Here is a 70700-nt window from a genome sequence, read left to right as displayed (position 1 = left end):
TTTGGTACACGTATTCCAAGATTCATGGGAAAGAAGGCTGGCCTCCAAATTTTCCACATCCTTGACCTTGTGGTAAGTTTACACTTTTTTACACTCTTTTTAACCTGATTTTGAGACTTTTTTCAACATATGAATAGTTTCTAACATCCATAAAAAACCAAAAAACTTAGAATTGCATCATTTAGGTGAGTTTTAAAACAGTTAAAAGGGTTTGAAGTTAGTCATAAAGGAATCGACCGGTAAACTAAAAATGTGGAAAGATTAACCTCTGGAGATTTATCTGATTAGATTTTGAACACTTTATGTGAGATTACAGTTGTGTGAAATTGTGTTAAAAATTTTTCTAGGTAGAATCATTACATTTAGTGCACTAATAAGAAAAGATATTTGAGTTTTCATCAGTCGAGATTAAACATGAATCAAGATTTTCATCCAAACAAAAACGTGGGGGAGAAGAGGACTTGAGTGGGAACAATCACAAACAAGGAAGTATTACTGGAGGGAAGTCATAGTTGCCTTATGAATAATTAGCTCTGAATTAGTAAATTTCTGATAGAAAAGTAGTCTTGTTGAAATACATAAAATTGTTCCTTGTCTTGAATACTATTTTAGTAGTTGTCATATTAAGTGGTTTTGAGGAGAAGACATTGCTTAGGAATATATTATTGTTGCTATATCTTTCTGATCCGTCACGTTAAGGCTTTGGGCAGCATAAGAAGAAGGGTTTGGGGGTCAAGTTGAAGTAGATCATGAAATGTCATTCAGTGGAAGCCTTTTTCTTGATTGAGGACAACAAACCTTCATAGACTTTTTCTTTTTCTCAGTATCTTTGTTCAGCCTTATATCTAAGTGATTTGCTTGAGGAAAAATTTGTGTCTCCCATTTCCTATACCTCATTTCTCAGGGAGAAAAAATTCCCAAGCTAAATAAAAATAAAAACATAATATAGATAGAGAACCTAATTCACCCTTCCTTCTTAGGATATTGTTTGGCCACCTAAACAAACAACTTTCCTTAGCTGATGATGTCCTATGTGACCAAGCTGCCTATGACATAGGTTGACTAGGCTCTCATTGATACTTGCCATAAGGCATATGCTGTCTCTACTAATTGCATATATATCTGTCACATGGATGTTATGTAATCACGTTCAACTGAACAATAGTTCTCCAAAAGTGTAATTAAGGACATTGCATGTGTTTGTTGTGAATTCAACTCAATGGTTGTTATCACACATCCGGCTAATGACGATTAAATTATAATGAAGCCCTTCCACAAATAGGACATTAGATAAAAAACTCAAGATTCAAACTCACAATTCCCATACCTAGGGTTCGTTCCACATTTTTTTGTCCCCAAAACTGACTTGCCATGATGAGTCACCAGTCATGTGTCTTGAGCATCCACTAAGTACCATCTAACCATTGACTTTGACTGACCTGAAATAGCTTTAAGTCACTTTACTAACCCATGCCATACCAGCTAGTGGGCAAGGTGTAGTGGTATAGGCATGGTGAAAATCTAAATCCATGGCATTATTCCAAGATATGGTGATTCAGGATGATAAGGACTGACGCGGGTAGGATAAGCTAATTCAACTAGGGATAGATAAAACGGACCACAAATTAACACGATTGATTTCGAACAGTTAAATTTGGTGAAAATGTTGTTGGTGCAGCCCCTTTCCTCAGTCCAGGGCCGGAGGACTGTCTTACAATCACGAGGTGAAAACAAAGCTCCAAATCTAATATCTTGAATGGTCGATCACGAGAAGATTCAAAGCTATTCAACTAAGTCCGGCGGCGGTGGAAAACAGAAAAAGAAACACTGGACCAGAAACACCGACACAAAAGAGGGAGGAATGGACCTTTGGTACAAGAGTAGTGTGAACAGGTGATGCAGAAAATTCTCGAAGCGTTATTGGCGGGGTGAGTGACATACACTTCAACAGGGTGTCGTAGATCCAATTATAGCGGCTGCGCGTAGGGAAGCATGCGAATGGTAGTTGCACTTGGCGATAGAACGAGCAGGAGGCTACCACGCGGCAGTTGTGTGTGCGGGCAGGCGTGGGCAGCTGTATGTGCAGTGGACGCGGGCGGCCGTGCGCATGGCAGGCGGGGCAGCCATGTGCGCGGTGGGCACGGGCGGCCGTGCACACGACAGGCGGGGCAGCCACGCGGTGGGTGCGGGCAGCCGTGTGTGTGATGGGCGTAGGCGATGCTGTGCGTGGTTGAAGGTGACGACATGTGGGCGACAAAACAGGTAGGGAGGCCTCCTCTCAATGGCAGCAGCGGTAGCGGCTGTCGAAGGCTAGGGCTAACTTCTCTTAGAAGAAGAAAATTTCAATTCCAAAAAAAATCACCAAGTAGTCCATTACAGCATTAGCCTATGTATAGGCCTTGGAAGAAAGAGAAAACATAAAATAACAGTAAAATTCAAATCTAATTTTAATGATGCTCGGATCCCGATTCTGAAGTTGACGTTGGCGACGTGTCATGACACGGGACGTCTTGTGCGGTAGTGGTGTCACGTTCGGTGATAGTGCGTGGTCGTGTGCGCCATCATATGGTATCTCTAGGAGCAAGCTTATATGTGTAAATAGATTCACAAAGATGATGATATCTACAAGAATGGTCATGTGTATAGTGTTGTCTCGGCATATGACCAAATTCGTATCCATATGGCCTCACATTCCTATGAACATGTGTAAGCCAATAGGTATGCATGGGCTCACATGGATAAGAATCATACCAATCCATTTTGTTCTCTGTCAATTCTGTTTGATGAATGGGATATGACCTCCTAGGTCTTCTCTCTTGAGCAAGGGTTTTTTTGAGGATAGGGTTCATCTTCTTGACTTTTTTCCATGTCTTATTCTTATTTTCATTCAGTGATGTTGGTGATGATTTGATTTCCTAGTTTTAATAGGGGTTACTGCTATTTCTTATTCTTCAAGGACTAGCCTTTCCTTGATAATGGTTTTTGAGTTCCCAACATCATTTCAAGGATCTTTGAGCTATCTGCATATTTTTCTAATTTCTAACCTACTTTATGTCTGCCAGTTATGTCCGATCTATGAGAAATGAAAGTTCTTCTAGTTCTTCACTCCTCTTAGTGACTTCTTCATTGAGAGAATTTTTTTCCTAACCTACTATTCTTTCTTAATAGTCTATTGTTATCCAACTCTATTTCATTAATTTTACTATCAAATTTACTATCAACCATTTTAGGGGCTAGACAAGTATCAAGTTCTGTTAATCTATCATTTTATTTTTCTAAGCTAGCTAATTCATTTCTAAACAATTCCATAAATTTTAATTTTCTTGTTTCATTTATTTTTTTCTCAGCATCCACACATTTCTTTAAAACATAATCTATATATGTCTTCAGCTCTTCCACATCTATCAAATCAACTTTAGATGATGATTCATGATTAAAGTCATATGAGTTTGATTTTACCATTTGGTAGTCATCAATGTATTCAGTCTCATATCTTGAGTGTTTCCCACTTTATGCATGATCTTCATCTTATTTACTCCATATTGTTCGAAAGGCTCGCTTCTTCTTATCTTTAACTCTTCTACAATGGTCGCCTAAATCCTACGTTTGGCCTTTTCTTTTTTCTTTCTTATCCACTTAAGAGCATTCAGATATGAAGTACCCCTTTTCTTGTAATTTTAAAAAGGTTTTTCTTAAGTTTTGAAAGGATAACTTCTTACCTCTCTTCTTGAGGAGACATCCTAGCTTGTGAGAGAGCATGGCTATCCGCTCTTCTTCATCAGTAGAGTGCCCCTTGCTCTTCAGACCTATGTAGCTTGTTTTCTTCTCCTTCAAAGCTATGTCAGTTGTCCTGCTTGGACTACCTTGGTAATGTGACTTTAATTTCTTATTTATCTTTTGGTTTGTCTAACGGGTAATGATTAAATTAACTAGCTCGACAATCCCATTTCATCAAAGTCCTTTGATTCTTCAATTGTAGTCACCTTCGTGCTCCATTCATCTGAAAGATAACTCAAGAATTTTCTATTATTATCAAAATCTATAAATTTTTTACACAATGACATCATAGAGTTTAGGAGCTTGTCTAGGCGCCCCAGTATCTCCTTCATCTTCTTCCCTTCATTCATCCTCAAAAGATCAAACTTTGATTAGTATAGAAAAACTAGTTTGTTTTATCCTTGATGTACCTTCATCGATGGTACATAATTTTTCCAATTATACTAAGAGATGAGATCTTCTCATGTTCAAATGCTAATGCACCATAAGATAATGCTAATGGCTCTATGGTTAATTGATAACTCATTTTCAACGACCTTATCAAGATATGCTCCTAATCCATCACACACTATTATCCAAAATGTCACAGTAATCCTCATAAGAAACATTATCATGTATGGAATGATTATTTCTGCCTCGGTATCAGTTTTGGCAAATACCTATACGTAGAGCTTAGCTTTAATACGGTTTCAGTTCGGCCAAAGATCAGATTTGGTTTCATAAACCCCACAAGTTTAGTCACATGCCTCTGAATAACCACATTCAAGGTTTAAAATAAAAGTCAAATTTTAGATAAAATATAGATTAAAGAGTTAAATGAAAAACTTTATTAGGTAGACACTCCATTTTTTCATAAAACTTGTAACAGAATCAAAGACAAAACAGTATTTCTGCATGCTTTTACATATTTAAATATTTAAATTTCTGTATATTTACCAATGTACATTTACATGTTTAGAGATTTACATATTTAAATATGCATGTATTTACTCAAATTCATATTTAGATATTTACATTTATGTGTACTTATGTATTGGCATATTTCATTATTGTGTAATTTATATATTAATGTATTTTCTGTTATTTGGATATTTAAGTATTTTATGTTATTTGGACATTTATGTTATCTGTGTATTTCTGTTATTTGGATATTTAAGTATTTTATGTTATTTGGACATTTATGTTATCTGTGTATTTCTGTTATTTGGATATTTAAGTATTTTATGTTATTTGGACATTTATCTTATCTGTGTATTTCTGTTATTTGTATATTTATATTATTTTATATTTATGTATTTTTTTTATTAACATTTACGTATTTATGTTGTTTTCGTATTTATTTTATGTATTTATTATTTCTGTATTTATGTTGTTTTCATAAGTATGTTTTTTATATTTTATTTGCATATTTATCTTGTTTTTATATGTGTTATTTATGTATATATGTATTTTCAATGCAAGATACTTTGTTTAATTTTCTCAAAAGATAAATTTGTAATGTGCTTGGCCAAAGGTACTTGAATGAAGTGATGATGGCTTAGGTTAAAATCGCTTGATCAACCTCTTACTTTTGAATTTTTTCCCCCTCAGTTTCGATCAAATTTTTAATTCAACTTTCTTGGCATATCAAACACAATATTTAACTTTCAGTAAACCCATGATTCCCACACCAACATTATGAGCCCTATTTCCATCCTATTTTTCCAATATGAGAAGTTTTTTCCATCAAAGGGGGTCGGAAGTCATTATCACTAGCAATAGGATCTACTCATAGATACCAGTTACAATTCAAATCGCTTGATCAACCTATTACTTTTGAATATTTTTCCCCCCTCGGTTTCGATCCAATTTTTGATTCAGTTTTCTTGGCATATCAAACACGATATTTAACTTTCAGTGATCCCATGATTCCCAAACCAACATTATGAGCCCTATTCCCATCCTATTCTTCCAATATGAGAAGTTTTTTCCATCAAAGGAGGTTTGAAGTCATTATCCCTACCACTAGGATCTAGTCATAGATACCAGTTACAATTCAAACTCAAGGTAAGCTTTGGTATGATGTGTTCGACTTAGCGGCTAAGGAATAACCTATATGGGGGATGAATTAGGTTCTATAGCTATATCATATTTTTCTTTGTTAAATAACATAGTATTTTTCTAATTAGGAAATGAGGTAGAGGAAATGTTAGGCGCAATCATTATTTTAGACAATTTAGGCTAATCCGTCATCCTATTTAGGGGTACCATCCCAAGGTTATTATTTGCCTTCATTCTGAACTGTGTTTGTGTGAATGCCCCCCAAGAAAGTCACTTTTCAATAAGGCTAAACAAGGATACTAGAAAAGGGACAAATTCGACAAAGCTCTGTCGCCCTCGACTCTTCTAGTCTTCCGTAGAGCAATGGCGCTTGACCTACTTAAACTTTGACCTACTTAAACTTCAGCCTCAAAATCCTTCTACTTATGCCAAAAAAGCCTTAACCTGAATGAACACACAGACCTGAGAAGAACAATATATTTCTGAATAGTATGTATTTGTTCTCAGCAACACTAAGTGCATAATAACTAACCTTAAATAGTATTCAAGACACTATGTTATTTCAACTGTTTCCACATGAATATTAAGATCAGAAATTTTTTGCCTCAAAGATGAAAATTTTTTAAATATAATTATAAATTTCATATTGTGATCCGCTCCATGTAAGTCTTTGGATGAAATTATTTGATTTGTGTTTGAAGTTTTGTGGTTAAAAATAAAATGTATTTTTCCTTCAATACTAAATGGAATGATTCCAACTTGTATGTATTTGTAACAAGATTACCAATATGTTTTATCTGAGACAAAATATTAAAAATCAAGTTGAATCAATCACTACAAGTCGATCTTTCCATGTTCTTAGTCAACCGGCCAATTCGTCCCATCCAAGTTAAGACCCATGTAATTCTTTCAAAATTCCAATAAAAAATGTGATTCAATCTTATATGGTTTTGATGAATCTTAAAAATTAGCTATAAGTTGAAACAATCATGCAAAAACATATACTAAAGATTTCATACATCTCACAATGGTCGGGGTGCGTGAGATTCAATTGCCAGCTTTCTTTCCTTGGAATCTTGAATCATCCTACACCAAAAAGGAAAATCCAAAGCCTTTGGATATGGATTCATGATAGGAAAAAATATCCACTGAAAAAAGTCTTAAAAAAACTTGAAAAATTCTTGGGGGAGTGAAAGATCTCTGTAGATTTAGGGCTGCAATTTCAAAGGGCAATGAGGAGGGGGAAATTGAAATTAGGGCTCAAAACGGTATATGAAAACTCCAATATTCATATATATTGATCATGAATAGATAATATGAAAGAGTAATCATCTAAATTTTATTTTTATATAAATATTATGCAGCAATAATTTCAAAATACTTCTCAATAGTTGAAGCTAAAAGCTAGTTGTTATGACCAAAACCTCAACGTTAAATTTTTTTTTAAGTTTAAGTTGTGTTTCATATATCATTTTACTTGAGACATCACAACTGGCTACTAATATCTTCTTGCATCTAATATCCAGTAAATCATCAATAAAGTTATCCTTAAATACAAAAATATTTTAATTGGGAATTTGATTAAGTCAATAAAAAATGAGGTCAAATGGAAACAAATATTTGAATAGTACTAGAAAATAATGTTATCATCATGTCATAGAAAATTCGGTCCTGGATCCTTGATTTCACTTGTTCACCATATGGTAAAACTTAGCAGCCTTTTTATCTAACTAAACACCCTATTTGGTCTTCACTTACAACCAGTCAACTAGTTGACTAAGGACCTATTGTGTTCGGCACAACCGTATTAAGGTGTGCATTACTTTGAACATTCATTAAAACAGATATTAAAGCATTTTGATAAAATGCCCTCATAGCTTAATCTTCAAATATAAATTAATCCTTAATCTGTCAAGATTCTTATCTTGTGTCACTTTTTGTAAAATCTGTTACTTTTTAATTCATCAAAACTAGGTTTTTAATAATTTTGTTATCTATTTTCATACTCAGTTCAATATAGGTAAAAGCATGTACTAGTTTTCAAAATCATAACTTATTGCATTTTTGTTTTGATTTTTTATTTAACATTGAATGCTTTAATGAATATATGGCTTCTTTAGTGAATCTACAATAAGGTCAATTTTTCACATGCCCGTTATTTTATTTATATATTCATGAAGTATTATAGCTCAAGGTTTCATATAACTTTGTTTGATTATCATTTTTATCTTTCATAAACTCAGAATTTTAAATTTCTAAATACTTAAATTAAATATTAATTCAAATACTAAGTGAGTCTTTTACTTTGTGAAAGAATAATAGATTTATTATCTCCAATTTATGTATTATCTCTTAACTAAATAAATTTATTTTCAATGCTTGTTTATCAAAGTCATAATTTTGGAGCTTTTCCATTTGTGGTGGCTTCAGAAACGTAGGGATGTCCAAAAACATGTAAGGCACCTACTAAGTGTGTATAGTACTTAACAATTTGAATTATTCTTCTGCTGAAAAAGGTGGTATAAGCCATTATTAATTCCTTGATTAAAAATTTTATAGTGTTTTAATTTTTTTTAATATAGGCTTGAATAAGGGTCAAGCCACATAGATCAAGAATTCCTTAAGAGAAAATTTTAAATAATTTATACGTATGTTTGGAGTTTTCAAAATCTATTAGCATCTTAATCAAAAACAAATTCCAAGAGAAAATAGTTCTTTAACCAATTAGAGGGAAGGATGTTAAAAAAAAATTTCAGAATTTTTGGAATACGCTCATGTGAATGTTTCGCACAAATTTAACTAAAAGTGCCTATGGCAGTTCTTGGCAAAGGGGACCAGGCTTTGCATGCATGAGCACTATGGACTTGGCGTGGAGGAGCCAAAATATGTGTGGCTTTACAGTTTTGAGTTTCAGTAAAAAAATGGATAACTTGAGATATGTAATGAACTAATGATCATCAATTTTTCCATTGGAAAGCCCAAGTTCTTAGAATTAGAACCCATAATAGGGAAGCCAAAAAAATAACGTATGGAACATGGGAGCCTCAAAGAATACTTGAATCTCTGGTGTCACTCCCCTTGGGGCCAAGGATAATATCTTATTCAGTTTTCCCCTCATCTAATAATATGGTTCCATGACACTCAACCAGAGTAGATCCTAAAAAACTAATGCACTCTAGGCTGCCAAAGTATAGTTTCGGACAGAAGTTCAGCAATGGCTCAATAAGGAAGAAAAGGGGTAAACATAGAAATATCATACTCTCATTATGACAAACCTAGAATGTGGGGCCAGGATTTGGAAATATGCCTAGTAAAATTTTTCCCTTTTTTAAAGAAAGAAACATACGACCCACCTAAATTTATCCTTGAAAATATCTCCCTCCCTTGATTGGGATCAATCTCCTTTTGGGATTCCCATTGGTCCTGCTCCATAGTACACTAAATTTTTTTGTGTCCCTCTCCCCTCCATAAGTTCTTTAATTTAATGAAACTCCAAGAAAATAGTGAGAATAAATAACTTCATTCAAGAGAAGCAAGTGGGGTTAATTCATAAATCCTTAATTGGACAGATAAAAAAATGAATTTTCATTTGATTTTAAACAAAAACAAGTGTGAATTTATTTGCATATTTGAAATATAAATATTAAAATAAAACATAAAATTAAATTTTTGTCACTACATATTCTAAGTCATCAATTACCTATATATCGTAAGGATACTTTTATTCAACACAGTAGAGACCATGCTTATTTCTAATTTGAGGGGTGAAAATCATATAACATTTTCTAAAAAACCTCTTTTATATTCATGCATCATTCTTAGTTGGGGGATGAAATTCATGTAATATTTTTTAAAAAACTTATTTTACATTCATGCATCATTGTTAGTTGGGAGGAATTTATATTTGTGAAAAAAGATATATTTTAAGAACCCCATCTTGAGAAATTCATTCCATCCTGATCCAAAAAAGTGAGTTGAGAAGTTAAACTCCTTGAGTGCATCATGAGCTTTTCACAAGGATACCAACCTTGATCTAACACAGCATGTATGATACTTCCCAAATAGTAAGGATAGCTAGTGGACTGAGTTGGGGGTTGAAAAATCCAAGGGCAGAAATTCTATGGGTATGTGTGATGAGAGTGAGTGAAAGTACTATACAAATATGTTCACCTCATGGGAGGGCTAGCCAAACCCAATTTCAGATTCTAGTTCCTTCATGAAATGGAATCTTGAGTAGGGAAGGGGTTGGTACTTCATCAAGTCTCCAGCATAAAATCTATGTTTCCTAATCCACCAAAATCTAACTTTGAAAACTTTACATATATATATATATATCCTCTCAACCCTTTTCATATCCTACCTAAAACCATCTTCCAAATGATTACATATAGGAACACATAGCTATACCTTCCCACTATTACTGATAATATGCTTTCTACGAAGTCCATCTATCTTCCCCTTTGAGATATCATTGTGATATTTCTTATTATCCCACTTGCTAATTTTATTTTTCATCTTATCAATCTCATTCTTCTCTCTAATTTTTCTTCTTGGTCAATATATTCTCACTAGGAATTTAAGTTTGATGGCCATGCATAGATTACATGGATTTACTTAGAAAATTTTGCATTTATTGAGCAGTTATTTTTTGGTGCACCCCTTTGAAAAAATAAAATAAAATGAAAAAAATCATCAAAAAAGGAAAAAATATAAAAAAAGGGAAAAAAAGAAAATAAAATAGGAAAAAATAATATCACTGGGGTTTTTATACTGAAACTTTATTCACTCTAGATGAACTCTCCATCAAATTCTTGTGAGAAGTATTTTGATCATTTTCCTCAAAATTTTTTTCTACCTTCCCCCTTATATCTAAAATCTTGCGAGTAAAGCTATCTGAGTAATCTTTCCCTCTACCCATGATATCTTTCAGCTTACCTTTCCCCTTTCTTTTGATCCATTTATCCTTCTCTTTTCTCTTTACCTAGAGCTGCCACATGTAACCATATCCTCACCACCTCACTTTATTGGCACCTCACAATTTGTGCTCACTAAGAGGAGCAGAGTGACTTATCCCCGACTACTTCAAATAAATATATGAGAGAGTATGTCCATAGCCTTGAGGGATGGGAGGGCCACCTATTGTTGAGAATTTAAAGATCACTCGTATTTATAGCATCATATCTCAATAAAATTAGAATCCCTTTCTTATCTTCATTAGTTCTTTCCAAGCTATAAGGCAGTTGACTTGCATGTCCTTTACTGGTTTAGGTCTCAATGGTCAATGAAGGTATCATGTGTTCATAAGTGACTGATATTTATAACACTTCACTCTCTCTCTCTCTGTGTTTTCAAGGGTGAGTGAATAACTCAAGAAAAACCTAATGGGCATAATTGAGGGACTAACAATGATTTAGTTGGGGGGGTATTTGATAACATCAAATTAGATCACTAAAATTATGCGTTTCTATTTCAATTTTACTCTATATTTTTATATTTGCATAAGCATTATTCACCATTAAAGGATAAAATCATAAATTTATTATTTATTTTCCTAAGCTCTATTTTTTTATTTTTTTATTGATTTTTGAGAGTAACTCCTAAAGTTCAAGTGGATTTCTCACATCTTCTTGGAGTTTTATTTGCAAAACAGGACTTAGGTAAATATAATGGTGAATTTGAGATACAAATTGGCGGAAAGTAAAAACCTTAGCCTTCTAATAGATAGTAATAGGACCCCAATACACAACAAGCACATTCTAGAAGCCATTCAAACCTCCTTAAAGACTGTGCCAATTAAACGCTAGAATTGTGCAACTAACCCACAATTTGAATTTGAAAGGTCAATTTTCATATCAAATAAGGAGGTCATGTGGGTCCCGGCTGGATATCAAGAAATCCTACCCCTCCAAGTGATGGAGCGCGCCCAAGCGTCATCAGCGACACATCATCGGAGCTGTCATTGTCAACATCAGCATCACCGTCGGTCCGTGTCCACCCCGACTGGCATGCCAAAGCATCTGTGAAGACGCCCGAGTTTAAATACCCCAGGTAGAGCATGCGCATTTCCGTACCTTCGCATTTTCCGTTATCTTTCGTTGGTTTAATTTCTGTTCCGTGTTCATCACAGCGAGTGCCCTACTCGTCGTGACACATCCTTATCATTTTAATTTTGTATCATTTTCTTTCTTAGTTTTCTTAGTTATGTTATAAAATGGGGTCTTTATTGGGCCCCTTGTCGGATTCTTTTTAAGGGGCCCATCGTGGCCCTATATAAGGCCATGATGAGCCCCATGTTCTATCTAGATCTGGGATTTCAAGTTTGCAGTTACGACAGTGTTCCAAGTCTCACCCCTCGTTCTGAGAGAAAAAGAAGAAAGAAGAAGAAGGAGAGAAGAGAGATTGAGAAGAGAAAGGGCAAGGAAACACCAGAGAGGATCCACCTGCCCTGTCTCACCCCGTCAGGTTGGTTCTCGGAGGCCTCGTTGACGCATCAGAACCCAACAAGGACTCTCAGGCTCACGCGGACTCCATCGCCAGTTCGGGTTCTACCGCTAACTCGGGTGCAACTTCCTAGGTGATGCCTCGCAGACCCCGATCAGTTCACGCACCACTGATTCACGATTGATAAAGACGTGAAAGGACAGCACTCCGGACGTCGGCCTGTCTTTCTCCGCAACTCGCGTCGCGACCGAAAGGTGCAGATACAGATCACTATCTGATGGTCATCCTTTGCCGCACGCGATCTGCGTCGCGACCAATAACGCATACGCGCGGGTGCCTCTCGGTAGTTTGATGAAAGTTCATTGCCCTGGTGACCCTTTTCTACCCACGTCTATACAAATTCTGCTGAATTCTGTCTACAGCGCCGTCCCAACACCCTGCTGGTCTATCTGCTGAGTGTGCTACCATGAAGCCCTATGCCACGGATCCTCACGCTGTCCGCATAATTTCAGTCGACGCCGCTCATCCTCACGGGTTTATCAATTTCCCGTGCATCAACACAGGTGGGCGTTGAACTCTCGATTGCACATCTACCTGAAGACGTCTCGCCACTGCTAGGGACTGACCGACGGTCGTTACGGTGTTACCGTCTCTGTCGAACAGCTACACTTGCACTTGCACACCCTTTCATTGTGTAACCTCGTTCGACGCCAAGGACGTGCATCTGCGGTTTGTTGTGCACAGCTGTCGGTACTCCGTTGAGCCACATCGCCGCCCAACTCCCTTCGGTACGTATCGTTGATTGAGGAGTGTGTGCTCATTCTTCCCAAGTCGCCTCTTACTCTTGAGGTCCTTTGCGCTCGTCCCCGACAAGCTACTGAGGCACCGTCTTATGTGTGTGCCAACCTGGCACCGTGAAGAAATTGATCCAAAACCTTCAGACGCCGACCTCGCTTCGGGACTTCTCGCCCCCAACCTCCAACCTGTACCGCACGCTGCCGCCATACGAGCCACGTTGTGCCTCGCCACTGCCCGCCTCCACCAACCTGCCAGCATCGTCCCGTGCGCCGGCCAAGACACTGACGACGAACGACATCACCGACGAGGTACTTTATTCCCCTCGCTCACTCGTTATATTATCTCGTTCAGTATATTTTTCGGCTGCACTCCAACGCACTAGGGTAAGAATAGGTGAAAGATATTTATCGAGAAAACTACGTGTTGAGTGTCTTCATAGGTACGGGTCGAGCTCGTCTGTTACGTGCGAGCCCCTACGGAATTCTTTCGTTTGGCGCCATAGTCGCTGTCCTCGCTCCGACGAGGGTCAGAAGGTCACCGTCATTGTCATCAGTAGCCCGCTCCGGAGCTTCGAACTCGGCAGATTCCTCCACTCGTCGGCCCTACAAGTACACTTTACCTAGGATACTCATATCACGTAGTTATATTCACTTAGCGATTTAACCGTCGGACGACGTCGTCGACGACGTCCAACATCACCAAGCCCTTGTAATTAAATCCAACGGTTGGGATAGTTAGGGCACTTATATTATTCTCTTTTTTCCTCTCTTTGTATCTCATTTTAGATTTGTGCTCCCAACTTGTTGCCATAGGCCTATTGCATCAGATTTATTTGATCCATAATTTTGCTACAAGTGTTTCGGATAGAGAGTCCAAGGGTAATCAAGATTCCTGGTGAAAGAGCATCACTTGGCCCTTGGGGGAAGGGATAACAATGTTCGTGTGATCTCTAGAAATTTTGATTTAAAATTTCTCATCATTTTGTTTAGGTCTAAGGATATTCTAGATTCAAGCTGTCCGATGCATAAAAAAAATTGAAAAATTCCTCCTGTAGCAAACGTTATAGCATTTTCAGTCTACTACCTTCCCGCGAGAGCGTCCCCGACACACATTACAGCCAAAGGTTTTTATGAATGTTAAATTTTATTTCTTGCCCTTAAAATTCACCAAAACTTTATTTTTAAAACCACATTTACTATAAGTTATCCAAAAATATATATATTTCATTCACTTAAATAGTTTTGACTAGTTTTCATTAATTTTTTTGATTTTCCTATTTAGAAAATAATAAAAAATCCAAATGATATAAATCATCTTAAATAATTATTTTAAAATATATATTTGGAATGCAATTTACTCTCTCATTACCTGCTCCTTGTGGATTTGATCTTTATTTACCTTAGTCTAAGGAAGGAAAATTTTATTTACCCAAGTCAAAACCTTAAAATGACTTATTTAAACCATATTCTCATTTATCAACTCATTTCAAATATGTTTTGCACGCTTCATAATATATTTATTTGGAACTAATAAAATAAATTGATCTAATTTTACTTTATATTTTTTTAACTCATTTAAAATATATTTTGCATGCTCCATAATTTATCTACTTAGTGTTTCCTTATAGATCATTCTTAGAATACAAAAGTATGAAAAATAGATTACCATGACGTTAAACCCAATTTTGTGGAATCTTCGAATACATTCATCAACCCTCGTATCAAGTTTTTTAGAAGTGCAATTTGGAAACTGAAGGTTCACTGGATTTCCAATGGGGTCACTTTGAAACCCTTAGAGACTGTATGAATTCGTATTAGGCACTGCCAACAGGTATTTCTTCCACTCTGTCAACTTATCCCATGTGTCTCTCTCGACCAGTACTATAGCCTACTTGACACAGGGCTTCAAATATATGCCTCCATATAAAAAAACAAAATTAAAACTCTATCGATCATTTTCACATTAGATAATTTTATAATGAAATCAACCATAAATTAATTTTAAGTATTTATTATTTACTGTGTCTAAAAAGCTGAAGGTTTTATAAAAATTTTACACATAATTTTAAAATTTTAGGAAAAAAGATGACTTTGGAAAGATATTTTTATCAAAGTGAGATCAACTTCAATTTTGATTAATATTAAAATACAACAGTTTATTTGTTCTGATTTGCTAATCATGGTTCATGGATTAAAACAAAATCGTATGAGATTAACAAATTGGAATCACTTGCTAAAACACTAGCCTTATGTCCCCAACAAGTTAAGTTTAAAAGTTTTATGGGCATAAATGGATTCAATCCAAAATAACTAATGCTAAATGACATGTTATGGATTCAAAAGGTCTCAAACCTTGTGGTAACGAGATATTGAGGTAGATATTTGGGACCAAATAATTACAAATAGATGGAAGAAACTAAATAAAATAAATGAAATACAGATGAGAAAATGGGGCATATAAATTGGTATAATGCTAGACAGATCAACATTTGAGTTGAGTTACACGTGTGTTATACAACCAAATTTTTGTGTCCCCAAGCATACACTTGCTAAAAGGGAATACACATGTTACGTATTCATTATGTTTTGGTGTTGCGATAATTCAATCGGCAAACATAAATTATTAAGTTCTTCATTCCTTAAAACACAAGCACTTTTCGTTTATAAAGCCCATTTGCCTCAACAATCCTACTTACCATGTAACTTTAAAAGAAAATTGTAAAATCTTTTTACAGTTATCTTAAATAATGTGGAAATTATTACATGATAGAAAATTTCAAATTTCTTAAATATATGTATCTAAACGTCCAACTAAATTGAGTTATCATTTTTTAGTAGTTTTCATTGATTCAGTTTAGAGAGCATGACTTGGAGAAAGGGTAAAATCATTTTACACGGTTTCTCGGAAAAAATCAAGAATATGTTCTTCTGTTCACTAACGCTACAGAAAATAAAATCAAGAGATAAATTAAAAGGTACTCTTAAAAGCCAAGACATACTAGAACTCCCAAAACAGTAGAAATCAATGCTTCAGTCTTCCAGGAAACATTCTTCTCATCACTTCCGTTGCTTTCTGAACCGGGTGCAAGATTTTATGAAAATCAAAAAATAAAAAGCATAAATCACAAAAATATAATTATAACAATAAATATTTTCTACCACAGATTTTCCTTATTTCTTTATAAAAGATATTCATTCACTAAATTCGTTTGGACTTTCTCAGAAACAAAATAACAATAAAGTCGTTTAGCAACTAAAAATATAACATTTGTTTGGTAAAATAAATTATATATTTAACGGAACTTGTGGTTATTACTATGAGTCCGGTCTATGAAAAAAATTAGATGAATATATGTGCACTTAAAAGTCTGGAAGTAAATACAACCAGATGCAGTTGTGTGAAGATATTCAAATTAAGTGTGGGACTCCAGGAATGATGACTGTTTTTCATAAGAAATTATTTTTCTTACGCTATATCAGGATGGATAGCATACTTCACAACCTTTAAGCTCAATTAAGGTCATGCAGAAGCATTAAATACGACAAGATCAGCTTTTCTCTTTTTTAAGATGGTAATCTGTTATGTACCCTCTAAGTAATCATGGGTGGTTGCAGACTTATCTTCAACTATGTTACATAATATGTTTATAAAAGACTCAGTCCAATGACATTTTCATTGGAACAACATATTTTAACTCCCTCAAAAAGAAAGTTTCCCTCAACAAAACATCATTAAAAGTCAGTTTCTTTTTAGATATTGTAGAAGGAAAGAATAAACTAACCTTGTTTTGCGGCAGTACCGCCCAAACTTCCGGAACCCAGACTTGATGTTCCTACACAAAGAAACCACGCAAAAGGGTAACAGGGTAGAGACAATGGGATGGGTTGGACAAAGAACAAAGGGCAGTGGGGGCGATAATGAGTGAGAGAAGGCTGCAGAGAGGGAGAGATAAAGATGGGGGAGAGATAAAGAAATGGAGAAAGAGAGAAAGATGATGAATAAGAGAGACAGAGACAGAGGGGGAGAAAGAGAAAATTAAAGAGGGGAGAGAGCGGAAGAAAGAGAGAGAAGTACACAGAGAGGAAGAGAAGGGAAGAAAGAGAATAAGAGATATAGAGAGAGTGAAAATGAACAATAGAGAGATAGAGAGAACGAATAAGAGAGACAGAAAAAGAAAGAATAAATGAATAACAAACAGAGAGAGATACTGAATAATAGAGAGATAGAGATGGAATGAATATGAAACACAGAGAGAGAGAGAGAGAACGAATAAGGAAGAGAGATAGACAGACATTGAAAGATGGAATGAATAACAAACAGAGAGAGATACACACAGAGAGAGAACGAATAATGAAGAGAGATAGAGAAAGAAAGATGGAATGAATGAATATGAACGAGAGAGACTGAACAATAGAGAGAGATAGAGAGATAGAAACGCACGGAGAGAGACAAATAAGGAAGAGAGATAGAGAAAGAAATATGGAATGAATGAATACAAACGAGAGAGACTGAATAATAGAGAGGGAAAGAGACGGAATGAATATGAAACACAGAGAGAGAACGAATAAGAAAGAGAGAGAGAAAGAAAGATGAAATGAATAAATATGAAGGAGAGAGAGACTGAACGATGATTCCGATTGAATATAAAGAGACAGAGACAGAACGAATAAAAAAGAGAGAGAGAAAGAAAGATGAAATGAATGAATATGAACGGGAGAGAGACTGAATAATAGAGGGATTGAGAGGGAATGAATATGAAACTCTTAGAGAGAGAACGATTAAGAACGAGAGAGAGAAAGAAAGATGAAATGAATGAATATGAACGAGAGCGAGACTGAATGATGATTCCGAATGAATATAAGAGAGACAGAGAGAGAGAGAGCAAATAAGAAAGAGAGAGAGAGAGAGAGAGAAAGATGAAATGAAAGAATATGAACGACAGAGATACTGAATGATGATTCCGAATGAATACAAGAGAGAGAGAGAGAGCGAATAAGAAAGAGAGATAGAAAGAACGAATAAATGAAAAAGAAAGAGAGAGACCGAATAAAAAATAGAGAGAAATAGAGGAGGAGAGAGAGAGAGAGAGATTGAGAGAGAAAGATGAATACCATTCATGGCGGACATGCAAAGGGTGATATCGGCGTTTACACCGCAGGTACTGGCGAGTTTGAGGGCATCGACCTTTGAAATATTGAAGGATTTCATCAGTTGGTCGTCGAAAAAGAAGCCACAAAGGCACCCCGTCTCCTCATTCCGGATCTTCATCAGAGGCAAGCAACACATTGGGCTTGGCGTAGCGGTCGAACCGATAAATGGCTGGCACGGAAGAAGCTTCCTCATACACTCCAAGGAAACACCGCTACCGCCCTGCCCAGACACCATCCAAGCCCATCCTAGCGCTAGAACTACCGTAAGGAGATGACTCCTCCTCATGGCTCAGCCCTTTAGAGAGAGAGAAGAAGAGGAAGATGGAGAGGAAGGGAACGACGAGAATTTTTTGGGGGGTTGGGGAGTTGAAGGCTTCTGAGTTCTTCTTCCGGTATTTATGGGAGTTACTTTAATGGAGTTTGTTGTGATTTTCCGGGTTTTACTCTATGCGGTTACCGTTGAAAGTACACGATTGAATGTATCAAGGGGAGTTTTCCGTGTTCGTAGCAAAAAACTAGCAAAACAGCTGTAATTAAAGAGAGTGAGTGGAGAAAAGAATGGTTGCAGAGAGAGAAAAAGATAAGGGTAAAGTAAAAAAGATAATGCACAGTGGATAGGAAGAAAAAGAGATATAAATTTAAAATATCTCAGTTGTAAATAATGTATAATTTATTAGATTAAATACCAAATTCAATAATAAACTATTGTGATTTGCCCTTTCAGTCTCATTGTCTTGCTGAATTGAGTATATGTGTCATTGACATTTAGGTTCAGCCCTTTAGAGAGGGAGAGAAGGAGAGGAAGGGAATGATGAGAATTTTTTGGGAGTTGAAGGTTTCTGGTTTCTTGAATGAAGTTTGCCGTGATTTTCCGGGTTTTACTCTATGCGGTTACCGTTTGAAAGTACACGATTGAATGTATCAAGGGGAGTTTTCCGTGTTCGTAGCAAAAAACTAGCAAAACAGCTGTAATTAAAGAGAGTGAGTGGAGAAAAGAATGGTTGCAGAGAGAGAAAAAGATAAGGGTAAAGTAAAAAAGATAATGCACAGTGGATAGGAAGAAAAAGAGATATAAATTTAAAATATCTCAGTTGTAAATAATGTATAATTTATTAGATTAAATACCAAATTCAATAATAAACTATTGTGATTTGCCCTTTCAGTCTCATTGTCTTGCTGAATTGAGTATATGTGTCATTGACATTTAGGTTCAGCCCTTTAGAGAGGGAGAGAAGGAGAGGAAGGGAATGATGAGAATTTTTTGGGGGAGTTGAAGGTTTCTGGTTTCTTGAATGAAGTTTGCCGTGATTTTCCGGGTTTTACTCTATGCGGTTACCGTTTGAAAGTACACGATTGAATGTATCAAGGGGAGTTTTCCGTGTTCGTAGCAAAAAACTAGCAAAACAGCTGTAATTAAAGAGTGAGTGGAGAAAAGAATGGTTGCAGAGAGAGAAAGATAAGGGTAAAGTAAAAAAGATAATGCACAGTGGATAGGAAGAAAAAGAGATATAAATTTAAAATATCTCAGTTGTAAATAATGTATAATTTATTAGATTAAATACCAAATTCAATAATAAACTATTGTGATTTGCCCTTTCAGTCTCATTGTCTTGCTGAATTGAGTATATGTGTCATTGACATTTAGGTTCAGCCCTTTAGAGAGGGAGAGAAGGAGAGGAAGGGAATGATGAGAATTTTTTGGGGGAGTTGAAGGTTTCTGGTTTCTTGAATGAAGTTTGCCGTGATTTTCCGGGTTTTACTCTATGCGGTTACCGTTTGAAAGTACACGATTGAATGTATCAAGGGGAGTTTTCCGTGTTCGTAGCAAAAAACTAGCAAAACAGCTGTAATTAAAGAGAGTGAGTGGAGAAAAGAATGGTTGCAGAGAGAGAAAAAGATAAGGGTAAAGTAAAAAAGATAATGCACAGTGGATAGGAAGAAAAAGAGATATAAATTTAAAATATCTCAGTTGTAAATAATGTATAATTTATTAGATTAAATACCAAATTCAATAATAAACTATTGTGATTTGCCCTTTCAGTCTCATTGTCTTGCTGAATTGAGTATATGTGTCATTGACATTTAGGTTCAGCCCTTTAGAGAGGAGAGAAGGAGAGGAAGGGAATGATGAGAATTTTTGGGGAGTTGAAGGTTTCTGGTTTCTTGAATGAAGTTTGCCGTGATTTTCCGGGTTTTTACTCTATGCGGTTACCGTTTGAAAGTACACGATTGAATGTATCAAGGAGTTTTCCGTGTTCAGAGCAAAAACTAGCAAAACAGCTGTAATTAAAGAGAGTGAGTGGAGAAAAGAATGGTTGCAGAGAGAGAAAAAGATAAGGGTAAAGTAAAAAAGATAATGCACAGTGGATAGGAAGAAAAAGAGATATAAATTTAAAATATCTCAGTTGTAAATAATGTATAATTTATTAGATTAAATACCAAATTCAATAATAAACTATTGTGATTTGCCCTTTCAGTCTCATTGTCTTGCTGAATTGAGTATATGTGTCATTGACATTTAGGTTCAGCCCTTTAGAGAGGGAGAGAAGGAGAGGAAGGGAATGATGAGAATTTTTTGGGGGAGTTGAAGGTTTCTGGTTTCTTGAATGAAGTTTGCCGTGATTTTCCGGGTTTTACTCTATGCGGTTACCGTTTGAAAGTACACGATTGAATGTATCAAGGGGAGTTTTCCGTGTTCGTAGCAAAAAACGAGCGAATCAGCTGTAATTGAAGAGAGTGAGTCGGAGAAAGAAGGGGTGCAGAGAGAGAAAAAGATAAGGGTAAAGTAAAAAAGATAATGCACAGTGGATAGGAAGAAAAAGAGATATAAATTTAAAATATCTCAGTTGTAAATAATGTATAATTTATTAGATTAAATACCAAATTCAATAATAAACTATTGTGATTTGCCCTTTCAGTCTCATTGTCTTGCTGAATTGAGTATATGTGTCATTGACATTTAGGTTCAGCCCTTTAGAGAGGGAGAGAAGGAGAGGAAGGGAATGATGAGAATTTTTTGGGGGAGTTGAAGGTTTCTGGTTTCTTGAATGAAGTTTGCCGTGATTTTCCGGGTTTTACTCTATGCGGTTACCGTTTGAAAGTACACGCTTGAATGTATCAAGGGGAGTTTTCCGTGTTCGTAGCAAAAAACTAGCAAAACAGCTGTAATTAAAGAGAGTGAGTGGAGAAAAGAATGGTTGCAGAGAGAGAAAAAGATAAGGGTAAAGTAAAAAAGATAATGCACAGTGGATAGGAAGAAAAAGAGATATAAATTTAAAATATCTCAGTTGTAAATAATGTGTAATTTATTAGATTAAATACCCAATTCAATAATAAACTATTGTGATTTGCCCTTTCAGTCTCATTGTCTTGCTGAATTGAGTGTATGTGTCATTGACATTTAGGTTCAGCCCTTTAGAGAGGGAGAGAAGGAGAGGAAGGGAATGATGAGAATTTTTTGGGGGAGTTGAAGGTTTCTGGTTTCTTGAATGAAGTTTGCCGTGATTTTCCGGGTTTTACTCTATGCGGTTACCGTTTGAAAGTACACGCTTGAATGTATCAAGGGGAGTCTTCCGTGTTTGTAGCAATAAAAGTAGCAAAACAACTTTAATTAAAGAGAGTGAGTGGAGAAAAGAAAAGTTCAATATGGAGAAACAGAGATGGGTAAGTGAAAGGTGGGCTGGTGCACAGTGCATATGAAGAGAGATCAAGAACCCTGCGGAGCATGGGGAAAAGAAATATTAATATGACACATGTTACTTGTAAATAATATATAATCTGTTATATTAAAAACCAGATTCAATAATAAACTAGAGTGATTAGTTCTTTGAGTCTCATTTTCTTGCTAAATTAAGTATATGTAGCATTCAGGTTTTGTTTTGACGGCTATTTTTTGCTATTGTAGCATACATCTTTAATAAGTACGACACATTGTGTCCCTTATTGATCAATAATTATATTACTAACCATTAACATAATTTTTTATTCTTAGTCAAATAAAAAATCCCATGTAATAAAATTTAGTTATTCGTCTAGTCTTTTATATAACCGATCTAGAGAGAGAAAGTGAGCCTAATCTGTTATCAATATTTAGTGATATTTGACCTTTGGGTTTTATTTTTTGATTTAAATTTTAAATCAAAATTAGGGCAGGAAAATCTAGAGAGAGAAGGTGCGCAAAATCAGTTATATGAAAGTTTCCTGTTATTTAGTTTTAAAATCTTCTTTTATTTTGACTCTTAATTTAGATCAGGCATTTAATGAGTCATCCAATGAGGACACAGAATTCTAGAGAGAGAATATGGGTGTTATCCATTACATCAAAATTTAGTGATATTTAGTTTTGAAATCTTTTTTAATGTTGAATCCAAATTTAAATCAGGTATTAAGAGTCTTTGGAATGGGGAACAGAAATCTAGAGAGAGAAAGTGAGCCTAATCTGTCATATAAATGTTTAGTGATATTTGACCTTTAAGTTTTTTTCTTTTGATTTAAAGTTTAAATCAGGCATTATGAGTGATCGAATTAGGGCAGGGAAATCTAGAGAGAGAAAGTAAGCAGAAACGGTTATATAAAACTGAAAATTTATTTAGTTTTCAAATCTATTTCTATTTGGATTCTAAATTTAAATCAGGCATTTTGAGTCTTCGGATTAGGGCACATAATTCTTGAGAGAGAAAGTGAGCCTAATCAATGATATCAAATTTTAGAGAATATTTGTTTTTCATTGTCTTTTATACTAATTAGAAATTTAAATCACTCATTTCATGAGTCATTAAGTTAGGGTAGAGAATTCTAGAGAGAGAAAGTAAGCAGTATTCATTATATCAATATTTAGTGATATTTAGAAAAAGGAAGCATTATCCGTTATATTAATATTTAGTGACATTTAGGGTAAACTTTAAGTGAGCTAAATCGGTTATATAAAATTTTATACTTATTTAGTTTTCAAATCTTTTTTATTTTGATTCTATCTTTGAATCAAGCATTGTGAGTTTTCGGAATAGGGCACAAAATTCTAGAGAGAGAAAGTGAGCCTAAACAATGATATCAATATTTAGCAAATATTTGTTTTAAAATGTATTTTATATTGGTTAGGAATTTAAACCAGGGATTTTATGAGTCATCAAATTAGGAGAGAGAATGCTGGATAAAGAACATAAGCATTATCCGCTATATCAAATTTTAGTGATATTTAGTTTTGAAATATTTTTTATTTCGATTCCAAATTTAAATCAGACATTAAGAGTCATTGGATTGGGGAACATAAATCTAGAGAGAGAAAGTGAGCTGAATCTGTCATATCAATATTTAGTGATATTTGACCTTGTAGGTTTTTTTTTATTTTGATTTAAAATTTAAATCAGGTATTTTGATTGATCGAATAATGGCACAGAAATCTAGAGAGAAAGTGAGCTGAATCGGTCGGTCACGATTCACAAATCAGGCATGTAAATCAACATTCATTAGGAGTTTATGAAGTCATAAGATGAAAGAAACATGCATTTTTATGTTAAATCCCACTTTTATGCAAATTTTCTTTCAATATGTAAAACATCATGAATTTAATGAGTTTTTGCACTAATAAGAGATAGCATAAATTTTGTTGATTAAGAAGAAAGGAAATAATAAATAATAATAAAGAAAGAGATTATTAAAAATATAAATAGAAGAAATAAAAATGGGCTCTCCTATGAAGCCACCGAAACTAAAGCGCCCAAGGCAGGCCACTTGTGTTGCGGCCGGCACGCGCAACACAAGTCCAGCCCCCAGGGGGAGACTCAAAGCCGTCCAAGCGATACACACAGTCAGCGCCCAAGTTAAGTACGCATTTTTTCAATACGCCAATTATAGGATTAGAAAAATATATATCACTTAGTGTTTTAAAAGCAGTCAGTATGGGGCAACGAATTCCCATATCTCAAGTGCGAGCGGGTCGGGACAGAGATTACAAGGGACTGTTCGCGGCCCATCGGGGCGCGATCCAAAGAAAATACACTAAAACTTCGGAAGGGCTTCTAGCCGACCCGGCTCGAGGCCCGTATCGAAACGGGCCTGACATAAAAAGTAACGATTTAATCTTGACCATCGATCTTCGTCTGGAAGATCGAACGGTCAAGATCGTCCCTATATTTTATCTTTCTTTTTTTTTTAATTTCAGGCCACAACTCATCTTAAAGCGTCGATGTGGACGAATCAAAGAACACGCTGGCAGCCGAAGCTGACGTGGCACCACTGACGGAGCAAGGTCCATCGGAACTAAAGAGGGTCCATGGCTACGATTTAATCGTAGCCATTGAACCCCTGATGAACGAGATCTCTGCAGTTTCTTCAGCTTTGTCTGATGTCTTCGTCGCCGACGATGAGAAGGCAGATTTCCCCCGCTCGGTCGCCGTAGACTTCGGCGGAAAAGTCCCATATCGGTCAGCAAGGTCTGTAGACCATGCCTGACCTATAAAAACACATTTAGTTTCCGGAAATAAATCTTTGGCCGCCAGATTGGAAACTATAAAAATTACGTCCATTTTGCCCGGCAGAGCGCCAATTTCTCCTCCTCTTTCCTGTTCTCTCGGTTGTCGGTCATGACACGTCGATGACCTGAAGAGAGATCTAAAAGAGGGAGCTACTCAAAGAAAGGTTAACGTTTCTTACCTGAAGGAGGACGCGGCCGGAACAGAGGTCAGAAGCCGTAGGCGACCTCCATCCTCCCCCAAATCCGATAAGTACGTTATTTTTACATTCATCTCAATCGATAACTCATTTAGTATAAACAAAGTATTGAGGAATTGAATTATCCTCAATCCATTTCCTGAATTTCAAGAAATTTGATTTCGAGCAAAAGAATCAAAAGAACAAAAGAATTCGTGTTTAGTCTTTAAGATCGATCTTTTAAAAATCATTTTAAATATTTTTGACCCAATTAAAATTCTCTAAAAATATCATAATAAAATTTAGGAAGATATACTTTCTAATCTAAAGTCATATTCTGATGAAATACCTTAAAAATTCTCTCTCCTTCCTTATAAAAAATCATAAAAATCTTAAATCTTCACTTTAGGTATTTCAACAAACACCTTGCATCTGTGCATTCAACTTCAAATTACACCTACCAAACAATCTCTAAAACTTCCTCAGAAATATCCTAAAATTCTTTTAATATCTTAGTCCTCGACTATTATTAAAAAAAACTACAGGAAAAGTATTCAATCTTCTGCGTCACTTCAAGGGCCCTGACGAAACAACCATTGATTTCTAGAAGCAGGAAAAGTAAGCCGAATAATTGTATATTCTACTGATTTACACTAACTTCAGCGCTAAAACATCTAATTTCCAAAAACCAGTAAAACTAAACATGATAATGAATTATATGCAATCAAAAATTTAACATGGGGAAAGATGTGCGTCCAATGCCCGAATGTGGTTCATTATTTTCACAAAGCATGTAAAAAGTATAGTCATCCAATAAAACACCCAATTAATCCCTAAAATTTAACAAAGGGCATCACTTTCTTAGCGCCTTCTGAATTCTGGGAAAAATTATGAGCAAGAATCAAGGATTGCTTGGGTAAGACTCAAGAATCTGGAGAATTCCAGTAGCTTTTTCTCCGAAACGGCAAAATCGATCATGGATCATCAATACTTTGGACTACATTTTGATCCAAGTTTCGTAGATCTCAGAAAAGGAGGAAAATAAATTTATTAGAACAAATTATTGTGATCATGTGGGCACTGCAATTCGAAAACTTTCTGAGGTTTAAAAGGGATGATAAGAAAAGGATTTCGGAATCAGGATTAAATATCGACGATTATCCTGGTTACGTTTGATTTCTCAGAGTTAATAAAACGTAATCCATCCACTGGTGCAAGATGGGAGACTTCAGACAGGGGAGCATCACGATCTTCTAAACAAGAAAGATTAGACCCAGAATAAAACGAAAGACTACGGCGGAATGCGCAAGGGTTGTGGGTAATCAGACGTAGATTCTGTTTGTCAACCAATCACGTCCCATCCACGTCACTACTAATTCCACGACAGCAAGCGAGGGCTTGACTCGGTCGGCGTACCGCAACAAACTATCAAAGAACGGGGAGCGAGCCAAAGTCCAGCTCAAAGAACCCCCCGGAGATTCTCTCACCAGCTCAAAGAACCCCTTCAAACTGTGTGCCGATACCTGGTGAGAGAATCTGAGTAGCTCGTCCAGAAAAATCGTTTTAACCCCTAGCCCGCTGTCGCTGTTGGCTGACATAGCGCTCGCTGCAACCTTATTGCCAATTGTCTTCTTTTTTTTTTTGTTTTTTTTTTAATTGTCTTCTTGGGCATCTCCTGCAGGGTTACAGGTTAGAACGATTGCGAGTTTCCTCAGCGGGTGCTTCAACCTGCGATTCATCGTTCCCACGGACAAGTTCAGTAGAACAACGTTCCTTCAGGTGTTTGAAGCCAGAAGGAGCTTTTGTGTCGTCACCATCACTGTTAACTTTGTCAGGACATGAAACATTTTGCTTCAGCCTTGACGATCTACAAGGATGGTGATCCGAACTGGAGCCGGCACTTTGTTTTTTTCCCACCATTGTCTCGTCGTCGGAGTCGTCCGCTTCAGAATCTGATTCCCCTGTCATCTTCATCCGTTGCTTCAGGTTGACATTACCCGATAGCTGTCCATTCGAAGCCTTCTGCGGTTGTTTCCCCGCAGCTTTCATCTCTTAAACCTCCACTTTCTCTTCCTTCATATCCTCCGTTGGCTTCTTTTCTTGGGTACTGCCTTGACCAAATATATTGGTAAATGCAGTAGGAAGAGGGTCAGTCCCGTGGTTCTTGCACTGCTATCTCCTAAGGTTTTTGCCAGCGCTAAAAGTGTGTTGAGCTTGCTGGAATAACCCAGACTTGTTCAGGGGAAATCCAAAGTCAGATGGAACAAAAGGTTTCAAGCAGTTCTCGCAATGAAGGGGCTGGTTGAGGATGGTATAGAGGTTCTGATGTTCACAAGAAGAACATAGAGTCCAAAATGTAGCTGACCCTGAAGTAGCCATAGCTGACCCTGGTGCGCCTCGCAAATGAGCCCATAAGGTCGTCTCCACAGGGACTGGCCTTTAGGTATATATTCAATAATTGAGTTATTATTTATTGAGATGTAGTAATAAGACTAAAGATAATAGGGATAGAAAGCGATAATTAATAATAAAGTATAGACAATACCAGTTTAATAAGATAAGTAGAGAATACAAAATATCTAGATCATATATATATGTACTAGAGATACTAAGAATAATAAGGAAGGAATTTGATATTATATTTAAGAAGGATAAGAACCTAGTTAGTGAAAATGAAGATAAGTATTAATAAGACTACTTAGTTTAATAAGAGAGAGAATAATAAGGAGTTAGATAGAAAGAATTAGTACTCATTTAATTATAGTAGACTAAGTAAGTATAAGTATAGAGAAATATTAAGGAGTAAAGAGGAAGTAATAGAAATTAAAAAGTATTTATAGCAATATAAGAAGGTAGAATACTCCTTATAATTAGTATAGGTATTTATAGATATTTATTCATATGATTTATATAGTTTATATAATAGATTTCTATAATTAATAGGTCGATTTAGTTGAACACCCAAGAGGTGTTCCAACTTAATGCCCGATAGGGGGTCTAGAACTAGAGAGATATGTATAGTATTTAAGTAATAGTACGTTTTTTATATGTTTTATAAAAATCTTATAAAGGTAAGAGGGTATTTCTGTCGAACGCCCGTGAGCTGTTTGACAGAATGCCCGATAGACTTCGAGTAGTGGTTAAGAGAAGATAAGAGGGTTGATTCTGTCGAACGCCCGTGAGGTGTTCGACAGAATGCTCGATAGACTTCGAGTAGTGGTTAAGAGAAGATAAGAGGGTTGATTCTGTCGAACGCCCGTGAGGTGTTCGACAGAATGCCCGAAAGAAGATGGGATATATTTTTTTGTTTTTCTAAAGTTGAATGGTGTAGAACTTAGGTAAATCAAGACATATTCATCAAACACACTAGGTGTTCGACGAAATGCTCCAAAAAAATAGTCAAATGAACGATCAATCAAATGTCACGATGAGATGAAATTTTCAATTAAATTCTTCCCGTTAAGATCAAAATGGATGTATAGGGATAATCTACGAAGTTCAGAGAGCAGAAGTGGCGGCGCCGGTCACTGCCGCCAAACCTCGGTTTAGTCGTTCACCTGCTCTCCTCCTCCGTTCGGGTGCGATTCGGCGATGCTCTTACCTTCAAGATCTTCTCGAGAGTCCTTCGAGACCTTTGAGACGTATCACGGCGCCTAACCAACCCCTAGGTCACCTGCGAGAGTCCTCCGCCGTCCCTCTTGTCCTACGGCTGGAGATGCCCGAATTGGGGGCTTCGGGGTCTCTTTAATGGCCTGGGAGGGATCCCATAGGCCGTCTAATGGAGGGGGATGACCCTAGGGGTCCTCCCAGGCCGTTGGATCGCCTGATGGTCCCCCCTTTGCTGGCCAAAACGAGCTCCGGCCGCCAGCGTCGACGGCCAGGGGCACGAATGGACAGAATTTCCCCTGGCCGTCCGATCCTCTTTATAGGTGTCCAATGGCTGTGATTAAAGCGCCTCGTCAGCCAGCTCCGTTAGACGTTTATCCACATTGCCTTCTCTGGTTCTTTCTTGAGGTGTCTCGCGATCCTTGTCAGCTAACACGGCCAATCAGAGGCCTGCGACATCTAAATAAAAGGGTTAGATTATAAGAGGTTGATCCTACCGTCCAATTTTCCTTGGGAAGGTCTGACGACTAAGATCTAGATCCTCTTAAAAAAAGCTCGAAATGATACGGGCTTCGAGCCGGGTAGGCTCGAAGCCCGGTATCATTTTATTCTTGTTTTCTCTAAGATTCCAGCTCGTTGGGTCATGATCTATACTCCCCGACGGCCCGGCCCGATGCAATTCTGATTGCAAGTTTGCAATCCCATATCAAGAATTTTTAAAATATAAAACAGTAAATAATTTGAGTATCTTTTAGTTATTGAATTAGACTGAAATACATACCTCTCTTGTGTGGCCGCATAGGCCTCGATTATGGGCCTGCTGTACTCTGGGCTCCTTGTGCACTGGTCTCGCTCGCTGGCCCTGGCTGCCGGCTTGAGACCTGGTCGTTGGGTTGCTCCTTAGCCGGCCTATAAAAACCCTTTCTATCTTTATTTATTATTATTAATACTTCCCTCTTTATTTCTTCAAATTAAATACAGAATTTTCCCTTAAAATTTCATAAACAAGATACTAAATAGAACATGAGAAAACTAAATAGGTATTAAATGTATATTTAAACTAATAAATTTTTAAATTGTATAATGTGCATAAAAATGACATTAAAATGCATCATTTTCATCATTTGTTCTATTCAGTGCATAAATTACCCAAAATGAATGCAGCCAAACAGGCCGCTGCACACCCCTTCCTTCCACCCTTTTCTTGGGGTGTTGGCCATTGTATGCTAACGAGGAAGATCTCTTCCCCTTCCTGAAGCAATCCTTAATTTGCATAGCGGTGGCCCGTGGTTTCTGGACCTCTTGGTGTCTCAAAAAACATGGTTGAGGCCACGCAAGGAACAATATGCCACGTTACTAATAATAAACCTCAGGGGCTCCCATGAGGATGTAGAGGCCCAGGACAACTACAAAGTCATCCATGGGGAACACTATGAAGTTGGTCCGGCCCTCGCACATTCCCACCTGCTGCAACACCCCTTTGGCCATGCAGACAATGTCTCCCACCTCCAAGTTGACTGCCTTGATCTTCCCCGTACTTGAGGAGAGCTTCAAACCGAGTCACCTTGCCTCTTTTTCTATGAGGTTGTTGTGTGTCGCTTCTAGGGATGTATCGGGCCACCCTCCTACAATGCAACTAGGAGCTGTAAAGGGTTCAGTGTCACCGTAATGTTACCCACAGGAATATCTAGTTGAGTCAATCGCACGACAACTACACTAACTTTGATGGCCGCCCCATCACCCCTTGGGAAATCCTTCATGAAACTGGGTTCTCCATATGTGAAGCATGCCAGCCTACCGCCCTCTCCACCAAGAGCTTTCTTCACTAGTCTTGGGCTCTTTCCATTGTCCCGGCCTCTACTATGGCTCACATTAGACTTCCTCTTCAGACCTTGACTAGCTAGGCTGAAGGTGCTTCGCTGTGCTCCAGACACGGCATGCTCCACTTCCTGGATTTCTCTTGCAATTTTCCTATTCTAGTGGAGCGGGTTGTACGAGTCCCTCCACAAGTTTATAGGTGGCCTTTATGTGTTGATAGTGCCTCCTCTCTAGCTCTGTCTGGGCCTAGTGGGAGAGTCCTTTGGCAAAGCGGTAGAGCTTGTCCTCGTCGGACATATCAGTAATCGTGCTATTTAATTGAGAAAATTGATTCACATATTCTCTCGCAGTACCAGACATTCGAAGGTTGTCGAGCTCTCTCATCGCCATCCACATAGTATTGTATGGCATAAAGTTATCTTTGATCTTGCGTACAAATTCTTCGAACATAGCCGGTTTCCAATCTCTATCCCCCGAATGTTGGGTCCACCATGCTTGTCATCCTCCTTGAGGCAATAGATGGTTTGTAGGACCTTCTTATCCTCCGGAGTGTCATTGTTCTTGAAGCATCTTTTGCAGTCATATAAGAAGGCCATGTCCTCCTCCGCACCCTATTGTAATATTCATCTTGTGATTCAATACAAAGTAATGTTTGGTGGACTAAGTGCAATTGATTCATAGATCCATTCACCTTAGTGAGTGCCAGGCTGAGCAGGAAGCATCCAGGGCTGAAGAAGCTGGTGGAAAGGAGAAGAAGTCCCTTGGGCCTTGGAGGGTGTGACAAAGAGGTTACCTTCTTATTTATCCTTTTTCACTCTTATCTGTTCTTCTTTTGTCTTTTGTTTAGTCTTGGAGCAGCTAGCAAATATCCAGAGTGTTACAACACATCCAACCATGCTCAAAAAATCATTCTAGAACTTAGTTAGTGCAGGCCATTTTTCTCTCTCCTCCACCAAGCCACTTTCCCCATTTAGCATCTGGGCTTGGTCAAATTTTGACTAAGTCCAGAGCGTCAGCCTGTTTCATTTCCTATTTTATTTTGGCTTTAAAATATTCATTGAAAATCCCAAAAATTCATTTTCTGCTTACTAATATTTTTATAAATATTTTATTTATATTTTAAATTTCTTTGTTTATGTTTTTACTACTTATTTATCTTCATATGTAGTGAACCCACTTCTAAAAATCCCAAAAAATTATAACTAAAGCACAAATTCATTAGGAAAAAACCTTGCCCCTATGGATCAACCCTTACTCTCCCTATGCTAGTAAGGTTATTATAAATTTTTGTTCTCTTAATTCAGATAAACCAACAACACTAATTAGTGAAACTAAATCATCGCTAATTGCCTCTATAATCTGAATTATCAATTAGTTTTCTGACTATGCTCCTTTTCTAGGGATTTTCCTTGATACATCTTTTTAGAGTTTTTTGCATGTATTGGTTCCCTTAAAACAAAATAATGTCTAGATTTTAAATATTCGTTTGTGGGCGTATGTTGTTTTGAAATGTCCTTTTCTAGAATCTCTTTTTGATGTTCAATTTTATTATTGTTTTTGGTATGTATTGTTTTTGTCTCAAACAGAAAACCGATATTTTTCATGACTCTGTTGTGGGCTTCACTTATTTTTTAAGGTCCTTTTCTACGTTTTCTTCTTTGAAAAAAAATGACTCAGTTTTAAGAGTCGGTTGTGGGCTCTATTCTTTTCCAAATTCCTTTTGTAGGCTTTCCCATTGATGTTCCAGTTTATCATAGTTTTTGTGTGTATGGGTTTCCTCAAAAAAGAAATGTCTTCCTTTTAAGATATGGTTGTGGGATTGAGGTTTGCTTTTCAAAACACATTTTGGGTTTATTATAAGGTTCACTTTTATTAGGGTTTTTTTTATATTGGTTTCTTTAAAACACCAATATTACTGAAATAGTCCGTTTAGGCTTTAGTTGTTTTCATACCCATTTCACATGATTTCCTCTTGATACTTCATTTTATGTTTGTATGGGTTTCCTTTAAACAAAATACAAGTATTTTAATAAAGATCCACATGGGATTATGTTGTTTTTAAAGTCCTTTCCAAGGGTTTCGTCTTGATACTTAATGTTTTCTGTATATGGGTTAATTTAAAGCGAACAATTACTTTTTTTGAAAGGGTAAGTTGCAGGCTTCAGATGTCCTTCGAATTCATTTTCTAAGGTTTCTTTTTGATCTTCAAATTTACCAATGTTAAAGGTGCCTATGGTATTTTAAATAAAAATGTCTATTTTTTAAGAAAGGATAGTGGCCTTAGTTGTCTTATTAAACCTCTTTTCTAGGGATTCCCCCTCATTCTCTTTTTCAGAGTTTTCTTTGGTATAACTATTTTTATAAGTGCCGGTTGTGGACTGCACTCTGATTAAACATTATCTACATAGTGGTGGGGTACCGGGCGAAGGGACAATTACTTTTTTTAAAGAGGAAGTTGCATACGCCACCACACTACATTAGTTTATCTACTATCCGAGTTTTTTCTTAAAAAATTGCGTATAAAGTAACTCTACGAGAGCGGAAGAGCAGAAAAACCTCTGGGTCCCTTGAATTCTCCTCAGCTTCTTCCTTGTCGTGCTGCATCCGCATGTCTGCCGCCTGACTAAAGTAAACTATTTCAAATGAGAATCCGCTTCCAATTATAATTATAGCTTAGGATGGCCACATGACATAACGTGGGCTTGAAAATAGAAAAAATTCAGAAAAAAAGGAGTCAAGAATGGGCTCATCACCATCTGCACAGCATCTATTCAATTTTCACGACCCCATAAAATGGACAGCAGAAGGAAGCCACGAACGAGAAAAAAAATTCAGGGGTAAAATGTGTGATTTCGAAAAAAAATGAAGAAGCGATGAAAAGAAGCATCGCAATTGGCAAGTTTCTTTCCATGAGAAGAAATATTAGCAAAGATACCTGAGTGAAGTGGCTCGATTCGCCAGAAATTTGGCAAATCATCTCCTCTTCTTTCCTCATGTTCCAATTTCTTTCGATAGCCTTCGCTTTAGCCTTTCCATACACTTCGCGGACGAAATCATCTCGCCGTCGTCTTCCATGACTGAACTCTGGTCGTTCGCCATTAACCGGAGGAGAAAAAATACTTAATCTCGAACAGAATTCAAACGCGCTGGGGAATACCTCGTTCTAAGAAGATGTTCAACTCTTCCGAGATCGACGGGCGGCGGAACAGAAGCCCTTCTTGAAGAGCGAACGACTGAGGGAGGAAGAAGAGCTCCTCCGTCCACGAAGAGCTAAGCGGAGAGTTCAATTTGCAGCCGAGGCGGGGTAGAAGGCGGAATAGAGCCTTTGAAAGGTCCAACAAATGGACGGCCGAGATTAAGAACCACATGAATCTGTCGTTGGTTCTTCGCATCATCGCATCTATCTCGATGAATCGGACGGTAGACAAGCTTCCGTGATTCCTGCCTTTGAAAGGGTATTCTAGTCATTCGGGGGATTCCTATTGGTGAGCGAGAGCAATCAACGCGTACAAGAACCACATGAATCTGCCGTTGGTTCTTCGCATCATCGCATCTATCTCGATGAATCGGACGGTAGACAAGCTTCCATGATTCCTGCCTTTGAAAGGGTATTCTAGTCATTCTGGGGATTCCTATTGGTGAGCGAGAGCAATCAACGCGTACCACGTGTCCCCAGAATTTGAATTATCAGTAGACGGTCATTTTGTATTGTTGCAGACTTGCACTTCGTCGTATTTCATATTGTTGCAGGTCGTCGTGGTTTTTCGCGCCTCCTGTGTCGCCGCGGATCGACTAGGGAAGAGCAGGCAGCCGTGTCGCCGGCGCATCTGGAATCGCATTACGGTATAGCGATCATCAATCAAGGTGGATCTCGATCCATCTTCTTTAGATCTACGCAGCTGGCTGTTGACATTTTTATTTATGATGCGAGTGATCTTTATCGAAGTTTATGTCATTTTGTTCGCTCGATTGTCCTTCGTAATTTGAATTTGTAATGCAGTGGGTGATCTGATAGATTTCTGATGCGCGGTTTGGTGTTTGCGTTCCGCAAGAGAAGTCGGTAATGGAGGGGGCCGACGGGAAATCCGGGCAGCATGAAAAATTTGAGGCCGTTCGGGTTGCTGTAAGCATTCGGCCTCTTGTAGAGTCCGAATTACTTAATCGTTGCACTGATTGCATTACCGTCATTCCGGGGGAACTCAGGCCGATTTCAGCTATATATATTTTTGGTTTTTCCTTTTGTTCCGTGATGAATTTCTTCGTGCGACAATGCTTCTTGCCTAAACAAGTTCTACTGTGCTGTCTCGTCGTCTGGAGAGAGAAAGTGAACCTAACATATAGCATCAAATTTAAGTGATATTATATTTTGAAATGATCTTGATTTTTATTGGAAAATTAAATGAAGCATTATGAGTCCTCGAATGAGGAGACCAAAAGCTAAAGAGAGAAAGTAAGCCTATTTCATATTATTATATTTTTAGTGGTATTTCGTTTTGAAATGTTCTTGATATTGCTTAAATTTTCAAATTAGTCATTACGAGTCTTCAGACGAGGAGACCCAAAGCTGAAGAGAGAAAGTGAGCCTTCTCAGTTGTATCAAATTTAATTGATCTTTCGTTTTAAAATGTTGTTGATTTCTCTTGAAATTTTAAATAAGGCATTATGACTCTTCGGATTATGAGACCAAAAGCTGATGAGAGAAAGTGTGCCCAATCGGTATTATCAATATTTTAGTGATATTGGGTTTTGAAATTTCTTGATTTTGATTGGAAGATTAAATCAGGCATTAAGAGTCTCCGGATAAGCGGACCGAAACTACAGAGAGAATGTGAGCCTATTTTGTTTAATCAAATTTTTCGTGATATTTTCTTTTAAATGTTATTGCATTTGCCAAATAATTTAAATCAGGCATTACGAGTCTTTCGATTAGGGACCGAATTCTAGAGAGTGAAAGTCAGCCTAATTGACTCTATGCAACTTTAGGTAAATTTGGTTTTGAATTAATGTTGAAATTTCTTAAAATACAAATTACGTACTATGAGTCTTTGAATTAGAACACCAAAATCTGGAGAGAGAAAGTGATCCTAATATATATCATCAAATGTTTAGTGATATTTTGTTTTGTAATGATCTTGATTTTTATTGGAAAATTAAATGAAGCATTATGAGTCCTCGGATGAGGAAACCGAAAGCTAGAGAGAGAAAGTACGCCTAATTCATTTTATCATATTTGTAGTGATATTTGGTTCTTAAATGTTCTTGATATTGCTTAAATCTCCAGAGGAAAGCCAGTACTCAATGACACGAAGGTTATGTTGGATTAAGGACAGAGGAAGAAGAGGGCAGCCTTCATATTGCCGAGGGTAATCTATGACTGTCACATCATATTCACATAATACTTGAGCAAACTTGCTTTTCTTTTCTCCTTCTCTAAAATTGGTAGCAAGAAATGAAGATTCAGAAAATTCTTCATGCAGTTCTGCCAATATTTCATGCAGATAGTCTTCATATATTTCGTCCGACAGAACTTCAGTTGAGAAGTTCTTCTCAACTTCAGTTCAGTTGAGAAGAACTTCAGTTGGCAAAGGGATATATTTCATTAATATTGATGAGAATTAAAGCTGATCTGAGATATGTCATTCTTCAGTAGATTCTTCTACAGAAGGCCCCCTACTGGTTTGCTGGAGTTTGTTGAAAAGAAACACAGTTTAACGGAAAAAAAGGATAAAAGTAGCAGAAGCTTAAGACTTGGACGCAAGATAGAAATTCAACCATAAACTCTTTCAACAAACTCCAGCAAACCAGTAGGGGGCCTTCTGTAGAAGAATCTACTGAAGAGTGACATATCTCATATCAGCTTTAACACAATACATTCTACTCATCAGCTCAAATTAAGAAAAAAAAAAGAAAAAATTAACTCTTTCGCAATGGGTCTTCTTCCTATCTCCTCAGCAACCTCGGGGAAAAGGTCCCCAGATACCATGAAATCTTCAATCAAACGATGCGGAATCGGTGCAAGGCGAGGAGAGGCGATGCTGAAGAGCGCCAAGAAACCATACCAGGGCGAAATTTGTAGCTGTGTCGATGGAGTGCAACAAGTTTCAAAAACAAATGGGGGAAGAAGTTCTTAGAATTTTTGAAATTATTTATTTCTCGCACTTACCTCTGTTCGGTTCACTTCTGGTTGCTCACTAGAAGAGTCAAGCGGAATACTTTTCAAAATCACATAAGTCGAAAGCCCTATTGATATAATTTCTGCTTTGAAGATAATATTTTACTTTATCATTTTAGAAAAATATTCAAATGACAGAAAGTTAAATAATATTGTACTATCATCCGGCTATCCCCTGGACAATTTACATTTCATAAAAATTGTTCACCACTATGTAAACTAATTACTATATTGTGCAGTGTATCCCAAAGTGTTTATTAGTTTGTAGTTAATTTTATAGTAATTCACTTGCGCCACTCCGCAGGTAATAATTTTTACATTATGCAAACCTAAAAATTTTCTGATTATTATTTACAATCATAACTTTGTAAAATATTAACTGACATTAATCATATCATTAATTATTCACGTCCAGCATTAAGTTTTTATATATTATGGAAACTTATTAATGATCTGATAATACTTTGCACCCTAAGTTCTTATGTAGCCGCACAATTTTCTAAGTTTTTATAAATTTGTAGTTAAGTTTATAATTATTCACATCCACCACTATGTAGATAATGATTATTAGATTATGTGGACTTGACGTTAATTTCGTGATATTTGACCAAAACCAGGCACTAATCAATAACATCAAATTTTAGCGAAAATTTGTTTTGAAATGACTTTTATACTAATTGGAAATTTAAATCAGGCATTTTATGAGTCATCAAATTAGGACGAAGAATTCTAGGAAGAGAAAATGGGCATTATCCGTTATATCAAATTTTTGTGATATTTAGATTTAAATTCTTTTTTATTTTGAATCCAAATTGAAATCAGGCTCACTTTCTTTGTATTGAGAACAGAAATGTAGAGAGAGAAAGTGAGCTTCATCTGTTATATCAACATTTAGTGATATTTGACTTTTAGGTTTTATTTTGATTTTAAATTTGTATCAGGCATTATGAGTGATCGAATTAGGGCAGGGAATCTGGAGAGAGAACATGAGCACAATCAGTTATATGAAAGTTTTCTTTTATATAGTTTTCAAATCTATTTTTATTTTGATTCTAATTTTAAATCGGCATTGCGAGTCTTCAAATAAGGGCACAAAAATCTAGAGAGAGAATGTGAGCCTAATCAATGATATCAAATTTTACCCAATATTTGTTTTTAGCAGTCTGTCATAGTGATTGGAAATTTATCAGGCATTTTATGAGTCATCAAACTAGCACATGGAATTCTAGAGAGAGAAAGTGGGCATTACCCGTATACCAAATTTTAGTGATATTTAGTTTTGAAATCATTTTTAATTCGATTCCAAATTTATGTCAGGCATTAAGAGTCTTGGGATTGGGAACACAAATCTAGAGAGAGAAAGTGAGCCTAATCTGTTATATCAATATTTAGTCATATTTGACCTTTAGGTTTTTTTAAATTGATTTAGAATTAAAATCAGGCAATATGAGTGATTGAATTAGGGCAGGGAAATCTAGGGAGAAAAAGTGAGCAGAATCGGTTATATGAAATCCTATTATTTAGTTTTCAAATCTATTTTTATTTCGATTCTAAGTTTAAATCAGGCATCGCGAGTCTTCGGATTAGGGAACAGAATTCTAGGGAGAGAAAGTTAGCATAATCAATGACATCAAATTTTAGCAAATATTTGTTTGGAAATGACTTTTATACTAATTGGATATTTAAATTAGGCATTTTATGAGTCATCAAATTAGGACAAAGAATTCTAGGGAGAGAAAATGGGCATTATCCGTTATATCAAATTTTCGTGATAATTAGTTTTAAAATATTTTTTATTTTGAATCCAAATTTAAATCAGGCACTAAGAGCCTTTCGATTGAGAACAGAAATGTAGAGAGAGAAAGTGAGCCTCATGTTATATCAATATTTAGTGATATAAACTTTGATATAACGGATATAATGGATAAATCAGGCATTCAAAGTTATATTTTTTTATTTGAGTTCAAAGTTAAAATCAGGCATTAAGAGTCTTTGGATTGGAAAACAGAAATCTAGAGAGAGAAAGTGAGCCTCATATTTTATCTCAACAGTTAGTGATATTTGACATTTAGGTTTTTTTGAATTTGATTTAAAATTTAAATGACGCATTATGAGCGATCGAATTAGCGCAAGGAAATCTAGAGTGAGCAACTAAGCACAATCAATAACATAGAATTTTACAGCTATTTAGTTTTCAAATCTATTTTAATAGTCAAACCACAGTTTCTCATTTTAAAATTCCTGGTTTAAACTCCCATTCAATATAAAATACATTTTAAAACAAATATTTGCTAAATATTGATATCATTGTTTAGGCTCATTTTCTCTCTCTAGAATTGTGTGCCCTAATCCGAAAACTCACAATGCCTGATTCAAATATAGAATCAAAAGAAAAAAGATTTGAAAACTAAATAACTTTAAAATTTAATATAACCAATTCAGCTCACTTTCTCTCACTATATTTCCCTGCCCTAATTCGATCACTCACAGTGCCTGATTTAAATTCTAAATCAAAATAAAAAACCTAAAGGTTAAATATCACTAAATATTGATATGACAGATAAGACTCACTTTCTCTCTCTAGATTTCTGTTCCCCAATCCAAAGACTCTTAATGCCTTATTTAAATTTGGAATCGAAATGAAAACATATTTCAAAACTAAATTCACTGAAATTTGATATAAAGAATAACTTTACTTCCTCTCTCTAGAATTCCCTTCTCTACTTTGATAACTCATAAAATGCCTGATTTAAATTTCCATTCAGTATAAAAGACATTTGCAAACAATTTTTTGCTAAAATTTGATATTATGAATTAGGCTCACATTCTCTCTCTAGAATTCTGTGCCCTAATCCAAAGACTCGCAATGCCAGATTTAAATTTAGAATCAAAATAAAAATAGATTTGAAAACTAAGTGATTGCACAGTTTTATATAACTGTTTCTGCTCACTTTCTCTCGCTAGATTTCCGTGCCCTATTTCGATCACTCATAATGCGTGATTTTCATTTTAAATCAAAATAAAATAACCTAAAGGTCAAATATCACTAAATATTGAACCTCATCTGTCATATCAATATTTAGTGATATTTGACCTGTAGGTTTTTTATTTTGATTTAAATTTTAAATCAGGCATTATCATTGATCAAATTAGGGCACAAAAATCTAGAAAGAGAAAGTGAGCTGAATCGGTTATTATAATATTTTTCTGTTATTTAGTTAAAACTCTTTTTATGTTGATTCTAAATTTAAATCAGGTATTGTGAATCTTCGGATTAGGTTACAGAATTCTAGAGAGAGAAAGTGAGCTTAATCCATGATATCATATTGTAGCGAATATTTGTTTTTAAATGTCTTATTATACTGATTAGAATTTTAAATTGGGCATTTTATGTGTCACCAAATTAGGAGAGAGAATTCTAGAGAGGTAAAGTAAAGTTATCCTTTATATCAAATTTCAGTGATATTTAGTTTTGAAATATGTTTTTTTATTTTGATTCCAAATTTAAATGAGGCATTAAAAGTCTTTGAGTTGGGGAACAGTAATCTCGAGAGAGAAAGTGAGCTGAATCTGTGATATCAATGTTTTGTGATATTTGACCTTTAGGGTTTAAGGTTTAGGGTTCAAGGTTTTAGGGTTTACGGTTTAGGGTTTAGGGTTTACGGTTTAGGGTTAAGGGTCTAGGGTTTAGGGTTCACGGTTTAGGGTTTAGGGTTTAGGGATCAAGGTTCAAGGTTCAGGGTTCAAGGTTTAGGGTTTAGAGATCAGGGTTCAAGGTTTAGGGCTTAGGGTTTAGGGTTTAGGGTTTAGGGATCAGGGTTCAGGGTTCAGGGTTTAGGGTTTAGGGATCAGGGTTCAAGGTTTAGGGCTTAGGGTTTAGGGCTTAGGGTTTAGGGTTTACGGTTTAGGGTTTACGAATTAGGGTTTAGGGTTTAGAGTTCAAGATTGAGGGTTCAGGGTTCAAGGTTTAGGGTTTACGGTTTAGGGTTTAGGGTTTAGGGTTTGGGGTTTAGGGTTTAGGGTTCACGGTTTAGGGTTTAGGGTTTAGGGATCAGGGTTCAGGGTTTAGGGTTTAGGGTTTAGGGATCAGGGTTTAAGGTTTAGGGCTTAGGGTTTAGGGTTTAGGGTTTAGGGTTTAGGGATCAGGGTTCAGGGTTCAGGGTTTAGGGTTTAGGGATCAGGGTTCAAGGTTTAGGGCTTAGGGTTTAGGGTTTAGGGTTTAGGGATCAGGGTTCAGGGTTCAGGGTTTAGGGTTTAGGGATCAGGGTTCAAGGTTTAGGGCTTAGGGTTTAGGGTTTAGGGTTTAGGGTTTACGGTTTAGGGTTTAGGGTTTACGAATTAGGGTTTAGGGTTTAGAGTTCAAAATTGAGGGTTCAGGGTTCAAGGTTTAGGGTTTAGGGTTTAGGGTTCAGGGTTTAGGGTTTAGGGTTTAGGGTTCAGGGTTCAGGGTTCAGGGTTTAGGGTTTAGGGTTCAGGGTTTAGGGTTTAGGGTTTAGGGTTTAGGGTTTAGGGTTCAGGGTTCAGGGTTCAGGGTTCAGGGTTAAGGGTTTAGGGTTTAGGGTTTAGGGTTTAGGGTTTAGGGTTCAGGGTTCAGGGTTCAGGGTTCAGGGTTCAGGGTTCAGGGTTCAGGGTTTAGGGTTTAGTGTTTAGGGTTTAGTGTTTAGGGTTTAGTGTTTAGGGTTTAGGGTTTAGGGTTCAGGGTTCAGGGTTCAGGGTTCAGGGTTCAGGGTTTAGGGTTTAGGGTTTAGGGTTCAGGGTTCAGGGTTTAGGGCTCAGGTTTTAGGATTTAGGGTTGAGGGTTTAGGGTTTAGGGTTTAGGGTTTAGTGACTGGGGTTTAGGGTTTAGGGTTTAGGGTTATAAAAGAATGCTTTGGTGTAGTTGAACTGGTGTAGCCCATGGCCATCTTCTCAACTGGTATACGCAAACATTATGCCTTAGCCTTTTTAAGGTTTTTGTGGAATAATATTGAATTCATGAATGATGAGTAACCAAAAAGGGTATCTCTGTCCTGATGATGAGATCAGATGACGTTCTTTTTGATACTGTTCAGCGTTAAATTTACGTGCTACAATAAAAAGAATAAAAGTGTTTTAAGATATATACGGTCCAAGCATCCTGTAAATATCAATGTAAGTATGTCCCAAAATTTTCCATCACTATGATATACCATAACTCTTATTCTTTCTTTATGAACTCTTTCCATTTCCATTTTCTAATTTATCTTCTACTCATATTATAATAAACCAAACTTTATGTTCAATAATGACCCAATTCTTGGTTATCCTTTGAAGTTATACACCAAAAAATAACATCATAAAACTTATTACTATTAAAATTGGATATGTGCCAATATTTTTTTGGGATAAATTATGTCTTTAATTAATGTGTGTCTTCAATTAATGCACATGATGCACGGGTAGTGATACTTCATGATTTGTACTTAAAGTAATTTAAGAAACTTGACAGGTTCAAAGTTCAGATGAAATGGATCTGATCTGAATTTACAAAAATCATTGTTATTTAAAAAATTCATAATGAATCCAAACAAGTATTTAATCATTGTTATAATTTCATGTCACTTCATTCCACCTCTTCTTTAATTTTTAACTAACTTGACAATAAAATATATTGGAATGGAAATGATATTCAGGCAATCTCTACAGGTCACATACTAGTACTCCTGAAATATTATCGAGCTTTAGATTTCCTACTTTTTCTCTTACTGAAACAAATTATATCTTGGCATTATATTTTATTTCCCACTCATAAATACTATGGTATATTTTTTTGATTTCTCCTTCCTCAAGTAAATACATCAGTGAAAAAAAAATCCAGTTATATTCCAGCTAATTTTTTACCTTAAATGTAATTAATAAAATACTTCAACCAAGTGATTATATGTCAGCACTGATGCATATACCTTGGTATATATATTAAAGGTACATTAGAGAACAATATTCATATATTACAATGTGGAAGTTCAAGTAGATAGGGATCTATGTAACTCTGCATTTAACGATGCACTATTTAATTCTACTGACTTAAAAGTGAGGCATGAATAAAAAATTATGTTGAGAAGATAAAAGTGTAATGGCTACTATTTCACAATTTTATCATTCTATGGCATCATTAATATATGGAAAAATTTCATAAGTAATCAGAATAAATTACAAACGCTCAAAATATTAGTACATCATATAAACAATTGAAGAAAGAAAATTAGCGTCCAAGTGGAACAATTCTCTATACTATTGCCTTCAAAATAATATTAATTGATAAAATTGCAGCTCGAATGGAAAGCTTCTTTATGAAAAATGAGAAAGCATGCATGAATGTCTTTGAATAAAAATATTTGTTTATAAACAGTCACTAAATTAATAGAAAACATCAATGAACAAAAACGTTGGCAACAACCAGAATCAGATGCCTAAATGCCTGAAAGAATATTCCTCCCAGTGCACGGAAAAGCATCATTATTTAAAAGTGACCATATAATATATCAATAAAAAATCATCTTTATCATAAAAAATAGTTATTATACTGATAATAAAAGCTAAATCTATAGGATTAAAATTATACGTTTATAGTTTTGGGAGATCCCTAATGATCAGATTTCATGCAGCTGAAACAAAGTTATCATACATCCTTCAGATGTGTTTAATACGGCAAGATCAAAGATGTATCCATAAATTGGAGTAATGAAAATTCAATTAATCTAAACTAGTTTTTAACAAACCGTTTCACATGCGAATAAGGAAAATAATAGTGATTTGTGTTCGAATCATATAAGTGTCTAACACTAATGTGGAAACATAAAATTATTGATTGGAATCTATTAAAATATAAATATTATTTCAAATATTATTGTAACATATATTTACATAATATGTATGAAAGCTCATCCCTTACAGGAAAACATTATGGATTGATGCTTGGAAGCCCAATCATATCACTATGGGAAGACTTTTATCATAAAAAAAATTAAATGAAATATTACTTTTTACTACCGTCATAGTATCTCATGAAATTAGAATATTATATTTTTTGTAAAAACATGTGGATGGTGCATTTTTAAAGAGGAGGCCTAAGATTTAGGTACATCGAGAAATTTAATATATAATTATTCCTATACCTATAAAAGAAATGCTTACCAAATGAAACATGATGGTCAAGGATTGTAGATGATGACATAAAATGTGACATGAATGTGAAAGGGATGCAAGACAAAAAAAAACATAGTAAGGGAATAAAGAAAGATACTAGCAAAGTGCATAATAGAGATGAGAATAAATACTTTGCACTATAAATCTAGTCCAATAACAAAGATATGATTGTCTATGCCCATGTATCATCTAGTTAATAACTCCAGTGGCCCAAAATCTTCATTGGCCAACCTTATTAATTATCAATTTCAACATATAGATTATTTAATCAAGAATCAAGTTAGCCCTATCGATAGGTTGAATTTTTATGATGCAAGACAACTAATGTAGGGCAACTATGGTGACGGAAAAAGGGGACGACGGGGTGATGAGGGGTGTAAGACGACTGATGAGATTGGGAAAAGGATGATGAGGTGCTATATTTGGGATTGGTTTTGGGAGGAGATGGATAAAACAGACCACAAATTCACACGGTCGATCTCGAGAGATTTAAATCCGATGACATAGTGGTGGTGCATCCCCTTACCTCGTCAAGGGCAGGAGTAATGTCTTCAACCACCGCGATGATGCCAAGCACCAAAATCAATACCTCCAATTCACGCTCGCAGGAAAACTCAAGAAAAGACCTAATCCACTAGTTGTTGAAAATTCCAGAAAAACCCAAAACAAATCTGACAGTAGTGGAAAACTTCTCCAAGAACACTAGACGAAGAACACAGGGCACCAAAGAGTATAAGGGGTGTTGGGTTCTAGTGGCCTAGATCTGGATGAACAAATCAAAATGATGCGCAGTGGAAGTCTTTTTACGAATCGAACAGCATCAACAAAAACATTGAAATGATGTACCTTTGCACGAATCTCATTCGTGATTTCTTCGATCCCGGAGCGAGACGAGTCGAGCCGCTCAAGTGTGCAGCCTCTAGACGTATCCACGCGATCCTCAGCACGTTGGATCTCCTCCTTCTCGTTGACGAGCCCCGTTCTTTCTCCGTCGGCCTTGGTGAATTTCGTTCAGGGCCTTCCCCTATTTATACTAAGTGGGTATGTTTCATAAAAACCCCCAAAACTTAAGTATATCTTCCAACGTCCAAAAGACCATTTGCGTGTGACCCTCTAGGCCCATGTATCAGTCTAGTTAATGACTCCAGCGGCCCAATAATCTTTATTGGCCTTCCAAATTAATTAACTATATCATCATATAGATTAATTAATGTCAGATCGATTTAACCCAATTGATAGGTCGAGACTCTGACACATGGGGTGCCAAGCTATACCTCGTGTCCTACAAGATACAAAGGAGTGTGTATCGACTCACTCATGGAACATGTTCATCATCAATTACCGTGTATGTATAATCCCTCATCCACTTGATGCTCCTTGGACGACTTAGGGTATGGTCAACTGTCAAACCCTAATCGGTCATCCGAGTTAGTACTGATGCATTTGGAAATCATCGGAGAACTCTTCTCTGATATTTCACTGCCTTGGCCAAGGACTTAGTTGCATCGTCTTCCTTGAGCTGTCGCCTCTTATACCGAGGGTGGACGATCCCATCTTGACCACTCAATCGCCTTCGTGTACTTATTGATGCACCCGAACTAAGACCGTTTAGAATCCCATGATTAGAGAGTCGTTGGCCGTAGCCAAATTACAACCGTCCGTCCACAAGACGTCTTTGGTGTCTCAGGTCTAAGGACCACTTACACAACAGTGACGTGAATCAACCTGATTGACAGTTCGATATAATACCATTCACGGATTCGTACGGATCAATTCAGTGAACTCTTTCCACTAAAGAGCACCCACTATCTATCCCTAGTGTCGCCACACTAATGGCTACGGGACCGGCCATACTCATCATATGAGTGAGGCTAGATAGTGCTATTCTATCTGAATTCTTAGATGTCCTTCTCGCGTATCCTTCGAATATGAATGTTTAGAACACATGCTTAAAGACTAGTGATCTCTCTATTACGATCTCATCATAATTCACTAAGCTCGATCATGTATTCATGGACTTCATTATATGCATCACACGTGCAATATAATGAATATGTTCTATTAATGAATATGGAACGAGATGTGGAATGTGTGATTGGCTTGCCGGCCACATATATTTCTATCAAGGGGTACCTTGGCACCAGGGGTGTGTGACGAGGATACGGGGAATTTTGGTCATGTGGCTAATAAACGTGGGCGTGGTCGAGACGTGGATGGCAGTCAAGGAGTGAGGACGGTCGAAGGGCGGTCGAGTGGCACTCGGCGATCCGGGCGTTGCGTGGCCCTTGCTTGGGCGGCCTAGCGCTTGGGCGGCCAAGCGCTGGATGGCCAGGTGGTTCGACGCCCTGGGCGTTGGGCATCCTAGCGTGGGCGACCTGGCGCTTGGGTGGCCGGGCGCTGGGCAACCTGGTCGCCCAATGGCCTAGGCGCTGGGCGGCCTGGAGCCTGGGCGGCCGGGTTGCTCAGCGGCCTGGGCGTTTGGTGGCGCTGGGGCGACCGGGCGCTGGGCGGCCGGGTAGCTTGGCGGCCTGGGCGTTGGGCGCCCCTAGGGTGGGCGGCGGCGTGTTCGCAGAAGTTGTGTTGACGTCCTCGCCACCATTTTATCTCATTGGATGCCAAGCTATGCTCTGTGATCTAAAAGATATGAAGGAGTATACTAACTCTCTTGTGAAACCTTTACTATCACCAGTTATCATGTATGCATAATCTATCATTTGTAAAATGCTTCTAAGATGACTTAGGGTCTGGTCAACTCTCAAAACCTAATTGATCATCTTGCCTCTTGGAACCCTTCTCGAACCACTAGCTTGTTAGTGAGTGTAGCCATACCCTAAGTCCTTATATCTTCCTTTCTAGTATCATTCTGATACCCATTTTTGTCAACCCCTCTATATATTACCGCTCTTCATCTTATTACCTCAATTCTTCTATTTCTCTTCTACAATGTCTTCACTAGTCTAGATAATCCCTCTCCTTCACCATTTACCCAGATAAACATTGAATATTTTCCACTTTGTCTACTTCAAATAAGATGAAAAATGAAAAAAATCCAAATAAGGGAACAGAGAGAAAATAGGGTTTTGCTAGTTTGTTTTCCTTTCGTTGTCATGAGTTCTATCATTTCTTCACAGTTGAAAACCTTTAACAAGTTTAATGAATCTATTCTGCACCTGTATGCATCAGCACAATCCTATTTTTATATTCCTCTTATTCATATAAATCTTCAGATTTAGGCTATCTAAAGTGATATAATCCTTCCTAATTCATCCCCCATCAACCTCATCACCCATATTTTAAGCATTCCTCGTCTTTTCACGCTCACCCTTACATACCCATGGGAGTGTGACCTCATTGGGAGAGATGTGACGCCCACCTCATATAGAAAGATGGAAGATGTCTTATGATCATAATGTCAAATTTGGACAGCATCCCATCTCCTATTCATTTGAATTAGCTATAGTCAAAGCACATATGGTCGGCTATGACAATCCTAAAAATTTGAAATCTGAATTGTCATGGCGATTTTTTATTCCCTACATTTTATGGATGCTTCTAACACTTAACGCAATTTTCTTTTTTTTAGCATGAATAGGGGTGACCTAGAGAAAATGTAACCGGCATTTCTAAAGGGCTAGCAATGATCTAAGAAGGGGTATGAATACATAAAATGTAATTATATTCATTAATTTTCTATAGTTAGACCCCCATCTTTGCGTATTATTATGGAAAGAAACTTATTCAAAATACCTTCAAAATGATTCTCTGTTTTTTTTTTCTGATTCCATTTTTTAAGCAATGTTTCTGACATCAAATTCATGTACAAATTATTTCGGTATGCCAAAACATAATTTTATATAGTTATTTTTAATATTGAAAATTATGGTTTTTGATCTCATATTTTGTGAAGTCAAAAGGACAAGGGAATGACTGATCATGACACACTAAGTGCATTAGCGCGGTTGCTGATAGGACAAAGTCAAGCCATTTAAATTTAAAAAAGTGATTACAGACCTGATGACGTAAAATCTAATTATAATTTTTTCCCCATTTTTTTGTAATAAATGTACAATAATCCTGAATGATGTGGACAAATAAATAAAGTACAACTTATATAACATTATACGCTGTTTGAATTCTTCATATCAGAATCACAAACGAAGCACTGTGATTAGGGAGGACTGAGAAAACAGAAAAAATGACTTCAAAACTAAATGGATACATCAAGTTTTTGAAGACAACATTTCTTACATATATTCAATTGAATATTTCTTATTGTGTTATGGATTCCTACCTGTCTGTTACAAAATCGCTAAGTATGAGAAAAATGTAAATGCTCTAACATTAAATATTTTTCCACGATTGCACATAAAATATCTAAAAATTAGATAGATGTTCCTGACTAGTAGAACCGAAAGCCAATCTTCAGATGCCTAAAGTTCAACCTATCATCTATATTCATTTCTTGGATTCACTGCATTTTGTTTTTCATTCTTCTTTTCAATACATCCACCTAAATCATCAGGTAAAGATTTATATCACATTATCAGTAGATTTGCATGTTTATTCTCATTGAATTATTATGTATATGAGTAACCATCCTAAAATGGTTAAATCTATTTTTAGAATGAAAAAACATAAAACTAAATAAAATATCACATTCACATCGAAAATGGCACGTCCAACTACAATCATGACTACTTTATTTATCATCACAGACATCATGATGATGGATGACGACTATAATGAAAAAATAAGGAAAAGAGGGTACCACGATGATGGTCATGATGATGTTGATGATGGTATCATGGCTTCCAGAGGATGGTGGTTTCGGCGATCATGGATGTGACCACATAGGGATCCATGTTGGAGGCGGGCCTGCGGTCTTCGAAGTAACCTGAGAGGAAGAATCACGTTGAATATGAGCAGGGTATTTTCGGGAGAGGAGAGAGAGATGAACTGACCTTTTCCGCTCTGCTCCGTCTCCCTGCCGACCCGGATCGATGCCCCGCGGTTCGCTACGCCCTGCCGACCCAACATGATGAGAGAGAGATGGGGGGGAATGTCCGAGAAAAGGATGACATTTCATGTTCGAAATTGAGAAATACGGTAAGAAAAACAGTAATTTAGTCAGAGAGATTTCTTAAATCATTTGAGGAGAAAATATAAGTGAGAGATAAAAAAGGTGGAAATTTGATGTTCCAAAAGGGGAAAAAAACGATTTAAAGAGAAAAAGAACGTTTTCTTAATTTATACAAGGAGAGAGTATGAATGAGAGATAAAGTACGAGAATATATGCGAGAGAGATAGCGAAGCAGAGACAGAACGAGCGATTGATGAAAAAAAATTAAGTTCGAAATCAATAAAAGACGATAGATAGACTTTAGACACAAAATCTAGATAGGGCGATTAAGAGAAAAACAAACTTTCAATATCGAAACTACAACAGGAAGGGAAACAATAAGCGGTCAAGAGAGAGTTATAGGAGATTTCAAGGCCAAATCGAGACGAGAACGAGAAAGATCGACAGACTGGGAGAAAAAAATAAAAGATTTAAAATGGGAAATAGAGATTAACGGAGACAAACAATAGATTTCTAGGAAGAAATCTAGAGAGAGAAGAGTTACGAACCCAAAGGAAGGTGTTGATATCGGCGGTCTCATGGCGGCCGGTAAGGCGGCGTTCGTTTCCCTCGCCGTACGCTGCGATGTGCTCCTTGTGCCGAAGGCCGAGCTTCTCTATCGCCTTCTTGATTATCTCATACCCGCCGTCCTCTCTCATCGACTTCGTACTGTCAGAAGAAAAATAAAGTAAACCACAAAAATTCCACGTCACAGGTCAAACTTTTGACCCCAGTCAACGCCCGAACCTGTAGTTCGTGTGGGCCCCAGCTCCGTTCCAGTCTCCCTGCAATCCATTATATAAATAAATCAATAAAAAAGGTTTAAATAATTAAAAAAAATTAGGAGTATCGAATTAACCTTGATGGGCTTCGGGTCGAAGGACACCACGACACCAGCGACCTCCGCGATCCTCTGGTCAACAGGCAAGCATTCAAAAATGAGACTTTGACCATTAAAAGTCAACGAAAGAGAGGACAGGGTGAAGGTCAACCTCAAGGAGATACCGGGAGACCCAGACTTGATCACCGGAAGAGATGCCAGTGACTGGCCCCACTTGGTACTCCCACTGGAGAAGGAAAATTAATTAAATTATTTTCAATTTCAAATTCTGGGAAAAAATTAATTAAATTTTATTTATTTATTTACCTGTCCCGGCATGACCTCCCCATTAATCCCGCTGATGTTGATACCCGCGAAGAGACAGGCCTTGTAGTGGGCATCGACGATGTCGCGGCCAAAGGCTTTGTCCGCCCCAGTCCCACAATAATACGGACCCTGGCGGAAAAAAAGAAATATAATATCCGTATGGGGGTTTTATTTAAATTGTTCCATTATTCATCTTATTCTAAACTATTTAAAAAATACCTGGGGCCCAGGGAAGCCGCCAATAGGCCAGCCAAGTGGCCAGTTGATGTCTCTCTGGAGAAGCGTGTACTCCTGTTCTATGCCGTACCTTTAAAACGTTTATTTGATTTTATTTTAGTGAATTAAATTAAATTAGGAATGATGGTAGATTTTAAGATATTAAAGTGATAATACCAAGGTTCTTCAACGACGACATCGGGGTGGCTGAAGACCTTGGCCGCGTTGAAGCGCTTATTAGTCGGGATCGGCTCGCCAGCAGGAGTATAACAGTCGCACATGACCTGGTAATATATCAAATCAATAATTTCTCCTTTTCTAAGGTATTAAGAGTCGAATAAGACAAGAAAAAGATCCGGATTCCAAGACAATTTCAAATGAGTTTATTAAATTGTTGAAATGGGCGCAGTATCTATAAAATTAAATAATCTTACAAGAATGTTGTTTCCCCTCCTGAAAGGGTCCCTGAAGATCGCCTGTGGGCTATAAATAAAAGAAAATTCAAAAATCACCAAAAATAGGAGAATTCAAGGAAATCAATAATATTCTTTCTGGAAACTGCAAACTTACTATAGAATTACTTCGCTGTCCTCCCCAGGGGCTTGGCCAGTGCTTGATCCGTCGTAGTTCCACTTAGGAAGCTCGCTAGGATCATCGACGAGTTTTGGAATGGTCTGTTCGTGTGAAAAATTAAGAGAAAGTCAAGTTTTAGAAATTGTATTATTTATTTGAATTATTTATTTACAAAGAGGGGAGTTTACCCTGGCTTTGCTCCTCAGGTCCAATCCCGAACCACCGATCCTATTTAAGAGAGAGAGGAAAAATTTTAGTTTAGTGCGAATATTCCAAGAACAAAACTTCAATTCCATCCGATTAAAAAATATGGACAGAAACAAACAAAGATTGAAAACATTAAAAAATAAACTCGCCGAGAAACGACAACATCTTAGACCGTAGCCGCTTCCGGATTCCAAGGTAGAAATACGAGTAAAACACGAGAAAAATGTATAACCTGATTAAAAAAGTATATGCTTCGAAACAGAAGAGAGATAAAAAGTATAAAATTTTGCGGAAAGAAAGCAACATGGTGGATCGCGGCCGCTTTCGGATTTCATGGTAGAAAGATGAGTATAACACGTGAAGAAAAGTTTAATCCAATTAAAAAAACTCAGCAGAAACACAACATAGAAGGAAACGCTTAAAATATAACGGAAAGACCGGAACCTACTGGATCGCAGCGGCTCACAGATTTCAAGGAAGAAATATCATTCATACACGACAACAGAAGTTACACGCTATAAACAAAGAACAGAAACAAAAGATAGATCGTAAACTTTAAGATCTCATCACTCCGCGACAGAGCCCGCGAGATCCGCGGCGAGGCATCAGAATCGCTGGACCAAAGCCGGATTCGCACTTCATTGAACAAACATAAGAAAAAGAATAGAACAAAAGTTTAACCGATTATAAAATATGAACAGAAAACATTACGGTCGCATCACTCCCCGGCGTCAGAGCCGTGAGATTCGCGGAGAGACCGCAGTGAGGCTGAATCGAAGCCGCTTTCTCATGTAAAGGCACAAAGACGAGAAAAACGACGTATACACAAAGAAGAAAAAGGAAAACAAGCCGATAAACAAGTACAGGCCTCAGATCTGGTTCTACGCATAGAAAAAACGCAAACTAAACGAAAAATACATCGTAACAGAGAAATCAAACAAGGCGATGAACATCAGAACATGCGAAAAAGTACGAAAAAGAGAGAAATCTCACCATATGTACTCCGCAATGATCTTCTCGGTAGTAGAAGACAGATCGAGGTTGATCAGATCGTTGAGAAGAGCCATCGCGAAGAAGAAGACGAAGATCACAGAGATAATGCACCAACCGATGATTCGATTGGGCTGGTATCTGAGGACACTTCTATTTATAGGCCTCGTGGGAGGGCGGTAAGCTTACCGGCCGTTCCAGTATTTCGCGCGAATTTCGGTGGCGGTTGTCTTCTTCTCTAAATGACGATAATGCCCTTTACCGGCTATTCAAGCAATAGTTTGACTTTTTAAATAATCGGTTGCCTTTTTTTCCGGAACTTCCCAACTTTATTATTTCTCATAAATAATGATTAATTAATGGGACCTTTTATATTTATTTATTGACGGATGAAAGAATCTCTCTTAAGTTTGTCTATTCAAGTAAGGGCATATTCGTCCTTCCGGTACAAATTTTTTGGCTACTTTCTCGAGGTTTAGACTTCGTTATTTTTTGTATTTATTTATTTATTGAAGGGTGTAAGCGTACTTTCGGATCTTTTCTGGGTCCCACGATATTCATAAGTGGGAAAGATTCCTGAGAGGGAGAGGACGTGGCAGAATCTCAATGGACGACTGAATCTTTTGCTTTTCTCTGAAGACGCTTTTCAACCGTTCCTTTTTTCTGGCATATTTCTTTGGCTGAAAAAGAAAGGATATAGAAAATAGATAATTAAGATTTATGACAGCCAGGGAATTAATCCTGGAATTTTCTTATTAAAATTTATTTAAGAGTTTTTTTGTCGACGCAACACCCGAATTTTTTCTCCAATATTGTACTCTCCCCCTAGTTAGACTAAAGTAACATGGTGCGTGTTTCAAGTCTATGCATCGTATTTAACTTGAACGAAATGAATGGTCAAATTAATGTTATAGGAAATTAATTCACAGTGAGGTATAAAGTGAAAAAAATTGGGTCATGATGCAAGGCCTTATGTCCGAAGGACATGAGTCTTATGATTGAAATTTTATTATGTTAATATCAGTTCAAAATTAGTTTGCGACAATGTTCCACTACCATTGGTGCATTTGAGTCCCCTTAGGAAAATTGAATCCCCTTAGGAAAAATTTTAGCGTAAACATTTGAGAAAAATGCTAAACTCTACTGTTTCCTGAAATAAAAATAGTAGTTTATTTGTACGATTTTTTTATAATTTATTTACAAAAAAGTGGGGTAACATATTTTTGTGGCACTTCTCTTTCAAAATGACTAATTAGTATATCAATCCTGAGAACTTGTCCATAAAGGGGAGTTCTTGAATTGAAAAAGATCATTATAAATAAATATAATATATTTAGTTTTATACTGAATAATTTGTAAATTGATTGGAATGAAACACTATGAAAAAATTTATCAAATAAATACAGGCCTATTTTAAGTTACTCGAATTGAGGTTAATTCATATATCCTACAGGTATTTCATACTAAAAGCTGTGGATTCTAACCTATTTGCATTATCAAAATTCCCTTGCTACAAATACTAAGGTAAGTTTATTCACACTTAGTAAGGGTGTCTTTGGGTATTTAAAAAATATTGAAACAAAAATAATAATTGTAGGAAAAACTAAGTAGCATAAGAATTGTAAATTCTTCAAAATAAAAACATCAAAATATATATGATCTAACGGGATAAGCGCCGGGATCAGTTGGGTTGTGTTACAACACAGGATAGGTGGTAAATGGATGAATTGAACAGTTGATGCAAAGTTTTGAGAAAGTCTATGAGAAAGAGGTGACAGTTGCTGATTAGATCGACAATCGACTATACATTCGGGAGCGGAACATTCACGGTCAGACTCCGAATGACCCACTCGGACCAACTAGACGTCCTACAAGGTGAGTGGACAATGAGAAGTCCAAAGATGTCCACGGCCTTTTCTGCTAGGGACCATAGTTGTTATCACAAGAAATCCCTACCTCTCGACAAGTAGGTGGCTAATCCTATTTATCGTCAATAAAGTCGGTAGCGGAGCAAGTAGCGGAAGATAGCACTGGAGTAAGTAATATTACTGCTGAAAGTGAGGGAAATGGTATAACTTTGCAAGGTTGCTGACCCAAAGGGGTCTTGGTGACAATGTGGAGAGGCAATGGCCCGAAACAGAGCTGGGACGATGGCGAGCAGGATACAGGCATGCTTCTTGCAGGCTGTGCATTCTTAGAGAGGGCTTTTTCTTGAATCTTCTCTAATAAACTCCAGGAAAGCTCCAAGAAACTCCAATAGAAGGTGTTTTCTTGAATCTGTTACAATAACCTCCGACAAGGGCCAAGAGAGGGCGTTTTCTTAAATCTGCTGTAATAACATCCAAGAAGATCCAAGAAAGGGCCTTTTCTTGAATATGATCCAAAAAGCTCCAAGAACTCTAAAAGATAAAGCCTTTTCTCAAACCTGCTCCAAGAACTCCAAGAAAGCTCCAAGAGAGGGTGTTTCTTGAATCTGTTCCAAGAAACTCCAAGAAAACTCCAAGAAGCTGCAAGAAAGCTTCAAGAGAGGGCCTTTTCTTGAATCTGCTCCAAGAAGAGACTCCAAGAAGGTCCGAGAAAGGTCCAAGAATGGCGTTCTTTGAAGCTCACCCACCCAAGAAAAGGATTCTTGGGGAAATGAGGCGAACAATGGCTTCTCGGAATGGCAGCACAGCACGGGCGTGCACGGATGGAAGCAGAGAGCGTGCTTCTTGCAGGCCGGCAGTCAAGTCGAGGCAAATTTCTTGAACAGATCCAAGAAGACGCGGCCACAACAATGATAAGGGGAGAAGAAGTTGGTGACGCGCGATTCTTCCATGGAGTGATCTCCACGTGGTGAATCTGGCGATGTGCGGACAAAGCTCCCGCGATCTCTGTCTAAAAAATAGTAAAGATAAACTCCCAAAGGGAGGAGGCGGGAGCCCAATCAAAGAAGACTTTTCCAATTTTCAATTAAACTTCAAGGCTTTCTTGGACATGTCACCCCTTTCTATAGGGAGGGAGGATACCCAATTTGGCCGAATAAGGGGAAACTGTCTTGTGAAGAGAGATTTCCCCTTAAACATACATCAAAACAAATAAATAAATAAACAATGGACGAGGCCCAAACATAATGGCCCATCCAATCGTTCAAAAAATCAAAATAAAAGAAAATATAAGAAAGTAAATCAACGCTCAGGAACGTGAGTACTTGAAGTCGGGGTCATGGGCGTCGGCTTGGGCTGCACAGTGAGGCTGGTGGTGTCCTGTGGTTAAGCCAATGAGATGGCCCTCCTTCTTGGGGAATTCATCAGCCCAAGAAGCATATTCTTGGCAGGATGTGTCAGAGCAGAAATTGTCTGGAGCGGCGGCGTGGCAAAGACGAGCAAGAAGGAGGGTGGGTAACTTCTTGGAGTCTCTCTAATAAAACAGTACTAAAACAGGCGGTGTCAATGATGAGCTTTTCTTCCATGGAGTGATATCCTCGAGATGAAGCTGGTGACGTGTCGACGACGGTCCCATGGTCTACACTAGGAAAACAACAAAGTAACTCCCAAAGGGAGGAGGGGCCAGAGCCCAAGATGAAAGATTTCAACTCAAAATTCAAAATGAACTCCAAGAGGCTTCCTTGGGCATGTCTCCCTTTATGTAGAGTAGGGAGGATGCCCAAGTGGGTTGAACGAGGGGAAACTGTCTCGTAATGAGAAAATTTCCCTTTAAATGTACATCTAAGCAAATAAAACAAAAACAACAATGGCCCATCCAATCGTTCAGTCATTAAAATACAATAAAATTAATCAACCCTCAGGATCGTGGCTAGACTGAGTACTTGAAGTCAGGGTTGTGGGCGTTGGCTCGGGCTGAAAAGTAGGGTTTTTAGTGTCCCATGGTCCAGCTGGTGAGATGGTCCTCCACTAGTTTGACTATTAACTATACCCTAAGTCATCCTAAGTTCATGAAGCAAAGGTTACATGAGTGAGTCAATACACTCCTTTTGTATCTTTGAGAGCACAACATGTCACTTAGCAACCAGAAACTTGCAAATGGTTTTTTGGAGGTCAAAAATATATGCTTAAAATCTACAGTTTTTATTCAAATTCCCATTAAGTATAAATAGAGGTAAGCCTGAAAAAAATCACCCAAAAAAAATTCATCCATGTGCATCTCCTTTTTTTCCGTTCTCCCCTTAGCTCCCCTCCAATACCATTGCAATTCAAATGGCCTAAAGTGATGTCAGACTGAAAACGGAGTTTGTCAGGATAAAGTAGGAGATTTGACATACCAAGGATTGCATAGATATGCGTACAGGATGGAAACATGAACAGCTCCACTTGTCTCGCTCTACAAACCAATAATGTACAGATTTGATTCGTCACAAAGGTCATCTGGTCATCATGTTGTGAATGTGTTACTGTTCCATTTTACATCTTTTGCTTCAGAAATTTTCATTTTTTAACCTCAATAAGGGCCTTATTACCCAACACTTCTTTTAAATCACAATATTTCTTGTATACCTTCAGATTGAAAATGGAATCTCCTACAGATTGAACATGTTCCATCCAATCAAATATATATATATTGTCTATTTTTATCTGATATAGTGTAATTATCACATCCAAATGACCTCTCGATTGAGAATATAATCAGATTGTCATGTCTTATCCATATGGTGCCTTAGATCATGATCATTTTCATGGGATGATCCAATCCAATGTATTGTTTACACATAGAATATTAATCACATCAAATGATTTGAACTGATCAATCCTTTAGGTGATAAGATGGCATCAAACTTCACTCTGGTTTGCCCAGCAAAATCATAGGCGACACAAAATTTCACTCAAACTCATCCTTGGTAAAGCTATGCAAGTGAGCAAGCACCATTTCTTAACTAAATTCAATATCATACATTAGAAAAAAAAAGTCAAAGATATACTAGAAGAATAGGCAAGGAAGAGGGTAACGGTAAATCATTTTCAGACACTCAAGATACAAATACTGAGTCTGGGAGAAAGACAACTCGAGTAAATTGGCTTGGGAGTAAGGTGTTACATGAGACAAATTTGGAAAGTGTGGGCTTTTAAAACTTATGTTTATACTTTGAATGGGCTGATCGGGATGACTGTTTGATTGACTCGCGTATTTATCAAGCCATCTATTCATCTGTTTACGGAGATCAACCCAGATTTGGTCAATCCAATTGTATACAAAATTGAACACCAATCCATGTTATCATAGGATCGATCTGACAAAATAATTTTCCCTTGGCGATTTCTAGAAAAGGAGTAAAATATAGCACAAGTACAGGGACCAAGAAATTGGGAAATAAGTATGCAGCCATTTTGTGAAATTTGTATGCAACTATAAACAAATGACATAAAATTGAAAGAGAGAGGAAAACAATGGAGACATACGAAAGAGAACCATACGAAGTAAATCATGAAATGGGATAAAAAAAAAGTCTACCATACTATCCCTCTCTATCGACCTCTATGTCTCTCGCTTTCTCCCCTCTCTCGAGCTTCTTGAAGAAACCACAAGATGCAATGGTAAATGCAAGAAGACCAATCTTGATGAAGTTAATATGATGATTTTATGTAGACAATCAACGTCAACATGTTTTTAGTGAACGTGTTTTTTCGTATGTGGAAATAGGATACCTCCTCCAGGAGATCACAAGAAAAGGGAACAATCATCATCAATTATAAACCAAATTAGAGGGAACAGGAGAGAGAGAGAGAGAGATACAGAGAAATATATGAGAGACAGAGAGATAGAAAGAGGGAAATAAAAGTGTGGGAGGGGCAGAGAGATATATAAGAGAAACAAAGAGATATAAGATAAATATTAGAGCGGGAGGGAGGGAGAGAGAGATAAGACAGGGATTACAGAGAAAACGGCGGAGGGAGGGAGAGAGAATAGAGAGGGAGGAAGGGAGAGAGATAGATGGATAGAAAAATTAGAGGGGGAGGAAGGGGGAGAGAGAGAGAGAGAGAGAGAGAGGAAGAGAAAAAGGAGAGGGGGAGGAAGGGAGAGAGAGATGGAGGGAGATATTTCAGAGAGAAGGAAGGAGGGAAAGAGAGAGAGAGATTAAAGAGGGGTGCGAGAGAGACATCAGAGGGGGAGGGACGGTGGGAGAGAGATAGCTAGAAATAATTAGAGAGATATTAGAAAGATTTAGATATAAGAGAGAGGTAGATAAGAAAGAGAAAAGGGAGAGAGGAAGAGAGAGAGAGCCAGAGGTAGATTAGAGGGAGGGAGGGAGGGAGGGAGGGAGAGATAGAGATATTGAGAGAGAGAGGCAGGAGGGAGACAGAGATATAGATAGAGATATAGAGAGTTCGAGAGAAAGATAAGATAGAGAGAGAGAGAGAGGGAGGGAAGGAAGGAAAGAGAGATATATATATAGATAGAGTTTGAGAGAGAGAGAGAGGGAGGAAAGGAGAGAGATATCGAGATCGAGTTAGAGAGAGGGAGGAAGGGAGAGAGATAGAGAGCGAGAGAGAATGAAAAAGGAAAGAGCTCTTTCACCAGAGTAGTGAAACCCCTTGGCCAATGGCAGTTCGGATAGGCAAACCAGCGGGTAAATCAGGTATTCAACGGGCCCAAAGAAACAAGGTGGGAACGCAGCGGTAGTTTTCCATGGGCGTCCCCCTTTTTGCGAGCGTTGAATGGTCAAGCCTTCACGTTTCCTTCTCTCTCTCTCTCTCTCTCTCTCTCTCTCTCTCTCTCTCTCTCTCTCTCTCTCTCTCTCTCTCTCTCTCTCTCTCTCTCTCCTGTGGCTACTCTTTTCTGTTTACTTAAAAATGCAGATAGAAATGATGTGAGTTCATTAGTAGTGGATGAAGAGAGCAAGCAAAACAAAGATGTATACGCGTAAGACTATATTAAAGTACCTTCCGTAAATTAATAGAAATTAACATCGATTAAACCAACTACTCTAATGTGGACACCTGCGAGTCGACGGAAGCTTCAAGCGTCCACCGCGTTCTCTCTCTCTCTCTCTCTCTCTCTCTCTCTCTCTCTCTCTCTCTCTCTCTCTCTCTCTCTCTCTCTCTCTCTCTCTCTCTCTCTCTCTCTCTCTCTCTCTCTACGTCGATCTCGATATATATATATCCTCTCTCTCTTTATTTATTTATCTATCTATCTATCTATCTATCTATCTATCTATCTATCTATCTATCTATCTATCTATCTTTCTGTCGTTTTCTATTTATCTCTCTCTGTCCACACAACTTCGTAGTGAAGTAAGCCTGGAACGCTGATTTCAATCTTACGCGCCGCGTGGTTCAGGAAGGTATATAACTTGATATTTATGTTAGTTTTCTTACAAAGTCTCAACATGGGGAAAAGAGAAGCGATAATCAGGAAGTTTGATTCATGGATTGGAAAGGGATTCAACGTTTCCAAGCTTGGATCTTACCTCAATCTCTCCATCTCTCGCATCAAAGTTCTCCGCAACCAGAGGCGGAGCCGATGGGAACAAGCCCGCTGCGATGTCGCCGAGCTCCTCCGCCAGGACCAACACGATCGTGCCGTCATCCGAGTACTCCTCTCTCTCTCTCTCTCTCTCTCTCTCTCTCTCTCTCTCTCTCTCTCTCTCTCTCTCTCTCTCTCTCTCTCTCTCTCCCTCCCCCTCTCTCTCTCTCTCCGCCCTCCCCTCTCTCTCTCTCTCTCTCTCTCTCTCTCTCTCTCTGTCTCTCCCTCTTTCTCTCTCCCTCTCTCTCTCTCTCTCTCTCTCTCTCTCTCTCTCTCTCTCTCTCTCTCTCTCTCTCTCTCTCTCTCTATTTTTCTCTCTCTCTCCCTCTTTCCCTCTCTCTCTATCTGTCTATCTCTCTCTCTCCCTCTTTCCCTCTCTCTCTATCTATCTCTCTCTCCCTGTCTCTCCCTCTTTCTCTCTCTCGCTCTCTCCCTCGCTCTCTCCCTCTCTCTCTCTCTCTCTCTCTCTCCCTCTCTCCCTCTCTCTCTCTCTCTCTCTCTATTTCTCTCTCTCTCCCTCTTTCTCTCTCTCTCTATCTCTCTATCTCTCTCTCTCCCTCTTTCCCTCTCTCTCCCTCTCTCTCCCTCTCTCTCTCTCTCTCTCTCCCTCTCTCCCTCTCTCCCTCTCTCTCCCTCTCTCTCCCTCTCTCTCTCTCTCTCTCTCTCTCTCTCTCCCTCTCTCCCTCTCTCTCTCTCTGTCTCTCCCTCTCTCCGTCTTCTCCTCCTCGGAATCTCTAGTTCCCTCTCTGCCTCTTACTCTGAGTCTACTGTTTTCTCTTACTCTCTCTCCTCTTCGAATTTCTCTGAATCTTCTGTTTTCTCATCTAATCTCTCTCTCCTTCTCTGAATTTCTTACATGCTCTCTCTGTCTCCACGTCTCTCTCTCTCTCTTCCGTTACCAAATCTCTTGTTCTCTCTCTACCCCCTTCTTTGAATTGATTTTTTTTCCTCTCTCCGATCTCTGATTCTCCTACTTGCCCTCCCTCCCTCTCCCTCTCTCTCTCTCTCTCTCTCTCTCTCTCTCTCTCTCTCTCTCTCTCTCTCTCTCTCTCTCTCTCTCTCTCTCTCTCTCTCTCTCTCTCTCTCTCCTCTTTAATTCCTTTTGTTCTATCTTGCTCCATTTTAATTTCCTCTTTTCAATTTGCAGGCAGAGTACATCATAAAAGAGCGTAACATGCTGGATGTCTTTGACATGCTGGAGGGCTATTGCGAGCTTCTCTCAGAGAGGGCTGACCTTCTAGAGAATCAAAGGTGATCTACCCATCCCCTCATCCATTCACTTCTCATCTAATTTATGCATACATAAAGATCCTCTTGAATCGAATTATCAAGGATGAATCAATTAATCGTGGGATAATAGAGAAAAGAACTGAGTCCATTGATGATTGAATGATCTTCAAAGGTACTCTTTTGAGTTAACAGGTAGGACTCTCCTAGAAGTTCAATCTTAATTGTGACCCAAAGGGAAAGTAAAACTTAGTCATGTTTCATATATCCTTAATGAACCCATCTTTTTAATTTTTGAATCACTTAGCCTGTACGCAGTAATACAATGTAATATCCCAAAAGTGTCATAAGAGAGTCACTTGATAAACAGTTAAATGGTAGCTTGCAATTTTGATTGAAACATATTATAATCCACTATGAAATTAAAACTCACTGCTGATATCTCGATGACATATTATCTATCTCGATGACATTTTATTCTTTTTGGGATTTGCAGAGAGTGTCCGGATGAGCTGCGGGAGGCCGTTTCCGGCTTGATCTTCGCGAGCTCGAGGATCGGCCAAATATACGAGCTCGTCGAAGTGCGATCGATCATTTCCGCCAGGTTGGGAAAGGAGTTTGTCTCTGCTGCTGTTGATCTCCGGAATAGATGTGCTGTCAACCCCATCGTAAGCCAACTGCTCTCTCTCTCTCTCTCTCTCTCTCTCTCTCTCTCTCTCTCTCTCTCTCTCTCTCTCTCTCTCTCTCTCTCTCTCTCTCTCTCTCTCTCTCTCTCTCTCTCTCTCTCTCTCTCTCTCTCTTATATATATATATATATATATATATCTTTCTCTCCTCGTACCAACCATCTGTCTACCATCTATCCATGAATCTCTTAAATTATTTCCTACCAAACCATATATTCACTTTCTCTCTATTCACCCAAGCTAATCAAATTTCTAATGGGTTCACAGATCATTCGAAAGTTGGCAACTACACCGGCGACCCTGGAAATGAGGAGAAATGTTGTGGATGATATCTGCACAGAGCTTGGAATTCATCTACACCTCCGAGATGAAACCTCCCACACTAGGCCTGACCCACCATTACCAATATTTACCAATTCTACCATTTCCCTCCCAAAAACATTCAGTGGGAATGAAGAAGAGAAGATCAAAGAGAAGTATAAGGATGCAGCCAGTGCAGCACAGGCGGCATTCGAGTCTGCGGCCTACGCGGCAGCTGCCGCCAGGGTAGCTGTTGACTTGTCAAAGTCAGAGTCAAAGGGTCCTGGTGGAGGTCAAAGTGATGCGGCATTTACGTCCAGCTCAGTCTCCAGTGAAGTCCCAGAGATGAAGGAAAAGTATGAGAAAGAGGTTTCTGGGAAGGACGAGTCCTTGCAGAGGACACAGCTAGAAGCCAAATCCTTGAAGAAGGGGGAGAATGAGGAAGAAGTAAGCTCTAGTGTGAAGGAGAGGCCAATATCCAGGAGAACCAGGAGGTGAAGCAGCCTCCATTTTAGTTATTTTGTCTGAAGCTGGTTGAGAGATGATAGCTTGTTTTTCATCCCCTTGCCATGGAGATAATTGTTAGATTTTGAGTGCAAAACAGAAAATTTTATGTTATCCCCCATTGTTAGGCAGCCAAACCTTTGGCTCTGTGATATTTTATTCAAATACATGCAGTTTTCACCAGCACAGAGGAAGTTTTTGTGCTCATTTGGGTTGGAGACATGCCAGAAGTGTGCATCATATTGAGCAAGAAGAATTTCTATGGGTAGCCACGTTGTGGGAACATTCCAGATGTGACATTTTATTAAGTGTTCAGCAGTACAACACACTTTAACAAGTTGTGCAATGTACTTGATTTTCGAGGTTGTATCATCTGACCTAGTGTAGACCACTGCTCCAAAATAGAACAGTCTATATGCAGCATCTTCAGGTTGTTTTATAAAATATTGTTCCAAAATAGAAATATTTCTCCTCCGTATGATATAATTTTATCAGCGATTAGTAATAATGGTTTTCTTATAAACAGATTATAAAATGTAGTGGGCTATTTTTTTAATTGGAACCCAAATGTATCATATATCATTCATTGGTCTATTTTAGATGTTTTTTGAATAGGAAGAAAGTTTTCATGAGGCATGGAAGAGTTTAAAATAAGATTTTTATGGTAATATTTAGGTTGTGATTGTAAAGTTACAGCAGTATTAATGATATGCAATTATAAAGACAATTTTGGATCGTATATGTACCATTAATAATACAAGTATGTGTTGTCAGCAAGCCAATTTGGGTTCTTGGACACATATATAGTGAATTCCCTATCTCATTGAATGTTCATTAATACAGTGTATTTTATAATACTTGATCCAACTTAATGAATTATGATGAGGTCACATGATGAAGATCACAAGCTTTTAGGCATGTATTCTAAATAATCCTATATAAATGAAAATAAGGGCATAAAAATATCTGGATACAATATCATTATTTAGTCCAACTCATACGAGGAGTATAGTATAAGCTTGAGCCATTAGTTTGGAGATACTAAGGGTAGATTGTGAGTGCTATTTATTAGAAAGAGATCATTGAGTTGGTCTATACGAACCCTTGAATGGTGTTATACCAAACTGTTAATTATGTTGGTTCACTTCACAATTGTTTAAGTGGACCTTAGATGCGAGACACCAAAGGTGTATTGTGGATGGAAAATTTTTATTTAATTATGACCCATGAGTTTATAATCATATATTTTGAAATAATATTTGCTCTTGAACGATCAGTATGAGGATAATTGAATGCTCAAGACGGAGTAAGAAGGAATAATTCAAGAAAGATTGTGCAATGAATGTCTTTGTTCAAGGCAGCAGGGTATCAGAGAAGAGTTATCATATCATTTTTTAATGTGTTACTTACTAGGATAACGAAACAGAGTTTCAGAATTGACCATACCCTAAACCTTCCAACGAAATAGTCTGTATTGACTCACTCATAGAACCTTTCAGTCATCATTACCATCTACATATAGTACAATTTGAAGAAATAATAGAATCTTTGTTCAAAATCATTGATCCACATGTTATTCATGTGGTACACATAGAAAGAAGGTTGCGGACATGTTATACTCATTTCAGATAGTTGCCAACTAAACCCTTGGGTCCATTTTGAGCCTTTAAACCATTTGTTTAGTAATGAATTAAAATTTAGGGTGTATAATTATTGTTTTTATTTCAGTTACTAAATAATTTAAATCCTGACTCATAAAAGAATTTCACTAGTTAGTGATCAGAAAGAGTTGTCGCCACAAGGAAATAATTTGGGGTTTAAAATGCCGTTCATGTGGTGATTAGGGGATGAGAGAAGATATGTATAATATAAGAATACACTAAGATGAGGAAGATGATAGGGTAATACAATAAGATGGGTATGTGTACAATGATAATGAATTGACTAATTGATGGGTGTTGAGAAGGTGAAGACGAAAGTGCAAGAAGACTCATGTAGATCCTGATATGCTGATATATTTGGCCTCGATCAACACCTAGTCTCCACTTTCTGGAAGAAGATGAGAAAAAAAAAGGGGGCTCTCAAACTGACTCACATGGGTACCGAATGAGGGGTCCCCTTCATAATTGCTCTCTGGAGAATTTTTCATATAACTTCATGGGAAGAAGTCTTCATCTCTAAGAACATTTCATAGAAGTTCCCAAACTTAAATCTTGTGTATGTGACCCCCTAATCTCCTTGTATCATTCTACTTAAAAACTTTATTGGGCTAACATTATTAATTAACTATATCACATATAGACCAATTTATCAAGGATTGATTTTTGTGAATCAATGGGTTAAGTCAATGGCCCATGGGGTGCCAAGCTACATCTTTTCCCCCTAGGACCCTTCTATGAGTCTCTTAAAAGATTTAATGGCCCAATAACCTGTATTTGGCCAACCTTCTTAATTAACTATATCACTTATAGATAAATTAATCAAGGATTTATTTATGTGAAACAATTGATTAAGTCACTGGCCCATGGAGTGCCAAGTCAGCCTTTTTCATTTATGAATCTGTCTGATTCAAAGGGGAAGAACTCAGATCCGTATCTCTATATATTTTCTCAAAGAATAATCAACTTTTTTTGTTTTTAAGTGGAATTTTCCTCCATTAACTGTACTATGATATGTGTTGTCATCTGACTCATTCAAAAATACCCTATAATTCTGTCAAAAGGGTGGTGCTAGAAATAAGGAATGGAAGACATCATCAATCGCAAAATTTTTAATTGTGACAGAGGTGTAATGAACGACGGGACAGTGCTGGGTGAAGTGACAGATGATGTGACAGAATATTGGTGACAGGTGAGGTAATAGTGTCAGAGGGTCTTGGCCAGGTGAAGTGACAGGACGACCGTCATCGATGATGTTAGTGACAAAATTTTATTTTATGAAAGAGAGAGAGACCAAGAGAGATAAGAGGGAGAGAGAGTATGAGAGGCTGGGATAAACAAAGGTGCTGCGAGAGAGAGAGAGAGAGAGAAATAAAGAAAGAGAGACCACGAGAGAGAATAGGTAGATACAGAGATACTGAGAGAGAAGAGGGAGGGAGAGAGAGAGATCGAGAGGGAGGAAGAAGATGGAAAGAGAGACAGAGAGAGATGAGAGAAAGCGAGACCTAGAGTGATACCTAGAGAGAGAGACCGAAAGAAAGAGAGAGGGAGACCGAGAGAGAAAAGAGGGAAAGAGAGGTACAGAGAGAGAGATAATGAGATACCGAGAGAGAAGAGGAAAGAGAGGCAGATAGACAGAGATGAGAGAAAGAATGATGATATAATAGGGAGAGGGAGAGACCAAGAGAGAGGAGAGAAAGAGAAACCAATAGAGAGAGAATATCAGACTGAGAGAGAGGATGGAAAGAGAGATTGAAAGAGAGAATGATCCTAGCAGATTGTAAGGATCCATAGTAGAGTATCATCTCCTTGCATTATGTTTTCATCATTATTCCTACCTTATACCCTTATTATTATCACCATTAGTCATGTCTTCCACATATATGTCACGTGTTACGCCTTTCACATAATTGTGTATTTGTCATCTTACAGGCATCGCACTTACATCGTTCTGTCATCACATAGTACTTATATATCCATCTATCTTCCTACCTTGGTAGCATCACTTCATGTTATATGTCACTCATTTGTATCTTCTCGCTCACGTCACCATCTCTTATCTGTTATGATTTATACTACTTTTTAATCCCCTTGCGTCTTCACCTCAAATTTTCCTAGTCTCACTATTCCATGTTTTTTGTATCTCCTTGTGTCGTTAATACTATTTAAAGAACATTCAATCCCTAATTAGTGTTCAAAAGCACCAACGACAAAGTAAAACCCTACTTTTTTTATCAACATACCATATTGTTGTTTTATGTGACAAAGGTATGATGTAAGGCCCCAAAGTATGTGGCATTTACGTGCAGAGGTCTGCATGCCAACCATGCATAGTGCACAGGCAGACTTCCCCAAGGGGAAACCATGTATACTTAGAGTCGAGACAGGGAGTCGAGTATGTCATGAAACCATAACATGCACCACGAGTGGTAATGTCCCTCCCTGATCTTTAATGCAGATCCCCGCATGGTGCTCACGCTCATCAGCCCACATGCACATCGGATCAGGAATAGGGCATGAGTGCAAGGTGCTGATGCATGCGCTGGGACACATCTTCCGGTACTACCCACGCAAATGCAAAGCCCTATCCCAACACGGGCAAAAGCACGTGGGCGTCACAATGGATGTAGCCATGGTGCGCAAAAGCGCCAAGACAAATGCGGGGCATGTGATGTGTCCCTATAGGTGATGATGCAGTGTGCATGAGCCAAGTCCAAAGCACGATGGCACCAAAGACGACCAAAGTGGAAGAGGTGTCAACGTGGGTGTTGGAGGCATGAATAGTGTCAAGGGGGCTCCGAGCATGATGGTGATGCAGGTGGACATTAGGATGTGTAGTAAAATTACCATCGGGTATGCAGAGGGCCATGTCCCACAAGTGCATGGAGCGCCCTGCCATACGGCATGCTTGGAGCCACAGTGCATGCAAGGGCAATGCTGTGGGCCCCAAGATGTTGGAGCACTATTACCCCTCATCACGGGTTGCATCCCATCTCTATGTTCTTGTACAGGACTCATGCCCATATAGTGGCTACGGGCACCATAGTATCTTTACACGTGTGTTAATAAAAGGACTTGGTGTTCTGCTATGATCCTAGCCCAAACTCTTTCAAACACCCAAGCAATCTCAAGCTTTCCTACGAGACTTCCGCTGCCTAAGTGAAGGCTGCTCAAGATTCGTGCCCAAGCGTTGAGGTCGCCGCACATTCAGTTTGAACATTTTTCTTAGCTGTGTATTTGACTGTGTGAACTATGGGCTTAAAGGGGTTGAAAAGGTTTTTAAAAAAAAATATTAAGACTCATCCAACAGATTAAAATATTTAAGGTGTTCCTATGTATGGAATGAGATAGATGATATAATATACTCAGTGATTTGGTGAAGGTTAGGATAAAATTTCATGTTGAATAAAAACAGAAAAGTGGTTTGAAAAAATTTCTAGAAGATTATCATATGATGCAGATCACTGATGGCATGATTTCTAGATGAAAGCCTTATTTCCCTTATAACTCCATGAAACTTAGACCAAAGAACACAATTCTGGATCTTTTGTAGTTGGGTTTCTGTTAGGAGAAATTTTCATCTTGAGTTTGAATTCAGCATGTGAAATTGTTCAGAGGGTAGTGGTTCCCCATTACTTATTTTAGTCCTAATTCCACAAGGAAGACAAATGAGGATGAAAACTTTGAAGGTGAAAAGCTTCATCTGAGGTTTCCTATTGGTACAAGACTATGGAAACTTTTAACATAACCAACCTTGTGTGATCTGAGATCAGACACACTGACTACGGATTGACTGACTTGGCGTTATGTTAGGCATACTAAACTATTACTTTCACCCTGATATATTTAAAAACTCTTGCTCATTTTCATTCGAATACACTAAGTTTTAATCTCACGTACAATCTATTGAAAAATTCAAAGTCGGACACGCAGTCATGCGATAAAACGTAATTTTTTCTTCTGACTTTCCATTAACATTTACTAGTTCAATCTCTAAAGTACATTCTTCTAAGGTCATTCATTCTTCAATCACGTCCACCATCATCATAAATCTTTACATGACCCTTGAAAGTTGAAAGCTTGTCAACCTTTCTCACCTCTAAACTCTACCAACTTCTATTTTGAGGGTACAAGATTGATGCATCACTCTAGTAAAACCATTCCATATCTTATTATATATTTATTCAGCGAATGATCACTGTTGTCCCATTATCAATATTTCTCACATTGGCATTTTTCTATCGTTAGTTAAGTACACCAAGTCATCCATGACCCAAAAGATGAATATTAAACTGTTGTGAAAATATTTATCACACAGGAAAGGGCGTATTGCTCTCGGGCTCTTATTAAGCAATATATTTTATCATTGTTTTTCTTGTTCTTAGGGATCCAGATTGTTTTACAGAACATTGCATTCCCCTTTCCAGGGTCTAGTCATGCATCAAATTTTATGCATGTCTTATAGTGTGTCATAAGTCAAGCTCATTTTTTATGCTCAAACGAAACGTAAAGAAATTTAATTGTCCTTGTGTAAGTGCCATCCAAGTGACTTCCAGCAAAAATAACTGAAAATCTCTGAGACTCCTACAACTTTAAACTTAACTCAATGTTGTCGACCTCATGAACTCAGAGCATTCAGAGACTATCCGTAGAAGGGACCTCAGTAGTAACCACTTCTGGAGGTACAACTTCATGTTATAAACGATACCCTTGGCAACCATTCTTCTAAAACATACTGCAAAAAACTATCAACTCAATATTCATGTTTTACCTACTCCATGAGAAGAAAACCACCAAATGGCATGGCGAATGAAGTCAGCTTTTATCTTGTTGGAACAGTACCTCCAGGGATCCCCTTCATCTATTGTTAACCAGAGGGCAGAGCAGCAACAGCAGGCTTCTATTTTCTGAGTCAATATTTTCAACCATCAACACTACACAAAACAATCATCTTCTTCATTCATTATGAATTACAGGGCAGAGAGGGACGAGTTGGGCTATAAAAACCCAACCCAGATCCTCTCAGCTCTTTGCAAACTCTATCCAACATGTCCAAGAAGTCCCTGACAATCACAAAGATCCCAAGAGGATTTGCATCCTCCTTACCCATCTCACCATGGAAGTACTCAGTAACATCCCTGGCCAACCCAAGAACTCGCCTTTCTTCTTTTTTAAGCTCCTCCAAGACTCCGGCGGCGACATCAGAAAAGGCGGCCATGGTCTCGGCGAAGCCCTCGCCCATGCACTGCTTTAGAAGCTTCTGAAGCTCATCCAGGCTGCTCGCGAGACTGGCGGCACCGCCGCCCAGGGCAACAAGATCCATGGCTGCTGTCTTCTTCACATTATGAAGCTCGGCGCTAAGCCCGGAGACTAAGTCTAAGCAATTGAATCTTGCACCGTCTTCTCCTTTCTCTGCCTCGGCTCGCGCAATCTCTTGCACTACAAAGTGTAGGAGCGTGGTTTTGCCATCTGCGCTTTTCACGTCAGCGAGCTTGAGCAGTGCATTGAGCTTGAAGGCCTTCGCTCCGCCTCTGATCGTGCCCACATTCATCCTGTTCCCCGTTTTGAGAACAGCATCGAGCAGCCTCATGAAAAGCCTGCTTGTTCTTAGCTCCTGGCAAGCTTCCTGCTTACAAAATGCTGAGTTATCAGATAATGCTTCAGTGACGTCTGACATAGAGACTGACATTGACTGAGTGGTTAACACTGTCAATTGTCACGCGATGACGTAAAATTCTATCTAAAATTTGGCACAACGGTTACTGACATACTGTCAACCGTCCATGGTTATCTTTATTGTCCCCATATTCATCCTGTTACCCGTTTTGAGAAGAATCATGCAGCCTCTTGAAATGCTTGCTAGATCTAAGTTTTACAACAAGCTGCTTCATAAGAGAAATATCTATTTTGCAGAAAAAAAAATTATGTCATGTTTTAGAAAACCACGATGATAATTTATCTAGTGTTTGTGAAGAATGGCAAAATCGCCATCGTCATCCAGCAACCCATCATTATTGTCATCACTCGATGTCTGCAGGCTAGAGTGACAATGACAATTTCATTGACCCAGGGTAGATGAATCATGTCATTCTCATTATCACTGGTTGTTATTCAGAAAAAAAAATCTCATTATCACTGGTGATCTGAGCTAGAATCAGAGGGACGAAGACGATAATGTCTCGTCATCGTCCTCTGTGACAGCAAACTCTACATTATTCTGAACTGAACAATTCTACAAAGTTCCAGAAGACAAGTAGCTCGGTATGATTAAGAGAAGCATCGTGCTGTTTAACACTAGATCACCATGTATGTTCAGGGACGGATGACGGACAATAGTTTGGACTATTGGAACAGGACTGAAAGGGTCTTCCATTCAGTCATCTGTTACAGAGCTCACCAATTCGTCCTGTTCCTGTCTGTGAAGTTGAACGGAACGGATGGCAGGATGATTAAAAAAAGACTAATTGAGCGGAGTTTGATGACAGATCAAGAACTGATGATGGGTTTAATTTTGTTCTCCGTTCCAAGTGTAGGACCCGTCGCTGATACCTGTCTATAGACTAGTTGATTGATATTTAATGACAAAAGAGGACGGAAGTGGAACAGAAAAGGGTTTTTGTCCGTTGTGTTCCGTTCATCATCCATCCATCAGCCTTCCAAAACATGCAAAAATGAAAAGAATGGAGGATAGAGAAGTACCTCCAGCGTGGAGTAGCAATCTCTCAGGTGAGCTGACTCATCTGTGAAGCTTTCTTTGAAAAGCATGGCCTGAATTCTGGCGAAGGAGAAAGGTATGGAGAGAACTTCTTTGAGGAACTTTTCAGCTGGGTCCAGCTCCCCATTAGTGTTTCCTGCAAACTCTAAGAGCTTCACTTGTTCTTCCTCCGTCGGCACCATTTTCACCAGAGCTTCCATTTGCTGTGCACTCAGCCCTGACCCTGTTCGCCCCAAACATCCAACAATATCAAACGAAGATGATCCAGCTGTTAAAATCACAACTA

General features: G+C 37.8%; 6 protein-coding genes across 16 annotated transcripts in view; 2 read left to right on the top strand and 4 right to left on the bottom strand.

Annotated features, from left to right (window-relative positions):
• Positions 1–15918: 15918 nt before the first annotated feature.
• Positions 15919–18559, bottom strand: LOC144711202 (non-specific lipid transfer protein GPI-anchored 9-like). The gene is made up of 3 exons (XM_078585132.1): positions 18168–18559; positions 16838–16888; positions 15919–16128 (listed from the first exon to the last, which is right to left on the bottom strand). Exons 1-3 carry the CDS (start codon positions 18490–18492, stop codon positions 16037–16039), a joined length of 468 nt encoding a protein of 155 aa, XP_078441258.1. The 5' UTR covers positions 18493–18559; the 3' UTR covers positions 15919–16036.
• Positions 18560–32751: 14192 nt separating this feature from the next.
• On the bottom strand, positions 32752–33670 carry LOC144711393 (uncharacterized). The gene is made up of 3 exons (XM_078585379.1): positions 33436–33670; positions 33214–33362; positions 32752–32897 (listed from the first exon to the last, which is right to left on the bottom strand). The coding sequence occupies exons 1-3, from the start codon at positions 33668–33670 to the stop codon at positions 32784–32786; spliced, it is 498 nt and encodes a 165-aa protein (XP_078441505.1). The 3' UTR covers positions 32752–32783.
• A 332-nt stretch (positions 33671–34002) lies between these two features.
• Positions 34003–36457, top strand: LOC144711099 (uncharacterized). Of its 11 annotated transcripts, XR_013583458.1 has the most exons (6): positions 34003–34142; positions 34279–34401; positions 34810–34855; positions 35052–35106; positions 35560–35641; positions 36231–36457. XR_013583458.1 is itself a non-coding variant. In XM_078585022.1 (5 exons), exons 2-5 carry the CDS (start codon positions 34342–34344, stop codon positions 36352–36354), a joined length of 312 nt encoding a protein of 103 aa, XP_078441148.1. In that variant the 5' UTR covers positions 34003–34121; positions 34279–34341; the 3' UTR covers positions 36355–36457. The 11 variants fall into 11 exon arrangements, 3 of the variants coding, with proteins under 3 accessions (XP_078441148.1, XP_078441147.1, XP_078441150.1); XR_013583457.1 differs by lacking the exon at positions 34810–34855 and having other exon boundaries at positions 35062–35106; XR_013583459.1 differs by lacking the exon at positions 34810–34855.
• An 11794-nt stretch (positions 36458–48251) lies between these two features.
• LOC144711164 (glutamine synthetase nodule isozyme) lies at positions 48252–52013 on the bottom strand. Its single transcript, XM_078585086.1, has 13 exons — positions 51870–52013; positions 50858–50897; positions 50667–50770; positions 50531–50579; positions 50274–50380; positions 50100–50187; positions 49881–50009; positions 49726–49800; positions 49593–49646; positions 49481–49518; positions 49243–49402; positions 48576–48636; positions 48252–48508 (listed from the first exon to the last, which is right to left on the bottom strand). The coding sequence occupies exons 1-13, from the start codon at positions 51941–51943 to the stop codon at positions 48417–48419; spliced, it is 1071 nt and encodes a 356-aa protein (XP_078441212.1). The 5' UTR covers positions 51944–52013; the 3' UTR covers positions 48252–48416.
• A 7101-nt stretch (positions 52014–59114) lies between these two features.
• On the top strand, positions 59115–62227 carry LOC144711139 (Regulator of Vps4 activity in the MVB pathway protein). The gene is made up of 4 exons (XM_078585063.1): positions 59115–59391; positions 60472–60575; positions 61048–61219; positions 61505–62227. The coding sequence occupies exons 1-4, from the start codon at positions 59161–59163 to the stop codon at positions 62033–62035; spliced, it is 1038 nt and encodes a 345-aa protein (XP_078441189.1). The 5' UTR covers positions 59115–59160; the 3' UTR covers positions 62036–62227.
• Positions 62228–68634: 6407 nt separating this feature from the next.
• LOC144711308 (formin-like protein 11) overlaps positions 68635–70700 on the bottom strand; it is a 6766-nt gene continuing 4700 nt past the window's right edge. The window contains exons 3-4 of the mRNA XM_078585259.1: positions 70399–70637; positions 68635–69325 (exon numbers count right to left, since the gene is read on the bottom strand). Coding sequence (XP_078441385.1) covers positions 68663–69325; positions 70399–70637 — 902 coding nt within the window. The 3' untranslated portion in view covers positions 68635–68662. The remainder of the gene's footprint in view (positions 69326–70398; positions 70638–70700) is intronic.

The sequence above is a fragment of the Wolffia australiana genome, chromosome 13 (genome assembly GCF_029677425.1).
Source record: "Wolffia australiana isolate 7733 chromosome 13, ASM2967742v1".
Lineage (NCBI taxonomy): Eukaryota > Viridiplantae > Streptophyta > Magnoliopsida > Alismatales > Araceae > Wolffia > Wolffia australiana.
Note: the sequence above shows the minus strand (reverse complement) of the source record. Positions and strands in the feature narration are given on the sequence as shown.

What these genes read in the sequence shown, in the direction of transcription:
- LOC144711164 (XM_078585086.1), bottom strand. Translation starts at nt 51,943, where the DNA reads ATGGCTCTTCTCAACGATCTGATCAACCTCGATCTGTCTTCTACTACC. An exon ending in GACAGCGAAGTAATTCTATA is followed by an intron (nt 50,580 to 50,666) that starts GTAAGTTTGCAG and finishes TTTTATTTATAG; the next exon opens with CCCACAGGCGATCTTCAGGG. An exon ending in TCGACCCGAAGCCCATCAAG is followed by an intron (nt 49,519 to 49,592) that starts GTTAATTCGATA and finishes AATGGATTGCAG; the next exon opens with GGAGACTGGAACGGAGCTGG.
- LOC144711139 (XM_078585063.1), top strand. Translation starts at nt 59,161, where the DNA reads ATGTTAGTTTTCTTACAAAGTCTCAACATGGGGAAAAGAGAAGCGATA. An exon ending in GACCTTCTAGAGAATCAAAG is followed by an intron (nt 60,576 to 61,047) that starts GTGATCTACCCA and finishes TGGGATTTGCAG; the next exon opens with AGAGTGTCCGGATGAGCTGC. An exon ending in GATGTGCTGTCAACCCCATC is followed by an intron (nt 61,220 to 61,504) that starts GTAAGCCAACTG and finishes ATGGGTTCACAG; the next exon opens with ATCATTCGAAAGTTGGCAAC.
- LOC144711202 (XM_078585132.1), bottom strand. Translation starts at nt 18,492, where the DNA reads ATGAGGAGGAGTCATCTCCTTACGGTAGTTCTAGCGCTAGGATGGGCT. An exon ending in TTGCATGTCCGCCATGAATG is followed by an intron (nt 16,889 to 18,167) that starts GTATTCATCTTT and finishes TTCTTTGTGTAG; the next exon opens with GAACATCAAGTCTGGGTTCC. An exon ending in CGGTACTGCCGCAAAACAAG is followed by an intron (nt 16,129 to 16,837) that starts GTTAGTTTATTC and finishes CACCCGGTTCAG; the next exon opens with AAAGCAACGGAAGTGATGAG.
- LOC144711099 (XM_078585022.1), top strand. Translation starts at nt 34,342, where the DNA reads ATGGAGGGGGCCGACGGGAAATCCGGGCAGCATGAAAAATTTGAGGCC. An exon ending in CCCAAAGCTGAAGAGAGAAA is followed by an intron (nt 34,856 to 35,559) that starts GTGAGCCTTCTC and finishes TTAAATCTCCAG; the next exon opens with AGGAAAGCCAGTACTCAATG. An exon ending in CAGCCTTCATATTGCCGAGG is followed by an intron (nt 35,642 to 36,230) that starts GTAATCTATGAC and finishes CTATCTCCTCAG; the next exon opens with CAACCTCGGGGAAAAGGTCC.
- LOC144711393 (XM_078585379.1), bottom strand. Translation starts at nt 33,670, where the DNA reads ATGCGAAGAACCAACGACAGATTCATGTGGTTCTTAATCTCGGCCGTC. An exon ending in GAACATCTTCTTAGAACGAG is followed by an intron (nt 33,363 to 33,435) that starts GTATTCCCCAGC and finishes GCGAACGACCAG; the next exon opens with AGTTCAGTCATGGAAGACGA. An exon ending in AATCGAGCCACTTCACTCAG is followed by an intron (nt 32,898 to 33,213) that starts GTATCTTTGCTA and finishes TACTTTAGTCAG; the next exon opens with GCGGCAGACATGCGGATGCA.